Consider the following 72089-nt stretch of genomic DNA (forward strand, 5'->3'; position numbering starts at 1 on the left):
GCTTTGCCACTGTACTGCTTCAAGTTCCAAAATTCCTCCTCAAGGCGCTTTACTTCGTTGGGAGGGCAGAATTCCCTAGTCAAAAGTTCCTTGAATTCCTCCCAGAGCATGCTAGAAGCAGCCTCTGCGCCACGCGCGTGAGCTACTCCATTCCACCATGTAAGCGCCCTTGATTCTAGGACACTTGAGGCGTATAAGGTTCGTCGGTCTGGAGGGCATTGGGTATGGAGGAAGGTGTTCTCAATTTTCTCGAGCCATTGGAGCATTACGGTGGCTCCTTCAAGTCCTGTGAATTTCGGAGGGTTACCCGCATTAAAGGATTTAATATTGTATCCGGAGGGGTTGGGATTATTTCGGTTTAAGGCTTGGGCTATTGCGGTGGCCATTTCCTGGGAACGTTGCTGCCTACGTCTGCGCGAGACTTCTCTCCTCTGATGACGGCGAGATAGCGGAGGCATTCTATAAAAGTTTTAGTTTTTGTTAATATCTTGGTATGGTAAATCGTTTTAGCGCAAAGTATATCATTGTAAAGCTTGTTTCGCGGAGTTAAATGCTATCAAACTTTGAAGTAAAATATGAATTTAAATGCAAACTTAATACAGGTAAGGAATTCGAATTGAAAATCGACAATTCATGTATCACCATGACTTTTCAAATCTTCAATTTAAAATATCGAGTAAATGAATATTGGAGATTGACAATTCATGCATCACCATGACTTTTCAAATCTTCAATTTAAAATATCGAGTAAATGAATATTGGAGATTGACAATTCATGTATCACCATGACTTTTCAAATCTTCATTTAAAACATAAAGTTAATGGTAATTGAAAATCAACTATTCATGTACCACCATGACTTCTCGGATTTTCAATCCCCACAACAAACGAATATGTAAGTAAAGAAACAAGTTGAAATTTAACAATAAAAATCGAAAGATCGCGAAATAAACATGAAATCATACGCTGCGTATGCGCAAGCATATTTTATAAATATCGAGTAATTAACAATTAGCGCGCAAACATGAGATATTTCTCATGCGCGAGAAGGGACTCTTAGGTATTCTAGGTCGTTACGTCTAACCACCTATCCTAAAGTCACGGAGCTCTGATACCAATCTGTAACACCCCGACCGATGGCGGATTATACATCGGGGCGCCACGTATTGTTTCATTACTCGCGACACTATTGGGTGTCAATATTTAATAAATACATTTTCTTTGCGCACGCGCAGAACATGAAATCGTAGGGTAACATAAATCATATCATAACTTAAAATATTCAAATAACATAATTCGTCTCGTTACATTTTAATCTAGGTCCAAACAAAAAGAAAACATCCTACGTGTCCTTGAGATTCCCAAAGCAGCTACAGCAAACCTGAACATGTGTTAAAATAAAACGTCAACACTTGCGTGTCGGTGAGAAATCAAGTTTAATAGATATAAATAGATAATGACAAATACTGCGCGCAACATGTGCTTAACTGGGGTTTAACATAGGGTGTAATCAGATTGTGATCAAGCCTTAGATCATAGCTCATAGTTCAATCCGTGCTCCCAATTGAGCACAAAAACAAGAAATCATACGTGCATGTGTAACAAAACAAGAAAACCGTAAACGATAGGTCTCCCGTGTTCATCTAATGGATCCATGAAAACTTCGGAATAGGCCGTCAAAGCGGTTAATGAGTCACACATACAAATAAACAGCCAAGTAAACGTCCATAACACATGGGGTTTTGCGCACATAAAGTTCATAAACAAGTTTAAGACTCAAGTTGTAAGAACACATGAACATCCCAAAACGTTAAAAATAAAAGGGGATTAAGTACGAGATTACTCACTTGTTAGAGGTGTGTTGAAAGATAATGCAAGAACCAACTTTTAAACAAGCACAAGTTAACCTATAAATAAGAGGTTATTGGTTTAACGATTGGTTTTTATGTCTTGAATATATGCAGTTACTTAAACAAAATATATATATTTACCGAGATCTGGGCAGAACAGAAGAGAAGACGGGGGCAAAGAGAGGAGCTGAGGATCTTCGGCAGAGAGCAAAGGGAGAAAGGTTGGGGAGAGTGTTTAAGTGTAGTGTGTGTAGTGTTAATAAACAAGAAAATAGGTTTATTTATAGGAAAACCCTAGGGAACACAATCCCTTAAAAGGAGGAAAAGATCTTATTAAATCAAACAAAAGATATCAAAAAGCACAAGAAAACAAAAGCAAAAGATATGGAAAGATATGCCGGCAGCTGCAGGGGATGGAGAAAAGCTGACAGGTTACAGGTCAAAGCATGGGAGGTGTCAGGTAAAACACTGTTCAAGGCATGCAAAAGAAGATTTCAAAAGATTATGTCAGTCACTTTTTCTGTCAACCAATAGGATTGGTGCGCATGCTGCGCCGAAAGTGGCTTTTTGGACAGATGTCAGAACTGACCTAAAGTGCTCATACAGAAGATAAGATATTACAAAAGCATACGGCTGACCTAAACTGAAGAAAAGACTTAAGGTCTAGCGCGAGAAGATTCGAGCGCGCGAGGGCGAAGGCAGACATAACAAACCTTAGCGCGCCGCGGGAAGAACTTAAATCCTTAGCACATCGCGAGAAGAACTACAATCCTTAGCGCGCCGCGGGAAGAACTACAATCCTTAGCGCGTCGCGGGAAGAACTACAATCCTTAGCGCGTCGCGGGAAGAACTACCATTCTTAGCGCGCCGCGAGAAGAACTACAATTCTTAGCGCGCTGCGAGAAGAACTACAATTCTTAGCGCGCTGCGAGAAGAGTTCGTCTCGCGTATCGCAGGAACAGCCGGTCTTCACGCAGGCTTCCTTGTAAGGAGTCTGGCGCGTGGAGCTGCGCAGACATCCTTAGGCGGGAAGAACCAAAGGACAAGCAAAGAGTTAAGAGAAAAGGGGTTCAAGGCTCAAGGGTTAAGCAGAGGGGCGGGATGGCGACAAGAGAGAAGAAGAGGCGGGACGGGGACAAGAGAGAGAAAGAGGCGGGACGGCGACAAGAGAGAAGAAGAGGCGGAACGGCGGAAAGGAAAATTATTATTATTAGTAGGTAATATAAAAATATATATCTATATATATAATTTATTTAATGTTAAATTTACAAAGATTAATAATCAAATTTTAAATCATAAAAAGAATCGGATTCGAAAACGGGTACCTGGGTCGGGTCGGATTGGGCAGATGTCACAGAAGTGGTCCTGAAGCTTGATCCTGAAGATCCCTTTCCACCATTAGCGTAGATTTTTGTTTTTGTATAGCTTCTTTTGTATGCGGGTATGCACCCAGCAATCTTTGTAATATTTGAATTTTGATGGAATAAAGATTGTGTTAATTCCTTGCCTTGTTTATTTTACGCATGTTTTGATTTAACTTAGCAATTTCTTTAGTACTTAGATAAGTTAACTTTTTAACGTGGCAAATTATAATTTTGTTTCGCTTCCTCTTTCATGATTGTGCGGGTATGACCGTCACTTACACTTAGTAGGATGGCTTAACTTTACTTATATCTGACCTGCGTGGAAGTTTTCCTCATCTTTTCCTTTGAAATTTTCTAAGTGTTTAGAATAAGTTAACCTTTGAACGTGGTAGATAATAGGTTGAAGTTTTGCCTCCTTGTTCGTGATTGTGCGGGTAAGACCGTCACTTGCACTTAGTAGGATGGCTAAACTTTGCCTACATCTGACCTGCGTGGAGGTTTTCCTTAAAACTTGAAATTTTTACCGTTTTGTGTTTATGCGGGTTTTGCCGCCTTCCACACGTAACGACTTACTTCTTCCCATATTTATGCGGTGAATACCGGCACATCAGTGTGGGAAGTTCATAAGTATAAAGGTAAGGCTATCAACACATTGTGAAAGGAGAATCATTTCCATTAGAAGTGGCTCTAGGCCTTTTCTTTACAAGTTTGGAATTGATCTACATATAACATTTGCGTAATTGAGCTCCATTCCATGTTCTTGGGATGGGAGTGCCATCGAGCCTTTCGAGCCGGTATGCGCCCTTTCCCAGAACTTCTTTGATAATGTATGGCCCTTCCCAGACCGGGGCCAGTTTTCCTGGGCGTTGTTGGTTCGAAGCCTCGTTGTTACGCAGTATGTAGTCTCCTACATTGAAGTTGCAGAGTTTTACCCGCGTGTTGTAGTACTTTTGCATTTGTCGCTTGTAGTTCTCTTCACGCACTGCGGCTGAGTCTCTGCGTTCCTCGGTTAGCATAAGGTCTAACCGTCTTTCCGCATCATTATCTTCTGGCTGAATCAAGACCCTTGGTGAGGGTAAACCAATTTCGACCGGGACCATGGCTTCAGTGCCATAAGTGAGACTGAACGGGGTTTCTCCCGTACTGGCCTTTTTCAGCGTTCCTTGTGCGGGACCGAAGGTGCCTCGAGGAGTTCAATGCGGATGTCCTTTCCCAAGTGGGTGAAGGCTAATGATGCAAGCTTGCTTAACGCATCCGCAGATTTGTTTTCACTACGCTTGACGTGTATGACTTTGCAATCGTTAAAATCGCGCATAAGGGTTTTTGCTTGTGCGAGGTACAGGGTCATTGTGTCGTTCACGGCCGTGTACGTCCCGTTGATTTGATTGGCTACTAACATGGAATCCACGTGGGCTTCCAAGTGTTTCACTCCCATCTTACGCGCAATTCTCAGCCCGGCCAAGAATGCTTCATACTCGGCTTCGTTATTCGTACTTGGAAAATCCAGTCGAATATCGTAAGTGTATTCTTGGCCTGCTGGGTTGGTTAGTTTCAGCCCTGCGCCTGAACCCTCGTTACTGGCTGCTCCATCAGTGTAGAGTCGCCAGACATCATTGATGTCCTGTGCTGGAGAGGGTTGAGCCTCTTCCTGGCACTCTTTTTCCTGCGATGCAGGCACTTCCGCAATAAAGTCGGCCAAAACCTGGCCTTTTACGGCTGGTCTTGGCTTATACTTTATCGCGTATTCCCCCAACTCAATTGCCCATTTGGCTAGGCGTCCCGATAACTCGGGTTTGCGTAGAACGTTTGCAAGTTTGAAGTTGGAGAGAATGGTGATTGGGTGACCCTGGAAATATCGTCTTAACCTGCGTGAAGCGTGTATAAGTGCTAAGACTAATTTTTCGAGGGTAGAGTACCGGGTTTCTACGTCTGTTAGGATACGGCTGACATAATAGATTGGCATCTGGATGCCTTTTCGCTCTACTAGCAGGACTGCCCCGGTTGCTCTATCTGTTGCGGAAAGGTATAGGATTAACTCCTCTCCCGCTTTTGGTGCTGTGAGCGTTGGGAGTTCGATCAAGCGTGACCGAATCTCCTGAAAAGCTGCTTCCGCTTCTGGTGTCCAGGGGAAGTGCGTTTTCTTTAAACAGTTTCTCAACGTTGACACGAAAGGAAACGACTTATCCGCGTGGTTTGCCAAAAAGCGATTAAGTGCCACTAGTCGTCCATTCAGTGTCTGAGCCTGTTTGATGGTAGTAGGTGATTCCATTTTGATAATGGCTTCGACCTTTTCAGGGTTCGCTCTGAAGCCATCTTTAGTGACGATGACCCCCAAGAACTTCCCTTCTTCCATTCCAAATGCACACTTGCTCGGGTTGAGTTTCATGTTTATCTTCCTAAGCGTGTTGAAAGTTTCTTCGATGTCTTTCAACATCGCTTCTGCGTCAGGGCTTTTGATGACCAAGTCATCCATGTAGACTTCCAAGTTCCTCCCAATTTGGGCATGAAACTGGTTGTCCATCAGGCGTTGGTATGTGGACCCGGCATTCTTAAGTCCAAATGGCATCATTTGGTAACAAAATGTGCCATCGGGCGTCCGAAAAGCGGTTTTGTCCTGATCATCAACGGCCATGTGGATTTGATGGTACCCCTTATACGCATCCAGGAAGCATTTAAGGCGAAACGGTGCTAACGAATCCACCTTAAGATCAATTTCGGGTAACGGATAACAATCTTTGGGGCATGCTTTGTTTAAGTCCTTGAAATCTATGCACATGCGCCATTGTTTGTTATTCTTCGGTACCATAACGGGATTTGCAACCCATGTTTGATATCTACGAACGCGTACGATGCCTGCGTCAAGGAGTTCCTTGACTTGGGTTCTACACGCGTTAGCTTGTTCTGGCCCCATTACTCTACGCTTTTGCACGACTGGCGTAACAGCCGAATCGCACTTGAGCTTATGCTCTGCCTTACTTCGGGGTACACCAGTCATGTCAGCTGGTGTCCACGCGAAGATGTCAGCGTTTTTCTGTAATAAGCGCTTGAGTAAGGTGCGTGTGGGATCAACAACTGTTGGGCCAATGGAAACGGCCTGGTCAGGGTATTTGCCGTTGAAGGCCCATCTTTCCGGTTCGGTGATAGTTGGTTTAGCCATCTTTGGTTTAGGTTTAGATGAGACAGATGCGATGCATACCTGTGGAATGCCGGTGATCATCGCTACACCCTCAGCTGTTGGCCATCCCATCATGCTGTGGACTGAAGATACCACGGCGTTGAATCTTGCCATCCCGTCTCTTCCGAAGAGAATGTCGTATGTGTGGTGTGGCTTCCTCATCACGACAAAATCCACGTCTTCTGTGCGTGAGTGATTCCCGTCCGTAAGAGTGACGGGGAAAGATAGGATACCCAGGGGGGTGTTTGTTCTGCCGTCGAACCCTTCCATCGAGGCGTAGATCGTTTCCAGGCGTAGATAGGATACCCAGGTGTAAGGCCCCGAACCCGGGCACCCTACTTTCGTGTTGGATTTACTCATAAACACAGTTCTAAATATCAGAGTTAATTAAAAACTTTACGCGGAATATAAAACTTTCATAAAACATTACATATCAATTCATAATCATGTCTTAAAACATTCCTCTTGTCTTTCAAAATCAAAACATAACTTATAAAACGTATCAGATCTTCAGATGCCAGGCTTTAGTCTTCTGCCATGTGTCCTCCACTCAAGCCAGCTGTCTCATCCTACTCACCTGCGTGCATACTAAAAGTCAGCTACGCTGAGTGAGTTCTAGTTAATCATACAATACCATACAATACCTTATTACATACATACGTACTTAACCTCATAACTTTCTTTCATACACACATAAGTACTCATACCTTCATTCTTACTTACATACTTTCTTTCTTACTTACATACTTTCTTTACATTCATAATCATACGTTTTAAAGAGCCTTTCGCCCTATAACCTCACAGATATTATAAGGGTCTGGTCCCTAACATCACAGATATTATAAGGGTCTGGTCCCTAACATCACAGATATTATGAGGGTCTGGTCCCTATCCTCACAGATATTGTAAGGGTCTGGTCCCTAACATCACAGATATTATGAGGGTCTGGTCCCTATCCTCACAGATATTGTAAGGGTCTGGTCCCTAACATCATAGATATTATGAGGGTCTGGTCCCTATCCTCACAGATATTGTAAGGGTCTGGTCCCTAACATCACAGATATTATAAGGGTCTGGTCCCTATCCTCACAGATATTGTAAGGGTCTGGTCCCTAACATCACAGATATTATAAGGGTCTGGTCCCTAACATCACAGATATTATAAGGGTCTGGTCCCTAACATCACAGATATTATGAGGGTCTGGTCCCTAACATCACAGATATTATAAGGGTCTGGTCCCTTGTTTTCGAATATTAGTAGGGTTCGATTCCCTCTTCGTTACCATACAACCATACATCATACCTCGAGTATTATTAGGGCTCGGTACCCTTTTCGTAACCATACAACCATACAACCGTCATTTCCTTCTTTTATTAGCTTTATTACGTTCATACACATAAACGTACATATCATACTTACCATATTTATAACATTACAACCTGACAGTACGTGCAATATCCGAAGATCGTTCACGTACCATCAAGCAATCATTCATACATATCACATATATCACATATGGCATACACTTATCACTTAGGATAAATGTATTAACAACACATCAAGTATGCACACAGCCCCGAAAACATAACAAGGAATGGGGCTAGAAACTCACCTGAACTCTGCTTCTTTTTCTGATAGCTGTAAATCCCTTCTCTATCTGAGCTCGGCTGACTGTACAAGTTACACGTATCAATACTCGCCTGATCTAATCTGGTGGCCTAGTATTAGCTTACTTTAACTTATCGCTTTATAATTTATTTTCTAATCAAACTTGGCTTTAGGCGAAGTTAACCCTCGGGCGAACTTAGCTTCAGGCGAAGTTAAACCTTAGGCGAACTTGGCTTCAGGCGAAGTTAAACCTTAGGCGAACTTGGCTTCAGGCGAAGTTAAACCTTAGGCGAACTTGGCTTCAGGCGAAGTTATCCTTAGGCGAACTTGGCTTCAGGCGAAGTTAAACCTTAGGCGAACTTGGCTTCAGGCGAAGTTAAACCTTAGGCGAACTTGGCTTCAGGCGAAGTTATCCTTAGGCGAACTTGGCTTCAGGCGAAGTTAAACCTTAGGCGAACTTGGCTTCAGGCGAAGTTAAACCTTAGGCGAACTTGGCTTCAGGCGAAGTTATCCTTAGGCGAATTTACGCTTGAAGGCGAAGTTACGCTTGAAGGCGAAGTTCATCAGGCGAACTTAATCTTGCAGGCGAAGTTATCGCGCTGCAGATCTGTTTGCCCATAACTCCTTCGTTTCTTAGCCAAATAACTCGATTTTGGTACCCACGGAATCGTATGATCGGCGCCTGCAAATCCCAACCATCAAATCGGCCTAAAATCGACGTTTTAAGGGTCCGATTTGGGCAGTTAGGGTTTTGGGTCCGGTTAACCCATCCAATCCTAACCATTTTCAGTAATATTAGCTTTGTTGGATTTGTTCTTACCTTACCAACTCAGATCTATCAACAAAATCTCGGGTCTCGGCTTCGAATCTTGATCGGTTAGAATGTGTGTGTTAGGAGTTTTAGGGTGTAGGGTGAGAATGAAGATATTTTGGGTTTAGGGGATATTTATATCCCTTAAATCCCCTTCTCATTTAACCCAAGTCCACAACCCGCATCCATTACCCAACACTAGCCCGATCCATACCAACTCCTATTCTTTTATTTATTTCCTGCTAACCCGAGTAAACTTTCCCTCTGTTATTAAATAATATAATTAATATTATCTTGAAATTTCGGGATGTTACACCAGGGGGGTGTTTGTCGCTTAAAAGAAACCTCGACGACTCCCTTCTATATTTTCCCAAATCCTTGAACTTAGGTCTCGAGCGAAGAGAAGATGATGTTCGTGAGGCTGGGTGTGAGAAGCGATGAAAATGAAGATGGGAAAGAGTGTTAGCGTTTTTAGTTTTTAAAAGTAAGAGTAAATTAATCATTTTACACATGTTTAGTACAATCTTTTAACATAAATAGTGAAAAGAAACAAATGTATCACAAGTGAACAACATGAATTATATTTATGCTTTTAGTAACTTCACTAAACGGTAAAAATACCATTTCAAGTATAGATTTTATTCACATATGTTCCATGTGGTAAGGTTATATTATGGTTTTAGAATGTATTTTAGCTAAATTAACAAAAAAAATGGTTAGATTTATGATTTTCTCCAAACAAGTAAGTGAACAACAGGAATCATATTTATCTTTTAGTAACTTTACTAAACGCTAAAAATACTATTTCAAGTATAGATTTATTTAACTTTTGATCCATGTGGTAAGGTTATATTATGGTTTTATAATGTATTTTAGTTAAATTAATAAAAAAATGGTTAGATTTATGATTTTCTCCATGCTACAAGCATATTTAACTTTGAAATCAAATCAAATTGTATCACTTTTAGATTAAGTGAAAATCCAAACTAGAATTAAAGCTAGGTTATGTGTAATGGGGCGAAATTTGAGGACGACGTGGGCGATAATTTTGAGGAACAACCCCCCACCCACCCCCACCCGGCGATAATAGGGCGATGAAGAAGGGGTGTTATTTGTCGCTCTTTATGCCTTTTGTTTTATTATTATTATATAGTTTGTGTGTGTGTGATACACACACCCGGCGTAATGACTACAACACCATTACACTCCTAAAACAAAAATCCTCCATTTGCTGAATGGACACCATATAACGCAAGTCGTCCCATTTTGTAGTTCATCCAATACACATAGCCTTAATAGTTCGAACTTTTAAGCTCAAATACAAACCAAGTACTACCATTATTAAACTTGGTTTTTTGCACCTACACAAGTATCACAAGCAATTAACTTACTTGGTTGTAAGGCTGCTTTTTTGTTGTTTTTCTTTTAAGTGTGAAAAGCAAACAAGAGTGGTTATGGCAGTAAAAGGGATCCTAGGTCATTTATATATGATTACCACCATTCCACCACTTCATTCCATGATACATGGCCCCTTTGCCTTCTTGTTTTAGCCTTTTTGGTCATAAAGGCCAACCAAACCATTAAGGATTTGACCAAAAACATCAAACATGAAAAAACACTAGGAAATTCAACAAAATGACTATTGTATTTGTGATTAATTTTTCAAAAGAAAAAAAAAAGTGTGCACCGGGATTAAATGGGACGTGTGTCGTGATTTAATTCGTTTGTTGTAAAAATTTGCAAAATCAAAATGACGAAACATATAGGTTTTGATCTAAAAGATTAATTTCCTAATGATATTTGTTAAGAACAACATTAAGAACACCATTAATCCGTTATACGTGGCATTTGGCATATAAGAAATCATAACACACAAATGTATGAAAAAATGATCACGAACATAACGTTAAAACTCGTATAAATGTTAGAATACTCTTTTTTTGAACGACCAACAAAATTTCATTCAAAAACACTAGCAAGCCGCTAAAAACATGTTAGAATACTCTTAATTAGTTATATTTCTTATATGGTTTAAAATTATATAACCCTAAAAATTTTTGAAGAAAATTCCATTTTTTAACATATTTGGGATTGTAGTTTTGGTTTTTGTTTCTCTATGTATTTAAGCTTCTTGCTTCATGTGAGTTATTTTTTTTTTCTTTGTTTTTTTTTAACAATACTGGCCTTTAAAATAAAATAAAAAATACACCTCATATATTGAAGACACATCGGTAAATTCAAAAGGAATCCACAAGTGATGGTTGGATATTGATGAGGTATTGCTTCTTTGTTTACTTTATAACTAATTTTAAAAAAGATATTTTGTTAGTGGAGGAGAATTTTGATGTTCCTATAGTTGTATGTGCTTTATGCTTCAAGGGAACCCATTATGTAATTTCTTTTTCAACAAAAGATAGTGAGATAATCCCACATAACAAAGTATCCACCCCTTTAAACATTTAATATTAATATGTTTTGTAGTAATATATCCTTACATATTATATATATATATGGAAGATAAAAAGTTATTATTGCTAAGTTTATACAATTATAACTTTTAAAACATAAAACATATGGTACAATTTTTTTTAAACATGCTAACTTTATAAAATAACACATTTTTTCGTGATTTTTAAGCGACCATATCTTTTTATACATTTTGTTAAAATAAAAAATAGACATTAAAACAAGTATTTTATTAACTTTAATTTAAGTATGGTCTATTATATATGTCTATTAATTTAAAAAGGTTTAACATGTTATATGAGATTACCAATGACAGTGTTTCACGACACATCACACGAACACTCCTCAAATATATATGTATTTTACCTATCGATAATAAATTATAACTTAGTTAAATAGGTTTGGTAGAGGTGTTTTAAACGAAATAAATCATGTATTAATTTTGAAAATAAAAAATAAAACTTGATAATTAATGTAGAGCTATGTAATGGAATGGTCCAACACCATTATATTAAAAAAGGCCAATAAATTCTTGTGTTGAGCATATGCGATATTGCGTCCACTATGAATAAAAATGTGTAGCACCACCAAGCATAGTGCAATATTTGTGACTCCACTATATTTACACCAAATAGTTATCATATATATTTTGGATATCTAAACATCATATCATAAGAAGGGGAAAACTATTGAAAAAAAACTATTCAAATATTAACATGTTTAACATATTTCGTAGAAAAGTAAGTCGGTTTAGAGATTAGTTCCTGTTCTTTTATCCACTAGTTATAGGAACCGGACTAGGGCCGAGTGGCCGACCCTAGTGAGAGACAAGGTGGGCGACCGTTCAAGGGCCAGTTTCTTGGAGGATACGGAATTTGCAAAAAAAAATATATATATATATATTTAATTTAACCGATATATTTATATTATACGTTTAATTTATCGTGAGCGAAAGTTTTGTTAGTGCAATTAGAAAAACCATCTCAAGACAATGAGGAGGTCATTAGTTTAAGACCCGACAATGATGTTTTTTTTTTTATTTTTCACGCTCCATATTTCTTTTCTTTTATTATTTTTTTAATAAAAGGTTGTCCTAGTCTTTTCACACTCCCTATAAATAATAGTTTTAAGTATTTTTCAAGTAAATTCTAGAGGCTCTATCCATTGGGAGATTCGAGCAGAGATATCTTATTTTATAGATGAGCCGAGCTCAAGCTATACTTTTTAGCCCGGGCTATTTGTTATAGATATCATACATAGAAGAAAATTAAGCCATAAGACATCTCAACTTATCATATGACATACTTATGATTTTTGTTTTTAATTTATCAATGTAGCTTTCAGTCGTTCACTTGGTCAATAAATCATTAAACATGGAATTATTAGGCATGTGGCTATATTACCAAAAATTAAATAAGATTACCACTTTTACATAAATCAACAATGACATGTCGTAGAAGTCCTAGACCTTCACTTATAACTTCTTCGACACACAATCTTAACTCGTGAGTCCTCTATTTATTTTAATCTAAAAATATAAGACGCATTAAGTATTTAACGTGACAACTTTATGTCCTTATGTTAAATTCAAAAGTAGCGGCCTTGGTCATAAATGATTGATGTTTTATTGATGTGATTACACTGAAATGAGAGAGAAATATGTATTTAAATTCGTGTATTGCGCTTACTCATTTTGGATGTGTATTAGATGATCACATATGAGTACTTTTTATGTTAGGTAACAAGTAAGGCGTATAGGATTTGTAAGCGTATTTTGATAATCTTAGATTTGTAAGCGTGTTTTTAATATAATGAATGAATGCACGAAAGTAGTGAAGAAAACAATCACAACAAAGCAACGGTCAATGTGTTTCTAGTCGAAATATGTGATTGATCTCGTCCTAATAAAAGGAAATGATATGTCTAATTAGGCACATATATCGCATCAAACCAAAATTACGGATATTTATGACCAAGAGGCATGCATGAACTGAAGTATTGAACCAAACACTAACAAGCATTAGATGAACACATGACACACTTAGCTAGTCATGCTAACAAGTTTATGTTCGGTTAAAACCCTTAAACGTTGATAAAGTCACACTAAATACGTGCCATTGAAAACCTTGGTTATATCGTGTGGACATTAATCAACAATTAGCCGAATTGAGCTTCGTTTAATAGAACATTAGGCATACAAGTGTAATAACTCATGTAGAAGATTATTTTAGTGATCTTATGGTACCAAAAATGTTACATTCCTAACACAAGCAAATGTAGAACCTTTATAGATGATGTAATTGCACAAAAAAGACTAAAAAGTGGTTAATATGGGCCAATAAATGCTGTGGGCCAAGGAATGAATAAAGGCCCATAAGTGGTCCAAGGGGTAAATGGGCACGGAATAAATTTGGGCCCTATCAAAATTCTCTCTTGTCTAATCACAATAACACCATTATAGAACTATATATATAAAGTTTGTAAAAAAATTCGGTCCTACCGGGATGATCGGGCTATGAGCTATCACCCTTCCCGTCCCGCCACCCACTGATATAGTTAGGTTTATTTGAATCGACCTGGATTTGCAGTTTTAAAATAAAAATTAATACTTTTTAAATATAAAAAATCAAATTAATCGGGATACCCAAATCAGTTCGGTTAATGGCAGCGTTTCACAAAACCCGAATTTGGGTCAAAATCGATTTAAAATTAGTTTACATTCAAAACTGGTATAAAAAAACCAATCTAGTTAGGTTTTTAACTAGTTTTAACTGATTACCAACGGATATATCTCAAACCAGTTTCAAACTGACGGATAGAATCACATCTAATCGGGACCGGTTTCATCCAACTAGTTTCAAGTAAAGGCGTACAAAAAAACTAGTTTGGCCCAACAACCCAGTTTATAACCCAATGCTACAACAAAAACTCGGTTTGGACCTGGCCCAATCCGCCAGTTTGTATACCGGTTCGTACTATCGACCCTCAAAACGGTTGAAAAACATGCAAAAAAATACGAGTTCTTTTACAAAAAAAAAATATAATACAAATAAAAAAAATAAACGAGTTATTTTATGAATTCAGTTCGGTTTGGTTCGGGTTTTTCGGTTTTTATTACATGCAAAACCAAAACCGAACCATAAGTTCAGTTTATAAAAAAACATAAAATCAAACCGTCGGTTTTTGTTTCAGTTTGGTTTTTTCGGTTTCAGATTGTTTTTTTTTTCGGTTTCTTGCACACCCCCACTTACTATGATTATTAATGTTTCGATAAAATTAATTTCAGCCAATTCGTATATTTTTCATGACTAGATGGTAGTTTTTGCCCCGTGTCTATTCGGTATTACAAGAGTAATATGGGCACTAGAAAACTATATATCTTATTATTGCTACATTATTTTCGTGTATCATATGAACTGTTGTAGTTTAATTGTATCTCTTTAGATATATGAATCAATGAATGCTATAATTAATTTTTTTTATCAAACTAAACAGAGGATAACTGTTGACTTGACACATTTATAGTTCAACAAAAATGTCAAGTTATTTTCAAATGGAATGTTAAATAGAATCATTGTACTGGAAACCGACCGGTTAACATGTTTATCACGTTTTTACACAGTTAGAGTTGCGGGTCTTCCAAACCGAAGTAGATGTTTCAGATCTTGATGCCGAGGGTAGTTTCTTTTGGTAATTTGAACGAACACATTACTTGAATATTATCATCTCGTATTTTTCATTTATTAGTTGTATCAAATACCATTGTGATCTCAACCAAACTTATTAAACGCAACACGTCTTGTACTCTCGTGTTAAATAAAAAATCTTATGAAGTGATAGGTAATAAGTCGACCATGTATAACGTTCTAGGAAGCATCGTTCTATTTCATGACATGTGTGCTTATGGTCCAAAATGTATTGCACTTATCTTTTGAATGTAATACACAAAAGATAAGCGTAAGTACTGAGAGAGAAACATAGATGGTTACATAACCGGTTTATGTGTTACATTCAATGCGACATGATTAATTGCTGTATGCGGTTTTCATGAATTTCGGCATATAATTGTTATTAAAGCAAATGCCACTGAGGTACGTTAACAATTGTCTTTTAACATCCATCTTCTATGTATCGAGCTCCAAGTCGAAAACAAGGGCCTTTGAAAAAACATTTAACCATTGTAAATTAATTAACATAGTCCAATTTAGCCGAATAATAATACCATCAATTTTCTCATTTATTACACATAAAGATTTAAGATTTTGACTTGTGTACATTACACACATTACGTTATGGTAAACGAAACTTTAAATCACAATTCTTAAAGTCAGAACATTATGCTCCTTAATGTTTTTTGCCTCCAAATAGACCCCCGATTTACAACTGACAAACCTGCCTCTGCTACATCCCCAACAGCTGACAAACCATCACCAACTTGTATGAAGCTTCCATTTCATCAACGCGGCAAATAACCAGATATGGTAAAACCCCTTTCATCTGTGAATTCAACCGTTTTATTGTACAACTTAGCCATAGCCTCCACCACCGGCAAAACAAATTCTGAAAATTCAGCAAATGTAGGGTGCTCCTTGTTGACTTGATACCACACCTGAGCTATGTCTTGTAAGCCGTTTGTAATAATGCTTTCGTAGCTGTGGAGTTCCCTACAACGTTTTGGGTAGCCGAGCTAACCGCCCCAGTGACTAAACCGGTTGTGTTGGAGGTTACAGATTGTGTTATATTACCAAATAGTCCCCCTGCTTGGCTGGCTAAGCCGGTACCCGTTTGAAGGATGGAGCCCATGCCCGAGGATGTGGTGGTGTTAGTTGCTGGTGTCGACTCGACATGTGTTGTAGTGGTGGTGGAACCTTTTTGAAACGGGGTGATGCTTTGAATGAAGTATTTGGTGGTTTGAAGGAAGAAAATGGTGGCGGTGATTGGCGGTATAGTGATGGCTTGGGTGGTGATTACTATTCTTTTGGCTAAAGGTTTAGCTTCATAGATTAGATTATTGAATTCAATGACTAGCTTCTTGATGAAAGATGGAGCATATGTGTCAAACTGATGTCAAGAAAAATGTATGTTAGTACCTTCAGTCTTCACTTAGCAAAACATATATCAAATTATTAATGTCAGAATAAGTTTAAATGATCAAGTAAATTTTGAAGTATGAAGAGTTTTTAGGTTTGTGATTTATTATTTTCTAAGTAGTAAATATTTTGTGTTGCTTGATATACATATAAAGTGTAGAAAGACTTAAAATAAAGAGTTTTGTAAATAGGACACTATGCAACCTTAAAGATGACAAGATACGGTCAATAACACAGTATAGATTTAAACTATTAACTACTTTGATCCAAAGGCCCGTATTTATTTATAAAATTTTAGGAAACTATGTATTCTTACAACAACCATACTCTACATATATACATATACATGGCTGTTTCAGAGAATGGTTATTTTATTTTTGGGCGAATGCTAAAAAAAATAATGGATCTTAAATAAAATGGTTATTTTAAATGGAGTCACTTGTTATGATTTGGGTTGTGCAAAGTTAAACTTGTATAAAAGTGGGCTTAAATAAATCGAGTAATTGAGTTTAAACATTACGAATACATATTTTTATACAAAAAAATATATATAATTTAAAAAAAGGTCGGCCGAGCTAATCATGCTAGAGACGATCAACAAAAACAAAGCACCACCGGATTGCCTTCTGGATCGACCGACAACTCGTCAAAGACTACCGCAAAAAGAAATGGCTCTACATGAATCCTTGGTGCATGCCAACCTTCACATTGAGTTGTTCTTAGTACTATTTGTTATTTATATTATAGTTATTCGATTAATAAGATTGTTTAGATTGGTAAGCTTGTATAATGTCGGAGCTTCTTACTGAAGTTGGCAAGTAGCTTCTAAGATCTTTTTTTTTGAATGGTGACTTTCACAGTTAAGTTATCTCACTGCGCGAACACGTCGCGCCCCACCACCCCACTCACGTCAACTATGTTGACATGATCGGGATCCACGCTGGCATCCGAGTTTGGCGTGGCGTTCCCGGTAAAACCCTGGTAAAATCTGGCCGGAATCAGGATTCGAACCTGGGACATCCAGGTCATCCATCATGTTCCTGGCTATTGAGACACGGTGTTTTTTTTTTACATATAAGAAAATATAGCCCTTCAACTCTAGTTCTAACTTTTTTTTCTTTTAAAAAGAAAGAAAGAAAAAACATATTTTATAAGACATAACATTTGTTTCTTTAATATAAAAATAAAATCTAGAAGGTTTTGTACGGTTTTATTGTAACAATAGGGTTTTTCCCACAATTACTACTACAATTATTTTAATGAAACGATTAAACTTTAGTTATCTATTAATATTTTTTGGAATACGCCTTTTTTGTATTTAGGCTACTGCACTTTTTAAATTGGATAGCCTCGTTGTCCAACTCTAGCCAAACTATGTTGTCTAAACCAGACTCACGCTGACTTCAGAGTTTGGCTTGGACATTCCCCTGGAAAACCATACTGCCGGTTGCCACAAGAGCAGATTTCTCTGGTGTAACTCACGGTGGGACGAAACCTCAGGTGGACTTAAGATTTGAACTGACAACCTTGTACATGGTCTAACTTAAATCCCCCATTACCTTAATCCACCAAAGTAATAAAAGTGAGGATCATGTCTCCGGTGGAAAAACCCAAAACCTTTACCACTAAGCTACAAGTGGTGGATTTATCTATACTATAATAATATACTAGTACAAAAAATATATTATTTTATTTATATAATTTACAATATTATATTATTTATAATAATATATTTACTCTCATTTTATTTTTAGTTACTCTCATTTTATTTCTATAACGTATCTACTCTCAGTTGTTATACACTATAATCCTACAATGAATTTATTTTTAAGTAAAGAAGAGAAACAAAAAATGAAAGAATGCAACCAAATAACACATAATCAATTAAACAATAAAAATACATTCTTCAATTTCATAGTGTGTATGTATATGTATATATTTGTACCTTATCATCAACAAACACGAAAGTCTGTTCAACCAACGCCTTAAGGTTCTTGTATATTGGTCCAAAGGTGGGAAACGACTTTGTTTTCTATGGAAACAAGAGTCGTTTTGTAGTCACCAGAGTTTTCCTTTTCGAAATCATATACATTTGACAGTATCGCCACAAATCTCACCACAATCTTCTTCCAAAGCCCTAGGTATTTGAGCTCCGTCGTGCTTTGCTCAGTCTTAACCTGCGTCACAAAACATAAATATTTTTCTTCAACTAATAAAACTTATGATTTTGATCGACGATCCTAAGCATGGATGAAGAATCAACTGTAAATCAGACGGTGAGAAAAGATTAATTTACCCACCTCGTTTGAAGCCATAGTTCGTTAACGAGCTTGATCGTTAAGTTAATAGAATATACCTCAAGAATGCATATGATATGATATAAGGTTTAGATCTACCATTACTAGGTGTATAGAGTTATATACCAATTTTCTTTTGTCCTCGAGTTTTCTGGTCCATTTAGTTCACTAAAACAATTTATTTTATTCAAATATTGAATATAAATTATTAAAACTTTTATTAATCCTCATGGCTCTTTAAAAACTTATAACAATTATTCAAATTGTAAAAAATATATCATAATAGTAGACCACATGTGTCTTATCACAAGTCCAGTAAATTTATTAGGTTGTTACCTATAAATAATAATACCATCATTTTTCTCATTTATTACACAAATATTTAAGATTTTGACTTGTGTAACATTACACACATTAGAATATGCTAAACGAAACTTAATGTCACCATTCTTAAAGTCATAACCTTCTACTACTTAACAGTGGCGAAGCTTGGACTAAAACACCGGGGGGCGGACTTAAAATGTATACAAATTTTCACAAACAAAAGAGGCCGGGCTCAAATTTTCGGCCGAAAACGGCTAAATTTACACTACGTATAAAAAATTTTCGGTCGAAAATGGCTAAATTTTACACTACGAATAACTATATTTAGCAAAAAACGGCTAAATATACACAACGTATAAAAAATTTTGGTCGAAAATGGCTAAATTTTACACTACATATAAAAAATTTCAGTCAAAAATGGCTAAATTTACACTATGTATAAAAATTTCGGACAAAAACGGGTAAATTTACACTATTGCGTAAAAAAACAAGAGGGGGAGGCCATCCCGGGCCCTAAGAAACCTTCACCAATGCTACTTAATGTTTTCTTTGGCTCCAAATAGACCTCCAACAGCCAACAATGCTCCCGTTACAATTGACAAACCTCCCCTAGTACATTCTTAACGAGACCGACAAAAGTAGTGAGAAAGAAACAAAGGTGGTTAAATAACCACTTTGTGACTAACATCCAATGCAATAGGTTAAAATGTGTTACATGGTTTTCTTGAATTTCGACATATTATTGGTTTTTTAAAATTTGTAAACAAACAGACATTTAATGTTGGTTTTCATGAACTTCAACATAGTAATAGTTTTCATCATTTTCATCAATCAGACTTTTTAATTTTGTAATCATTTTCAATATCTCAAAACATTTTTTAGAATATTCCGTCTTGACCACACGTATTAACTGTTGTCAAAACCACCATGACTCGTTACGCTACCAAAACCGTATGTGAAACTAAATCAATGACTGGTTTACGATATGAAACTGAACCATAAACACCTCTCACTATGATGAGACATAACAATTGTCTTTTTTGCTTCCATTTATCCTGTATTGTTATCAAGCTCCAAGTCCAACACAATAACCATTGTAGAAACATTTAACAATCCAAAGTTAATTAACAGTCCAATTTAGCCGAATAATAATAGTATAATACCATCATTTTTCTCATTTATTACACATAAAGTTTTAAGATTTTGACCTTGTCTACATTACACACGTTACAATATGCTAAACGAAACTTAATATCACCATTCTTAACGTCGGAACCTTCAACTTATTGTTTTTTTCCTCCAAATAGAACTCCAACAGCCGACAAACCTCCCGTTACAGCTGACAAACCTCCCCCTACTACATTTCCAACAGCTGACAAACCTTCCTTTGTAACATTCTCAACAGTCGACAAACCTTCGCTGACCCCACCAGCTACATTCCCAACAGTTGACAAACCTGCCCCTGCTACATCCGACAAGCCTTCACTGACCCCCCCTACGACATTCCCAACAGTTGACAAACCTGCCCCTGCTACATCCGACAAACCTTCACTGACCCCTCCTATGACATTCCCAACAGTTGACAAACCTTCCCCTACCGCAGCCGACAAACCTTCACTGACACCCCCTGCTACATCCCCAACAGTTGACAAATCCCCTTCTACTGCATCCCCAACAACTGACGCACCCCCTCCTAGTACATTCCCAACAGTTGACAAACCTGCCCCTGCTACATCCGACAAGCCTTCACTGACCCCCCCTACGACATTCCCAACAGTCGACAAACCTGCCCCTGCTACATCCGACAAACCTTCACTGACCCCTCCTACGACATTCCCAATAGTTGACAAACCTGCCCCTGCTACATCCGACAAACCTTCACTGACACCCCCTGCTACATCCCCAACAGTTGACAAACCCCCTTCTACTACATCCCCAACAGCTGACGCACCCCCTCCTAGTACATTCTCAACAGCTGACAAACCCCCTCCTGCTATATCCCCAACAGTTGACAAACCACCTTCTATTACATCCCCAACAGCCGACGCGCCCCCTCCTAGTACATTCTCAGCAGCTGACAAACCCCCTCCTACTACATCCCCAACTGCTGACGCGCCCCCTTCTAGTACATTTTCGGCAGCTGACAAACCCCCTCCTACTACATTCCCAACAGTTGACAAACCCCCTCCTACTACATCCCCAACTGCTGACGCGCCCCCTCCTAGTACATTTTCGGCAGCTGACAAACCCCCTCCTACTACATTCCCAACAGTTGACAAACCCCCTCCTACTACATCCCCAACTGCTGACGCGCTCCCTCCTAGTACATTTTCAGCAGCTGACAAACCCCCTCCTACTACATTCCCAACAGTTGACAAACCCCCTCCTACTACATCCCCAACTGCTGACGCGCCCCCTCCTAGTACATTTTCGACAGCTGACAAACCTCCTCCTAGTACATTCCCAACAGTTGACAAACCCCCTCCTACTACATCCCCAACTGCTGACGCGCCCCCTCCTAGTACATTTTCGGCAGCTGACAACCCCCCTCCTACTACATCCCCAACAGTTGACAAACCCCCTCCTACTATATTCCCAGCAGCTGACAAACCCCCTCCTAAAACATCTCCAACAGCTGACAAACCATTGCCAGCCATCTTCACTAACTTGTATGCAGCTTTCATTTCATCAACAGGAATTAACGGCAAATAACCAGATATGACAAAACCCCTTTCATCTGTGAATTCAACAGTTTTATTATACAACTTAGCCATAGCCTCCACCATCGGCAAAACAAATTCTGAAAATTCAGCAAATACAGGGTGCTCCTTGGTGACTTGATACCACACCTGAGCTAATACCGGGATGGCAACAATCTGTATTGTCTTGTAGGCCGTTTGTAATAATGCTTTCGTAGCCGTGGAGGATCCAGAGCTAACCGCCCCAGTGACTGCTGAGGTTGCTGTGTTGGCTACTTGGTTGGCTAAACCGGATGTGTTGGAGGTTATACCTTGTGTTATATTACCAAAGAGTCCCCCTGCTTGGTTGGCTAAGCCAGTACCCGTCTGGAGGATAGAGCCTATGCCCAAGGATGTGGTGGTGTCAGATGTTGGTGTCGGCTCGACAGGTGTTTTAGTGGCGGTGGAACCTTTTTGAAGCGGGGTGATGCTTTGAATGAAATATTTCGTGGTTTGAAGGAAGAAAATGGTGGCGGTGATTGGCGGTGTAGTGATGGCTTGGGTGGTGGTTACTATTTTTTTGGCTAAAGGTTTAACTTCGTAGAGTAGATTAATGAATTTAATGACAAGCTTCTTGATGAAAGATGGAGCATATGTGTCAAACTGAAGTCAAGAAAAATATATGTTAGCACTTTTAGTCTTCACATAATAAAACATATGTCAAATTGTTTATGCTATAGTAATTAACTAAGAAGGTAAAGTTAAAATAAGTTGAAATGATGTATAAAGTGTTTCAAAGTTTTTAAGTATTTACTTTAAATTCATTCAACTTTCATTTTCATTAGATGTTCTAATTTTATATATCATTTTTAAGTGTTACAAAATTTTATATTAAGTGAGGCATACGAAAGATATATGAATCTTCATTGCTATTGACTTTTTTTTTTCAAATGCATTTGATAAACAATATAATAGTGAAGAAACAAGTACTCATTAACTAGTAACAAGGTTTTTTCTCACCGAATTTTAAAAAAGGTACTCCCTCCGTCTCACTAAAAGAGTTAATATGTTCTTTTTTGTTTGTCTCATTACAAATGTCAACTTTTAAAATTTATTAGCCAATTTCAAATTTACCCTTAAATATACACAACTAATATTAATAAACAATATTGATGGGCCCACTTTTTAAGGGCATTATTGTCATTTAGTAAGGAAAAAAAAGATATCATTCAATCCACCTTAAACTTTGTGTTTTTCAAACCATGACACTTCTAATGGGATGGAGGGAATATAATATAAAAATATTTAATGGAGTTAAGTCTTATATAACAATTTTACAATGGCTTTATTGGCAAATTAGTTACTATTATGTAAAATTACCTTATTAAAAACTGTTAAATTAGTTGTGGGTCCCAACTGAAACACCAAAACCACCTACCAACCTCATTTCTTCCTTTACTCATCCACCAAACCCTGTTAAAATCTAGAGTACTTAGTCTATATTTATAAGGTTTCTTAGATTCTACACTCCTACAAGAGTCTATAACCCTAATGCAATGTTTCTAAGGAATTCTATCCCCAATTATATTCTTTGAGAGGTACAATTAAGCAAATCTTGCTTTATCCGCTCATCTCGTACCAATTTAGGCTTGCTTATGTTTATTCCTTCATCCGCAATGAGGTTTTCCACGGTTCTCATCGGAGACACCATTTATGATTTATCTCTCCTTCACATGTTCAATCATCTCAATCTCAATCTCCCTTTCCGTATCCAAGATTCATGCCACCCTCAAATTTCTCTTGAAAAACTTCATTTATTATCCAATCCAATCTTGTATGCCCACACATCTACCTCAACATAAATCTCTTCTATCTCCAGCTTCCGAGCTTGTATCCTCTCGGTAGCCTTGCAATTAGTCTGTATAACATGGTTGGTTGTACTGCAACCTTATCTTTGTCCAACTTGTATTGTTTTGGTGGCTACCTCCAAGTTTCGTGCTTATATCATCTTGTCACACCAAACTTTTCTGGTCATTCTCCATATGCACCATCCCGCCTTAACGCGATAAGCTACATCGCTATCTATGTCCCTGTCACTCTAGACAAATGATTCTAAAATTAAGTACATGAATTTGGTTGACTGCGAAACATCAAGGATTTTAACAAGAATTTGGGTTATGGGAAAGAGTATATTACAACATCTCTAATAATTGAATTTCTATTGATCGTTGTGTTTCTTCTCATCGTTGCACCACTAATGTTACTTTAAAGATACTCAGTCCTAGAACGATTTATCTTTATACATTTGCACTCTAAAATTGCTCACTACTCCTCTAATCATTTATTCAACCATGTTCCCCAATTAACACACTATCATCAGTAATCAACTGACAACTCATCCAAGACTACTGTAAAAAAAAAATAGACTCAACATGAATCCTTGGTGCAAGCCCATCTCCACAGGCTAAAAGTCAGTATCTCTCACATGCATTAGACACTTGTTTAAGCTCCATCATACATATCCCTAATTAACTTTATAAGCCTTATATGAATCCCTCTCTCCTCAAGATTATCCCAAATCATTTGACGTGGCACACTATTTTTAATATCTCACTACTTCTCTCTATAATTTTCAATTAATACCCTTATAATGCGCATTCCCTTCGTGGACCTCGTGGTAGACCACCCTAGCATGAATCCAAAATGGTTTACTATAATCTGAGTTTCCTGACTAATTCTTATATCAACTACTCATTCTCACAAGTTTCTAAGTATGACTTAGATTCAAGTCCCAGCGGTACCAAAACACCACTAAAAAAATGTAATCAGCCCAACCCACCGAACCGAACTAATTTGTGCATCCGGTTCTTCATCCTACGATAGGTCGGTCCCTATCATGAAAACCCTCATTTGCAAGCAATGACAAATTTGCGTAAAACATGATTTGTGGACTATTCTAAGGAAAATGACTATTTTTGTAAGAGATTCTTAAAATTTGTTATTAATATTCTAGTTATATGATTAATAACAAATAAAATTGTTGGAGCTCTTTAATTTTGAAGTAGCTTATAAGATCTATATCTTTTTCATTTTTTTTTCATCTTTTTTTTTTACATATTTTAACATATCAAGAAAATATAAGTGTAAAGTGCTTCAACTTTAGTTTCAAAATTTTCTATAAAAAACGTTTTCCTGTAAAATTTATGATGTAATTGCAAATTGTAGTTAAATTTATATAAAGAACATTTTATTATAAATATACAATAATATTAAAACTAAAATCTAGAAGCTTTTGTACGGTTTTATTTTGAAACAGTGCCCCCCCCCCCCCCCCCCCTTCTCCCTCTCTCTCTCACACACACACACAAACACCTCAATTTTATGACAATCAACATTTACTACCATACTTAATTTAATGAAACGATTTAATTTTAATTATTCATATTATTTATAATATATCTATTCTCATTTTATTTTAATTGTACTTTTTATTTTATTTACTCTCATTTATTAACATAATATTATAAACTATGTTATAAAGTATAATCCTACAATGCATTTTTAAAGTAAAGATGAAAAATCAGAAACAAAAGAGCACATCCTAGATAACATAAAAAAAATTAAACAATAAGTACATTTTTCAGTCTCATAAAATGTATGTATATGTATATGTATATGTATATGTATATGTATATGTATATGTAAATGTGTTTACCTTGTCATCAACAAACACAAGAGTATGTTCAACCAAGCCCTTAATGTTCTTGTACATTGGCCCGAAGATGGGGACGACTTTGTTTTCTATGGAAACAACCGTTGCTTTGTAGTCACCAGAGTTTTCCTTTGCAAAATTATATACATTTGAAAGTACTACCACGAATCTCACCACAATCTTCTTCCAAAGCCCTAGGTATTTGAGCTTCGTCGTGCTTTGATTGACCTCAGCCTATGTCAAAACATAAATCTAGTTCTTTAACAGATAAAACATAATATTTAATTGATAATCGTAAGCATGAATGAAAAATCAACTGAAATCAAACTGGTAAGAGAAGATTAATTTACCGACCTCTTTTGAAGTCATAGTTCGTTAACGAGCTTGAGCGTTGTATTAATAGAAGATACCCAAAGATTGTATATGATGATATGATATGATATATATTGTTTAGATCTACCGTTGCTGCATGAATAGTTATATACCATTTTATTTTTGTCCTTGAGTTTTTTGGTCCATTTAGCTCATTAATCAACTTTACTATTTTAAAATATTGAATATAAATTATTAATACTTTTATTAACCCTCATGGCTCTTAAAAAACAACAATTATTCAAAATATAAAAAATCTAAAAATCATAACAGCAGACCACATATTTTTTATCACAAGCCCAATAAATTTATTAGGTTGTTACCTATAAATATCCACATGCAACAACATAAAGTTAATCTCAAGACAATATTTACTTTTGTTGTTCGTGTTACCATGATTTCTTTTTTACCTTAACAAAATCTATGGATGTGTCATGGATCCACCACTCACCTCATGTTATTTTATATAAGTAAAACTAATGCAAGTATAATTGTCTTACCCTTATATAATTTTAAAGCCCTAAGAACATTAACAACCGCTTCTTCATCCCGTCTCTATAATTAAATTAAAAATTACTAGTTTTTCTCTTTTATTTTTAATTTAATAATATTTTTTTATACATTTATCATTGCATTTTCTTTCTCCTTCACTCAAAACCACTTTATAAAAATACTAAAAAATTAAAGATAGTGAGCAATATCTTACCAAAGTTAATGATAAAGAGTAACATTTTCTAGAGCTAAGCACGATTTGTCATCCACCACTCCCAACTTTCACCCTAGGGTGAAAGTTAGGAGTGATTGGTGAAAAATCAAAAGTTGGAAGTATTATCTACCAATAAGGGAAAGCTGGGAGTATTAAAAACCAATATCCCTAAAAATAAATGCATCATAAAAATCAAAAATAAAGGTCACTTGAGCTAGAGAGCTTAATGAAATATAACATCCACAACGATTAATTATTAGTGTTTTCAAAGGACAAAGAAAGTGCGGTGGAGGAGAGAAAACAATTCCTAACATAATTTGAAATATGACTCGAACACAAGAATATAAAATCAAGTTGGGGTTGGTAAGCATAACCCATTTTAAAAACGAGTCTTGTTTCGGTTGACTCGTTAACACATTTAGATTTCAAAATTTATATGTTTTTGGCTATGGTCTTGCTGGAACTGTTTCTAGTTACTTTTTGCTATACCGGAGTATGGTGGGTATACTTGACAATACGATAGTGGCAGACCCATGAACTATTCTCATAGGGGTCGGAGGGGGTCACTAACAAAGTTGCATCCGTGAACAAGGTGGTTTGAGCGTATCTTATCGTGTTTAACTGACAAATCGTGTCTTATCATGTTTAACAGGATAGAAACGACACGATTAACACAAGTCTCAAACATGAAAATGACTCGTTTAACAATCGGCTTTTGTGATTTGAGTTTGACAATTATATATTTTATGTATCAAGAATAAGAAATGGTGAACTCTAACCTCCTAAATTTAATTATTTAAAAAAGTATAAAATTACATAGTGTATATTTTTGTTAAACAAGTATTATCATGTCTAAGCAGATACACAATTTACCAGCCCTCTATTAGCACCCGAAACACACTCAAATCATTTAATAATTTATAAAAGAAAATTTGTCACATGACTTGACATATGTATTATTTTCCAATTTCTTTGAAAGATAATATTTGAGAACCCATGTTGTGCCCTTTTGAACAATTGTGACAATGTGACATTATTATATGCAAACACTAACTTTGTTAGGAGCAAAATGACATGCATTTGATCTTATAGAAGAATATATGAACATGCTATGGTACACTTCATTTGGTTTTTTATGTTAAAGAAATAAGATTTTGTATAATATTTTAATTGTAGTACATTTGTTATACTATAACTGTATATAGTTTTTAGCAATTGAATCTGTTTGCTTTATTGGTTTGTACAAAATCAAATTATTCATAAACTTTATAAAGTTATATGGATTTTTATGAAAACAAGACTAAGCTACATAGACTTAAATATTCTGGTTTTTGTCTTTATTTTGTCACTCATACCACACTCTTAATTAAAAGAACTAGTTTTTTTTATATATATATATAGTGAAGTTTCAAAAAAAAAATTAAAAGAACTAGTTTGTTCATTAAACTAATTATTTTAGTTATGAGTTACTAGTAAAATAAATGAGTTTCTAGTAAAAAAAATATGTGAACAATGCCTCATAAGTAAAAAATTTCTAAGAAAAGAAATAATCTCTAATACCCGAATGAGTCTTTTTAGACGAGATGTCAGTCATCCATACTGATTTTAACGTTTTAAATCGGAGTCATATAGAAACACCATCACTAAGAAAACCCGTCACAAAATAAAAACCCCTGAATTAGGTTTAGAACCTGTTATTCCAGAAGGCGAATTGCAAAGTCAACATGCTTTGGGGCTCAACTTTTGGTTTCTTTCTATAAAGTCAACTTATGATCACAGTTTTATAGTGTCTATTATTACCACTTTTTAACATATATTATTTAGGACACCCCAAAATTAAACCTCGGTAAAAAAGCATGTTCTCGTATTGGGTTGACCACTTCAAGGCTGGCCCAATAAGGTTGTCACCTCCCTATATTAATGGATTCGGGTTTTGATCAAAACACATGTTTAAACAGAACTAATTGGGATGATTTGACATCACATCAAATGTTCTTTTTATATATAATTTTATGATAAAATTTTTATCCAAATTATATATGGATCTGATTATAGGAGTGCATGGGTCGCTCCAGTTCGGTTTTGGACAAAAACCGAACCATCGGTTTTTGAGTTTTTAAAACATTTAGTTTCGGTCTTTTGACTCTTTTAAATTTTTGGGTTCGGTTTAGTTCGATTCGATTTTTGTTTTTTCGATTTTACTTTATGGGCTCGAAAATCTGGACCGAAACAAAAGGAAGTTGTAGAAATAATGAATTTGGGCATAATTTTATTGTCATTTAATATTTAGTTTATTATTATTCATTTGGGGCTAAAATATATATTGGATTAAACTATATGTTAAACTATTATATCAGTTCCTTAAGAATTAAAATAAAAATCTATAAATTCAGTTCGGTTCGGTTTTAGTATTTTACAAAACCGAAACAGAAATGTAACCAAACGCTCGGTTTTGTTTACATGCACGCATCACATCCCTAAATCTAATTTACTAAAAAGATATATATGCTTGCACAAAGCAAGTTATAATAATATTCAATAGTAAAGCAAAAGCAAGATATAGCCAATTTGGTACGAAAATAAGAACAATACTTAAAATCAATATATGTGGATGCATCGTGCCACAATATTCAATAGTGGCTAAAGCAAATATAACAAGTAAAGGTTTAAGTTCAATTATATAATATCTCTCAATTTATTTTCTCGAAAATATGACGTGGAAATAACTAAAATGTGCATCATGTTTTTTTCACATTTAACTTCACTCGGCTTTCTGGCGTTTTGAGTACTGGAGGATTGGTTCTTTCACCTATAATAAATAAAATTAAGAGTTTTAAATAAAGCTATAATATTAAGTTTATGAAAATTGAGTACATGAAAAAAAAAATTAATCATTTTTATTAAAAGGGTCTATATGTATTTTTTTTACTTTATATTAGTTTAGCAAAAGTTATAAATAATATTGAGAGTTGTTTTATTAGAAAAAGGTATGATGTCATGCTAACCATTTTAAGTTTTTAACACATTGATTACTTAAAGAATCAAGGAAATTAACGAAAACGAACGAACTAGTTTGCGGGTCAATCCGCGTTTTATTAATTTTTAACATGTTGGATCTGCTAAAAAGGAAAGTTATAAAAACGCTTAAAGGCTCATAAATTGCTTTATAAGAAAAGTAAGTTTATAATTATTATAAAATAAATTTTGTAAAATTTAACACGGTTATGTATAATTTTTAACAAGTCAAATCTGCACGAAAAAAAACGTTCAAAAACGCTTAAAGCCTCGTAAATTGCTTTATAAGAAAAGTAAGTTTATAATTATTATAATATCATTTTTTAAAGAAATTTAACCAGTTAGTTATAATTTTAAGGAAATGGATAAGAAAAAAGTGTTTGGGGTTCACAACCTGATCCGATACAACCCATTTTGACCCATAACCCAACTCACCCAACCCGATCCGACCCGACTCATTAAATTAGAAGAGAGATATTCAACTCATTTTCCATAGACGGGCCGGTTCTGTTTTTATTGGTTTTTAACGGGTCAAATATGTGCATCAAAAAAAAAGTTATATTTTTTTTTTAGCTTGAACACATTTTGTTACTTATAATTTTAAGGGGAAAAAAAAGGTTTGTTTGGATCATCTAAATCCAATCCAACACATTTAAACCATAACCCGACTCATCCGACCCGACCTGGCCCGGCCCATTGATTTAGAAGAGATAAATTCATCTCATTTTCAATAGATGGTCAAAATGTGTTCAGCAAAATATAAGTTATATTATTAATATAAATATATCATCTTTATGATGAATAAAAAAGATGTTTGTGGGTTGACCCAATCCAATCCATTTTAACCCATAACCCAACCCGTTCGGGTCAGCCCATTCGGGCCCACATTTACGATGAATCAGTTTTAACATTAGTAGGATGTAAATACGTACCGTGCTTGCCTTTCGGGAACGCTTGTCAAGCGTGGACTGACCACTACAAACCACAGTATCCATTTTATCATCCTGGTTGACATTTCCATTTCTACCCTTGTCAACATGGCTCTCTATTGAAGCTATTGGCTGCAAAACATATATATACTTATAAGAAAACTATATAACAGTAAATTAATTTAAAAAAATGTAACAATATATATTAAATAGCAAGGACCTGAATGTTGCTTGTGGGAGTGTTGTGTCCATTTTCTCTCAACCTAGTGACTGTCGCATCGCTAAAGGCGGAACCATTTTGGTGCATGTCGGATCTACCCTTGGTGCGTGTGAGATCTGATCCGATGGAATGCAGTCCACCCAATGTAGATGTGTCCCAACAGTTAGCCCCTGATCAAGTTGTTGTTCAATAAGTTATATCATTAATATTCTGTAACGGGATTTTCGTTTAAATTTTCATGGAATTGTCGGTTTTCCATCAGCTTATTCCAACGGTCAGGTATAGTAAAAAATTTAACAAAATAACAAGCGTAAAGTGTAAACAAGCCGAGCCCACACGTGAGCTACCGATATCGGCTTGATAAAATCTCAAATCGAGCCATGTTTCACATATCGAGCTTAACTAGGCTCGCGAGCGTATACAAAGTTTATATAAATACAATAACTGGTATTCAGTGTATTAGATATAACTTTGCATAATAAAAATTATTACATATAATAGTATGTTAAAGTAACAAAATAATACATAATGTTATATATAAATATCTAAAATAATAATAATTATGTTTATATAAATAAATAATTAACTAAAATAACAAACAAATCGAGCTCGGGTTTCACAAGAGCTCAAGCCCGCCCCCAGCTTGTTTACAATTTACATTGACACTAATTGTTTATAAAATAATAATCTAAATTGGGAAAGAAAGTATATGCACCTGCTTGGTTTACCGAAAGGTTGGATTTGTTATGAACTTCATTTGTGTCCCCCACCTGGTCAAATTGATAGCAAATACATAAACAGATTAGGACTTGAAAAATCAGAATTAAAAAACAGCTAAAAGACAATATATGATTATATATAATTTGTTTGGTACCATAGCATCCATGTCCAAGGCCTTTTGGACTTCAGCAAGTTTTTTCTTGGATATATCAGAATGAACCACACGCTTTCCTGCATGATTATAAATGATAATAAAATTATCTAATATGGTTCATAATAATCATAACTCATAACTTAAAACTTTTATATTATGAACATGTACCTAGCCTACGATTGTTTGAGGATTCAATATAACCTTCTTTGGTCATTTTATCCATTAACTTGCGCACAGTAACTTGGTTAGCCTCACCGCCAAGCTTGCTTTGAAGCTTGGAAACAGTAATGTAGTTCATTGGAAGAGCATGATAGAGTGCCTGAAATTAAACGAGCTCCGTTTCAATGACATTTTTGTAAAATATAAAACATTGAATGTTGTAAAAGAGCTTACTTTCATGTACATATGATCTTCACCAGTAGCGGGTAGACTTTTCTTTCCAGGTGCCAAACGCGCATCAGCTTCCTCTTTCACAGCATCAAATTCATACTCCAAATTCTATAATTAAAAGTTATAAAATAGTTAGATTTGACTAGTGGCTATTAAGGTATTGGAAAATGAAGAGATATAAGTAGACCAGATTACCCTCGGTTTCGTGATGGTGAAGCTTTCGATTCCAGTCTTCACTAGTGCGCCTTCGGTTACAAGCTTGTCCATAATTTCTGGAAGAAAAAAAATAAGCAATATAGAATAGTATTAATCATGAAAACATAACTAAGCTTTATTATTGATTTACAGTCAGATTCCCGGGGTACCTTCAAGCAAAACCTGCATATGCATTACAGAAGATTATGTCATTGTTGCAAGATTAATATTAATTAAGAGAAAAATGGTTGATATTAGAAATTAGTGCCACAAGAAAGTTACCAGTGAGATGTCAGGAAAATTAGAGAGAACATCAGCGACATCAACATTTTCTTGATGATAGGATTTGATCCAATCCCTCACACGGTTTAGTTGCTGTTCATCTTCAGCTGGATCCTGAGTATCATCTGCTTATTTGAAATGACATAATTGGCCTCAGTTTATCTTGTAATTAAATCATACAATATTTGTAAATATGTGTAAGAAGGTTGATCAAAGTAAGCACCTTCATCAGCCATGGTATCATCTTGTTTCTCTTTTTGCTTATCTGGCATCAAAATTGTAATTATTGAAAGTTTATTTCTAAAGATAATAGAATAAGTAGTGTCAGTTAACTTTTATTGACATGTAAATTACCTATAGGTGCGACTATGTACTCATCATCAGATATGCTTGCCTGAAATCACATGTATAAGTTACCCAAAAAGTGTAAATGTTGTAAAATTAAACATGCATACATACATATATATGATTGTGTAAAGCTTAAAATGAAATTAGAATGAAAATTAATATTATATTTGGTATTTCACCTCACTATCAGCATCACTGTCTCCATCTTCCTGCATTGAGTCACCTCCCAAACTCACATTATCATCCTCACATGGATCAAGAACACTTTTAACCTGTAAAGATAAAGAAAATTACAAATTAACTTATTATTCTGAATCGGCAAGTTTGCTATTTAACTAATAATGCTTACCTTCAGAGATAATACAAAATGTTTGCTGTTGACATTCCCAACCTCCATTCTTAAAGGGTTTTTGGTCCATGCATGATGGGCTTCTTCCTCTGTGCAGCCTCTGAAGAATGGGGGCTCATAATCAGCAGGCTGCAAGACAAAAACACATATTTTACGGTTATTTTACTTTTCTTAAATTAACGACACTCAATGGTTATAAGTTGTTTATGTAAACAAGCAGAGGTTATCAGGGTCGTACCGTGACATCATCATAATAGTGGAGTTTCATCACAATGGTGCGCTGAAACAGAGGTCAAAGTAGTCAAATTAAGATGGGAAACTATGTTAATGTGTCACTACAATAGAAAATAATGTGTTGACCCGTGTTGTACTTACCTCTTCTGGCATCTTATCTAGTGTTCTCATCAGTTGAATGAGTGTGCGGACCATTTTACAAGCAGAACTCCTGAGATATAGTTTTGTAATTAATAAACAAAGATCACAATGTGCATATGCTAATTTAGCTTATTCATCTGGGAATGGTAATTACTTCATTTGAGTAGGGGTAATCTCTGTTGTGGAGTTAGACTTGAAAGTTTCCCCTCGCTTTTTGTTTCCAACTCGATTGACATTCATAGAAACCTCTTGGCTGTCAGAATTTGAGTAACTGAAAGAAACTGCAAGACAATATATACACAGATCATAAATTCCATTCAATCAGGAAGACTAATATATTAATCAAAATTTATATCATCTAATCATATTGCAATAGTTCGTGGAATCTTACAGGAATATTCTTCAATCATAGGCCCATCTACAGACTCACACACACAGAACATCAGTGTCCTGAGATATTTCTTCTGCAAAGCATCATATACACCTGCAAAAAACAATAAACGTATTATCACCAAACAGAAGTTACAGGAAGTAAAAAAGTAAAGCTCAAAAGCACATAAATATTTCATTATGCCTTTTTCCATCCAGTCAGTTAGTCTTCTAGACTCTGCATCCATAGGCATAAGCTTTTTGATCTTCATCTCTGTTGAAACAATAGAAACAAAGTCATTATATAAGGTCAAATCAATCAGCTAAACAATAGATTTTAGCCAGAAAGCACGGTGACATTTACCTAAGGCTGGCACGCCCTTATCACTGAAGTATTTCTCTGGGAAAAGACCTCTGATATAACTGATATTGAATATTGCTATGCGTAGTAGGTTCCGAGTCTGTAGTGAAGCAAATAAATCATGAGATACCATAAGTGATAAATGATAAATCATCACAAAACGTATTAGAAACTATAATTCTATCAATACAAAATCACTACAAGTAAGTTAGGGCACAAATCGAAGCAAAACGATTACCGGAAGAACAGAATTCTGCTCGGTGATCTCCGATTCAATTTTGTAGCTTAAAGAAGAGTATATGAACTTAATTAAACAGAACACACACGAACGAGTACAGATTAATGCAATACGACTGCCAAAACAACAACTATCTGATGCACAATGACTCGCAATCATCAGAAAACTAGCGATGAATGAAATTAACAGCGTAAATCATCATGAAACGTATCATAAACTATAATTCTTTCAAAAACAAAATCACTACAAGTAAATTAAGGCACCATACAAAGCAAATCCTGCTCAGTGATCACCGATTATAGCTTACAAATAAGTATATATAAACTTAATTAAGCATCATACACACGAACGAGAACAGATAAATGTGATACGAACGAGTATATTAGCACAAACAATGAATGCATTCAACAGTGTAAATCATCACGAAACGTATCAGAAACTATAATTCTATCAATACAAAATCACTACAAGTAAGCTAGGGTAAAATATCAATCAACAAGAACAGATTAATGCAATTCGAACGGAATATACACAAACGAGTATAGTAGCACAAAACGATGAACGAATTAAACAGCATAAATCATCACAAAACGTATCAGAAACTATAATTCTACGCAAAACAAAGTATCTACAAGTAAATTAGGGCAAATTACAAAGCAAATCCTGCTCGCTGATATCCGATTCAGTTTTATAGCTTACTGATAAGTATATATAAACTTAATTAAACATCATATACACGAACGAGTACATATTACTGCAATACTAACGGAATATACACATACGAGTATAGTAGCACAAACTATGAACGAATTAAACAGCATAAGTCATCACGAAACGTATGTATCAGAAACTATAATTCTACGCAAAACAAAGTCACTACAAGCAAATTAGGGCAAATTACAAAGCAAATCCTGCTCGGTGATCACCGATTCAACATTATAGCTTACAGATAAGTATACGAACTTAATTAAACGGAATATTCAAAAATACGAACTGAATCGATTACCGGAAGAATAGAATCATGCTCGGTGATCTCAGATTCAACATTATAGCTTACGAATAAGTATATTAAACTTAATTTAACATCATATACACGAACGAGTACATATTAATGCAATACGAACGGAATATACTTATATACACGAACGAGTATAGTAGCACAATACGAAGCAAGTAATAATAATAATAATAATAATAATAATAATAATAATAATAATAATAATAATCGAGCTGAACAGGACTAGCGATGAACAAATTAAACAGCGTAAATCATCACTAAACGTATCAGAACTTATAATTCTACGCAAACGAAATATTACAAGTACGTTAGTGCAAAATACGATGCGAATAATAATAATAATAATAATAATAATAATAATAATAATAATAATAGCATTCGAGCTGAACAGCACTAGCGACGAACAAATTAAACAGCATAAATCATCACAAAACGTATCAGCATAATAATAATAATAACATTCGAGCTTAACAGCACTAGCGATGAATGAATTAAACAGCATAAATCATCACAAAACGTATCAGCATAATAATAATAATAATAATAATAATAATAATAATAATAATAATAATAATAATAATAATAATAATAATAAAAACATTCGAGCCGAAGCAAAACGATTACCAGAAGAAGCGAATCCTGCTCAGTAATCTCCGATTCCTTCAGTTTCTGCGCAACAACCTGCAAATTAAACCGTAAAACAAGTCATTAGCTAGTGAATAATAATCGATATACGTAATGTACGGATACTAGATCTAAGTGTTAGATATGAAGATATTATTATTATTATTATTATTATTGTTATTATTATTATTATTACCATTTTCAGAGAGTTTTTGAAGTTTTGAAGGTGTGTAGAGTGAAGAATGAATGAGTGACGTGGCGGGAGAGGTGGTAGTGAGGGTATTTATAGTGAGGGGTTTAACTATGGTTAAATGAGGTGGTGACCGGGGTTAGTTAATTACTGGTTAGTGGTGCATGCAGAAGACGTTGTGGTTGTTGGAAAACCGTTAGATAACGCCGTTAGGGGCTTAACGGCGTTAGCACGTTACATGTAGATGGTAATAACTAATAAGCTATTGAAATTTAATAGGAGTGAATTGTAAGAAATGTGTATTTATTTGATAAATAATATTGGAAGAGTTTATAGTTTATTGGTGATTTATGACTTTTAAGTTTTAACCAAGTATTTATTTAAGTTGGGAATTGTCATAGTTTATTAGCAATTAGGTTAAAGGACCAAACCAACCAACTACATAATTTAGACTTACAAAACGAAATATCGTTAGTCATCATAAGCAAAGGTTTTCTCTGTGACCAACCTCCAACGTAGGAATCAGTAAAACGTCTGAATATATGGTGCAAGTAAAAGCGAGAGGTCATGAGTGTAGAAAATGATCGCACATTCAATGAAAGCTTTCTATTTCTATTTGGTGTGATTGGACGTCACTCTCATCAAGTTGGCACCACTCTAGCCACCTCTAATAGTGACTTCTCGCATTTGATTGGTCAAGAGGACATCGTGCAGACTTGACTCTAGATTTGTTGTTACGCAAAAATTGTATTTTGAAATGCCTATTAATATTGATACACGTGGATGAAGACTTTGGCGAGATTTAAACTACTGGGTTGGCATGTATCCTGAGTCCTGACCCATTTGGCATTCGGGTACCATATCTTATATCAGTGGTACCACTTTAAATCAGAAGTAAATTTGAGAAATATGATAATCCAGAAGCAAGAACGTATGGTTTGGGTTTAAAATTAAAATAATAAAACCTAGATTTTTTTTACTAAGACTAGAGTCCTAGACTAAAACAAAATCGAAAAGTTATCGTATCATGGACGACAACTTGATAATTAATTATTTTACTACACTGGAATAGAAGCGTACTAAAAGGATTTCATATTATAGAACACAAAAAACAAATCATATTTAACACGGTCGTCTAATTTCATTTCAGTTTTTCTGATTAAATGTTTCTGGGTCGAGTTTTACCCAACCCTAATAATATACTAAACAAAAAGGTAAACAATTAAAATGATTTGATGGAACATTATCTGAAATATATCAAATGAATTAAGTTTTCTAAATCATTTCAGTCATCAAGATCCTAATTGTTAAGTGTGTTAGTGTTTAGTTGTTAACTTAAAAGGTACTTACTTCTTATAAGATATAGCATATTAATAAGTTATTAATTGAGCAAAAAGAAAAGTATTGCCATTCAATTTAAAACTGATCAAACATAACCAAAAGAATTGTTTAACTCGAAACTACCCCTTGTGCCTATTCTATTTACCGTTCCATTGGAGGTACAAATGTGCAATGCCGATTAACCAGTTTTTGGAATATCAGTTACTAATAATAACCGGTTATAGGTCAAACAAAAAACCGGTTATTGTCAATAACCAGATAATTAATCATTCCACTAAAGCGGTTATTAACCTATGGTTAGGAAATGGTTTGGGATTTTCAAAAAAAAAACGGTTATTGTCAATAACCGCTTCGATTATTAACCAATTAACCGATAATAAACTACTAAAACTAACCTTAAACTATTGATATTAACATTATTAACACTTACAGTAGTAACCAATGTTCTAGTTAACCGGTTTCTATGGGAAAATCCCTAACCAACGGTTGATAACCGGTTTCTCCCATACCAATTATTAACCAGTTTTCGGTTATGGTTCAATTTCGGTTTTGGTTAACCGGTTACAATTTGCACATCTATTTACTTTTGCTTTTCCCATGCCCAAACTAGAGGTGCACAAATCAGTTAACAGGTTAACCATTAACCGATTAATTTGCTAACCGGTTTTTTTTTGCGAGAAATAACCGGTTAGACCGGTTTTTCGGGTAAATAGTAACCGGTTTTGACTGGTTAGACCGGACCGGTTAATAACCGGTTCTTAAATCAATGATACAAACCGGTTAGAAACCGGTTTCTGTGTGCACCTCTAGCCCAAACTAATGATTTAACCTTCATTTCAAGCCTGACATTTAAGCCCGAACACAAACCCGTTCAACCCACGGGTTTAGGTCCATTACCATAAAAAAGACAGCCCGAGTACACAACCGAATACATAAGTACATGACACATATATACACATTATATTGACTTCGTCATTAGACACGTTCATTATGCGTTAACGTTCCAATCCAAGCTCAAGAAAACTAGAAAGCCTTTCTTTACCGTTAGAAAATGCTCCAACGGTAAGTTATTTAGTTCTGACCGTAATTTTAAAGTATAGCCAAATATAATATTGGCTTTTAAATACATTGTTATTCATAAAAAAATAAATTAAGACATCCAACACAAATCCAAACCTACAAGTTATTACTTGCCACGGGACGCGAACTTAATAAACAAAAATCAAAGTAGAAGCAAAAGACAACATATTCGGTTCACCGTTCAAATTGTTTGGCTAAAGGACAGTTTGCTGCAGCTATTCGCTCTCGGAGGTTAAACTTCTTGGCGATTAGGGGCCGGACGTCTTCGACTCCGACTAAACTTTCCAAAAATGGGATTATGGAAAGAAGCTCTTGATCTGAACGGTCATCGAACCAGCTCTCTATTGGAATGCCATTGTCGACTTGAAAGCCGAATGCCTGAAACAAAAGTGGTTTTAACAAGTTAAATAACTTATATCAGTCAGTAAGGGTGGCAGTTTGTGTCGGTTCATGTAGATGGTTGTTATCACATAGCCCATGTAACCTGGACACTACCCGTGGGACCTGCTTATCTAAACGGGTCAAACAGGTTAGCTGGTTGTAGGTTGATCAGGGGCCTATAATTAAGTGTGCTAAATAAACAAGCCCGAGCTTCACTTTTGAACTCAAGCTAACTCGTGATCTTAGACAAGCCTAATTTTCATATAAGTTTTATTTAATATATTAAATATATATCTATTCAATAATCATAGTTATGTATAAAAGTATATAACTATGAACAAATAATATATATTGTGTTAATTATGAAAAATATAATTAAAATAATTATAAGCACGCATAAACTAATTAATAAATAATAAACAAGCCGAGCTCGAGCTCTAAGATGTTAAACTAGCTGAACTCGAGCCTAGTCATGCTAGGCTCGGCTTGGCTCGGCTTGTTTAAGTGATTTTAAAGCAGAATAATAATTTAACTGGTTTTAAAGTGTCACATCAGAAAAAAAGTCAACATAGTCAAAATCACAAACATGATAGCTGCCACGTAATTTTGACCAGAGTTGAATTATCTTATGTCAAACTTTTGAAAGTTTTTAGGTTTCTTCAAGAAAATGGAAGATGGCAACTTTTTATAAGTAAATATAAAAATTACTCGAAACAAAAATCAGACCTAAGCGCATTACTTCAAATATCCAATAAACAGTCAAAACATTTAATAATCTTTTTAAAATTTAAAAAATAGCGAACATAATATAACTCAAAAGGCTACATACCTGTGGAGAGTTATCAATCATGACAACGCGTGACAAATCACGACCAAGAACCGATAAATCTTTGAGATAATTTCCTTCTAGATAGACACAAGACTCACGATAAACACGGTGCCTAAATACTTTTCTTTTGGGATCCAAAACATTCAGAAGCTGTTCCGCATAAATGCTTTGACTAGCAGTAAAAATAATAATTTCGAAGAGACCAGCCACCCTTTCCATGAATTCTTTAAGGTAAGGACGACAACGAACATAGACTTTGTGGTCCTCGAGGTTAAAGTTGACAGTAAATGTGAAGTCAGCGTCTTCACAATGTTCAAGTGTCGAGTGCACCAAAGTCTCTGCCAAAAAAGTCAACTCAATGAATTGCATAAAAAAGAAAGAACTAATTTCATGGTAGCCGGTAGGTACACGTGGTTTACCCATATTACAGATTCAATACAGTTTAACTATAAAGGGTATATTTGTCATTTCACATCCACTTAACAGTAAAAGATAACTTCATCCTAGGCAGGAGACAAACCATGTTGCCCGCGTGAAAATCACTTAACTAAACGTGTAACTTTAAGAAACAGTGGAGAAGTGTGCATGTGCCGATTTTGGGCCCAAACTAAAACATCGGTTTTTGAGTTTCTGAAACTGTTCGGTTTTGGTGTTTTAGGTTTCAGTTTTTCAGGGTTTTTTCCAATATTTAATGCATTAAACATGACAAAAAATAAATATATTGTTAGGATAATAAAACAATTACTATACAACAAACTTATGTCATTGTAAGGATTTGAAAACATGCTAAGCAACTTTTCACGAGTTTAGTCAATTTGACCCAGTTGACCAATTTCAATTTCAGCTAACTTTTTAAAGTTGATCCGTTTGACCAGTTATACCTAGTGAGTGGTGAGGAAGAGCATCGCCACATATGCGCCACATAAGCAGTAAAGTCACTCACTCACCATGTGTTATAACTTATAAGTTAAGCCAAAATTGTTACCTCCATTAAAGTTTTTTTCTTGTTAGCAATTAATAATAAAAATTTAGTACAGTCAACAGAATGACAGATAAAGAGAAATACTAACCATCCAAGTCTAAAACAAGAGTAGTTGGTGGGCAACTCCGTGTCTGTTTGGGAAGTAACACGGGTCTAAAAGAGGGGACCACTGATGCTAATTCTGGCAAGTTTTTTATGAAAAAGTAAGGATCGAATTCATCGAACTCTTCATATTCTTCTTCGTCCATTTGAACATCAGATGACGTATGATCATGATCGTGATCATGTTCATCAACACATTCTAACTTTGAGTCTTTCATGCATTGGTATATGGCTGAAACTTCATTAGATAGACCACATCCCAAATCTGCATCAAATCAACTAATAGTAACATAAAAATAGGACAGAAAAAATAGACAGAGTTACAAATTTTGTTCTTTAAATATATGAAAAATTACGGATCAGGTCCTATAAAAAGTTCATTTGCGGGCGGTGTCCTTTATATGACAAAATACATTCACTTTTTGTCTTTTACACTAACTGTCATCCAAAAACTCAGTTAAATCCAAACATGCCAAGACGTAACGGGGTTTTTGTTCAACATATTTTATTTAGTTTCTTTTTCTAATAATATATTTAATTTGTTTTTTAATTATAAATACTTAATTAGTGCGCGTAAAAAGACTTAAATGCCCTCACATGCCAAGACTTAACGGGGTTTTTGGATGCCAGTTAGTCAAAAGGACGAAAATCAAACAAACATGTCATATAAACTATAAAGAACACTGCCTGCAAATAAACTTTTTAAAGGACCCGATCCGTAAATTTCATATGTTTAAAGGACAAAAGTTGTAATTATGTCGAAAAAATATATCCACGTTTTCTTTAATGAATCAATTCATATTCATTTATATATAAGCAGCCTATAAAACATTTGTTAAAATTGTATATTAATTACTTTAATTAAACAGTTTTCACTTGCTAGTATTAAAATAAAACAAATTTATTATAAATTTATAATCACATTAGTAATGTCATTATTTACCTCCATCTGTAATTTCTCCATCGACGCCTCTGGAAATATGGAAAGTAGGAGAAAATATGGTTCCGTTCACAAAAGTTTCAGTAACATTACATCCCTGCAGCATATCAAAAAAGCACGGGTGAGAACCATAAATTCAAGAAACTGACCTTAAAATACAATAATAACTATTAGTCTAATGCAGATTAAAACATATATGGGTTAAAAACACGGAAACAAGCCTCGAGGCGTTTTCCGTCAGACTCTTGAGGCGTAAGCCTCGAGGCGTACCGAGGAGTAAACCTCAAAACATTATTAAAAATATATTAAAAATAGATTAATAATCTATAAAAATCACACTTAAACATAAAATAAACATTAAGAATATTATAAAACCTTATTTAGTAATAAAACAAACATAATAAAATAGTTCAACCACTAATTTAATACAAAACAAACATCATAAAATTGTTCAACAAAAAACAAACATCATAAAGTAGTTTTTGTAGTTGTGCCTGTGTTGCTTGTTGTTGTGAAAGGAGGCACGCCAATTATACCATAACCACTATACAGTTAAACGGTGATGTGTTTTTAAGTCCACCAACAGTAAATGTCGGGCTGGCCCACTAATTAAGTCCACTAAGCACTAAATGGGTAAAAAAAGTCCAAAAAATAAAAAAATGGCATATTACAGTATTTCACAACTTCTAGTGAGGCTTAAGCCTCAACGCCTCGCCTCCAAGCCTCAACGCCTCAGACTGTCTCGGGCCACCTCGCAAAGGTCAAGGCTTAGGTTTCAGTAAACCCTAATAAGACTAAGCATCTTATGCATTTTTCCACCGAGGCTGCCGAGGCACACCTCAGAAAGCCTTTTTAAACCATGATATATGTCAATAAATGACAGTCCAAAACTTAATATTATTAACTTAAAAGAGCTAAAGCCTTCAACAATAATCAAGAAACAATTTTTACAACGTTAATAAAATAAAAGTAAAAAAACATGGAAAATATTAATTACCTCAGAATCCACAGACATGTTGTTGATTGCAAGATAAGAATCATCTTCTGAACATATATTAGCGTTTATATTAGACACGTCAACATTCTCTTTGCTGTTCCTTGTGCGGGTGACTGCTGCTAATTAAAATAAACATCACAAGGCATTTGAAATTTTAATCACCAAAGTGATAAGAAAAAAATAAACTAGTGTCCTGACATAACAAGTCTATGAATACAAAAATTATTTATATTTTTTTTAAAAGGCGAATACAAGATTATCTAATTCGCATCATATGAACACTTTTACAGTCTTTTAAGACTTAAGAGACAAAAATAAACACATTTTTAAAGAGTCTATTACACAGCAGCGGTTATAACGTATCGTTGGCAATGAAAATATGGGAGAACCGGTGAACAAGATGGTTAAAAGAGTAATCTAGTTCTTAAATAGTTAACTGCTTATTTAGCCACTATATGATAAGATAATCCAAATCAGAATCACTTTATACAAACACCATAAGATTATCATAACAACTTAACTAAAAAAATCAAAAAATCAGTTTTATAGCGCGCATTAAAGATAAACAACTTACCAGGCTTTTGTTTTCTAGCAGAAGATGTAATCATCTGAGAAGCCTTGTTCTCTTGGTTGTTGACATCTTCCGAGACCTTTTTCTGATTTCGTGAAACTTTTGGACTACCGACTGCTTTAGAAGAGCTTCTTCCCGTTGATACTTTCTTGGTTTGCATCTCAAACTTTAGTAAGATCCAACTTTAGGAGTTTATCAATTTCAGTTCTTTGGTTGGTATTTTTTATAAGAAAAGCCCCCAAATTGTCTACACATCATAAAGTCTCCTACATTAACTTTTTAAATTGAACTAGCCGTAAATACTATATTTAAGTCCTAATTTTGCAACACTACAATATACTGGTGTGCATAAAACCGAAAACAAAAAATACCAAACAGAAGAAAAAACTGACAGTTTGGTTTCATGATTTTGTAAAAACCGAACTCACAATTCGGTTTTGGTCTTGAACGTAATAACAAAATAAACTGAACCGAACAATACAAGCGACAGCTTCTTCTTTTTTTGGCCCAAAAATTTTAAGCTCAAGTGGCAAAACCGAACTGAACTAAAATTGAACGGCTTTCAAAATTTCAAAAACTAAAAGTTCAGTTTTTTGCTACGGTTTTAGCTCAAAAACCACCCAAACAGAACCGTGCACACCCTTACTACATAAGCACAACTTATTCTAATAAATTCAAATCATCATGCATCAATTACAAAACAAATCAAGAAACCCTAAAGTACTAGTTACATTGTAATTGAAATCACGAACATAAACATAAACATAGACAAAAACAAGCAAATTACTGAATCGGTGAATCCATACTATATGTAACAAGAATCGTATCTCAAAAACTATAAAACGGCTACTAAACTTCAAATCTTTAATAATCAACAAAACCCCAATTTCCAAACACTAAAAACCCTAACTTACACCAAAACAATATTAACTGCTCTAACACACAAACCCACAAACAAAACAGCTAAATTAACATATTTACATTAACAAATCAGCATACCTGGTTCCAATTGGAACAATCTTGCAGCTCAATACCACTTCAAACAGTAGCTATGCAACAAGACAGTTGATCCAGACAACGGTCAAAAGAAAGGCGAAGTATACGATAAACTGATAAATCCAGAATTTTCGGCCAACTTTTTTTTGTTCCAAAATTTTCAAACCCAAATGGCGAAACCGAACCAAAACCAACTAAAACCCATAACCGAAAAAACCGAAACAAAACAGTTTTTGAAATCAAAAATCAAAACTTCGGCTTTAGCCCAAAACCGAACCCACCCAAGCACACCCCTAACTGAAATCATGAGCATTCATAATGCCAGATCAAATTACTGAACCCATAAAATATGTAACATAAAACATAACTCAAAACCCATAAAAAAATAACTAAAGATCAAATCTTTAGCATAACAAATAACCCTAATTTTACAACCAACAAAACCCCAATTTCAAAACCCTAAAAACCCTAATTTAACAACCAACAAAACCCTAAAAAACCTTAATTACACGAAACCAAAACTAACCCACAAACAAATCAGCTAATTAAACCTATTTACATTAACAAATCAGCATACCTGATTCCAATTGGATCAATTTTGCAGCTCAATACCACTTCAAACAGTAGCTCTGCAACAAGACAGCTGAACCAGACAACGGTCAAAGGAAACGCGAAATATGCGGTGGATCTAAAATATAAGCTAATGGGAAGTGAAATTATTTGAATTTGAAGCAAAAAGCTTCGAAATTTACGAGTTTTCCCTCCAAAAGAAAGAGAGGGAAAACCTAAAAAGATGTTGAACGAGATATTTGGGGCTGATGATAATAAAAGAGATTTTATTATTATTATTATTATTATTATTATTGATAATGATTTTTTAGTGTATTTAGTGGATAAATAAATACAAGAGAACTGCCATTTTTATCTATGTGGTTTGTTACTTTACTATTTCCGTCTAAAAGTAATTTAAGTTATATTTGTGATTGTGGTTTCATTTTCTTGTAATTTCAATCCAAGTCATTAACTCTATTGGTTCTAGTCTGTTAAGTTAGTATGAAATGACAAAAACACCATTCTAATTAAATAGAGTGAGCGTTTCTAAATACCTCGAGAGAGCATTCCTAAAAAGAGACATCAACCGCCCGTGTTGATTTTAATTTTTCAATTCCAGCTCACTCAGAAACATCATTAAGAAGAGACCCCCCCCCCCCCCGTAATCAATTCTCGAACTTGAGAGCTTAAAATCCCAAATTTTAGAGTATTCTCGGCTCGTGCACTATAATTATGTGAGTGGGTTTTGTAAATTATACTATATGGTTATGGGTATGGGTGTTTATTCCTGACGCGACCCGAAACCCGACACGAAAAAATTATAGGTTTTGGGTCAGCTGACACGACACATTTTCTTAAACAGGTCAACTTGAACCCAACACGTTTAAAAAATTGGTCAACCCGAACCTTACCCGTTATAAAGTGGATTGACATGTTAACCCGTTTAAAAATTTAAAGAAGTTGGTATTTTGATTTTAGATATAAGAAGAATTAAATTTTATAGTTAAATACTTAGATTTTTAATTCTCAGGTATCAATTAACTTTTAAAAGTAAAACTAGTTTATTTTTAAATTACTTTTATCTGTATATGGGCGCCCTTGATGCATTAAACCATAGTGGAACATTATTGGTTGGGGCTTTGATGCCCTTGGTGCTTACATGTCGCTGGCGTGGCACTGTGGAGGGGCCTCGATGTCCTTCGCCATAGTGGATAGTCTAAGTGAATGAGAGAGAAACAAAATGATAAATATATAAAAAATATTATTTAATTTAATAAAAAATATAAAATAGTGATTTTTAGTGTAATTATATAGATATAGAATGGGTCGTGAGTGCTTTTAGAGCATTCTTAGCCTATAAATACGCAAGATTTGATAAATTATACGTTATGATTATGAGTTACTGAGTAGAAGTTTAAAGATCATGTTATCATCGAAAGTTAAATATAGAGTTACTCTGCTCATACAGTGCATACATGGTTGTCACTTATAAGTAAAATAAAGAGTAAATACAATGATAAATGTAAAAAAATATTATTTTATTAAACAAAAATGTAAAATGCACTAGTTTTTAATGTACGTGTATGTATATGAACAGGGAATAAGTGAACTTTGTTTAGAACAACAAATTTCTTGAAAAAAAATACTCGTTGACCCACTTTTACAAGTCTATATTGTCCAAACCGGTTCAATATTGGTTGTTTGGCTTAAACGAAACACACCCTTTAGTTAGGGATGAAATCCATACCGTATCGGTCGTGGTACCGAAAATTGCAAATTTTCGATACCGATATCAAATATAAAAAAATTGAGAAATTGCGATACCGATACTGAATCAGCTAATCCCTACCTTTATCTATCTTTATTAGGTCTCCATCTTCCCCAAATCTAATTGGTTACCAGTTAGCACCTCTCACACAAACCTTTAGCAAAATCCCTTGCGTTAATAACGGATCCGCACACCACTTAACTAAACAATAAACCACAACTACTTCATCTTCGTCAACACACCACCGGTCAGTCAGTCAGTCAACTCCTCACCTTCACTTCTCCGTTACCTTCAAACACACACCACTTTTATCAACTATAAACTATACATACACCTTTCTATATAACATATTATCATTATTATTATTTTTATTATTATTATTATGAATATAAACAATCACACACTCGTTCTAAATTCTAAACCTCTTTACACACAAAAATGATTAGCAAATCAATAATCACACTCATTACATTCCTAATTATCACTATAATCACTTACTTATTCTCAATTTACGCTTTCGGATCTGGTCGAATCGGAACCGTTGATCTCAGATCTCAATTCTCTCAGTTATCCTTCCTATCGTCCACCAGAAATGACTCTGTACCGTGCCGCACCGGATCACCGCTCCGTGTATACATGTACGACTTGCCGAACCGGTTTAATGTTGCCATGTTGAACCGGAAGTTTAATAATAATAATAATAATAATAATAATAATAATAATAATAGTGATAATGATGTTGTGGTGACGGTGAAGAATATGCCAGCGTGGCCGAGGAATTCGGGGTTGAAGCAGCAGCATAGTGTGGAGTATTGGATGATGACGTCATTGTTGTGTGAGAAGTGTGGTGATAGTGAGGTGGTTAGGGTTTGGGATGGGGAGGAGGCGGAGGTGTTCTTCGTGCCGTTTTTTAGTTCGTTGAGTTTTAATACGCACGGGAGGAATATGACGGATCCGGATACGGAGATTGATAGGCAGTTGCAGGTATGGATTGGTTTAAGGTGTTTGTTTAGTTGGATTGTTAGATGTAGGTTTGTAATTGTATTGTTATAGGATTGGCGAACGGGTCGGGTCGATTAAGAAAAGGTTGAATTGGTTCAGGTCGGGAGTCGGGACGAGTTGGGGTCAAAATGGAAAAAAAAATTTGGGGTTTAAATTAGTTGAGTAGTTAGGTATATAAATATTAAGAAAATATATTTTTTGGGCCTATCGTGTGTCGGGCCGGGGTCGGTCGAACAACCAGCCCTGCCTCATAGCCGGCTTTGGAGTCGACATGGGTTTCAGGTCAAAATAACTTGCTTCTGGTTTTCAGCACTGGCTACGCGTGCAGCGTAGCTGCGTAGGTTACATGTGTTTAAATGTCGGTTATGCGTGTCTCAGTAACCGGGGTTTGAAAACGTGCTTAACTAGAGCTACACGCGTAACACGCCTAACTAGAGCTCTACATGTGTAACCGACGTCAGCTAGGTTTATTTATTACTGGTAATGCGTGCATAGTTGGTTTAAATGTCGGTTATGCGTGTTTCGGTGCTGGATACGTGTACCGGGGCAGAATAATGCGCCTAACCAGATCTCCACACGCGTAACCGAACTCTGCTATGCGTTTTTATTGCCGGTTGTGCGTGCATAGTTGATTACACGTGTTTAATGCCAGTTGCGCGCGACTCAAGCATAAGTTAGGTATTGTTTTAGTTCGTTGAGTTTTAATACACATGGGAGGGAGATGACGGATCCGGATACAGGAGATTGATAGGCAATTGCAGGTATGAGTTGGTTAAGAAGTTGTTATAGGACTGGTAAACGGGTCGGTTGGGCGGTTTTGGGTCAGGTCAGTTAGGGCCTGGTTAATTTGGTTTGAGTCAGGACGGATTGGGTCGAAATGGGTCAGGTTAAAACGGGGTGAGGGTCAAAACGAATTAGTTAAGGAGTTTAATTGTAGTAGATATAGGTTTGTATTATACTGTTTTGATTGTTTATGGTGAATCACTGACTTAATATCACGCGCATTATGACTTAGTTTCATCAGGAATTAACTATTTATAGCAAAGAATTTAAATTAGAATTTGCAGCTATACTATGGAATATGAGATTATGAGCTAAGGAATCCTTCATTGTCCTATCGGATTGCTTAATTCACTTTCATACCAGTTAATTTGTTATAATGCATCATCCATAACCTGCGAATAGGCGAATAGTATGGTACTGGCATTTTAGTTCTTTATATGTTTAGTGATGAGTTGGCTGTTGGCTTGACTCATCAGTCATCACTCATCAATCTGGACAAAACTATAAAGCCCTAGGCAAATTTAAGCATCTTTTTCTTTTGAGTGTCATTTACTCATTTTCAGTTCTGAAAAAGAAGAAAAAGATTATTAGATAAAAAGGTATATAATGATCTCCAATTCATGGTTGGATTGTAGAAGCCTTGCACACTGCAATTGTTAGATTTAGGGCCTGTTTGGCAATCTTGTGCTACTCTTAATCGGTCAGCATGTTTCTAAAACTTACCCATTAAGAGGCTCCATGAACTATTAAGAGGTGTCTTTTAAGCGAACTAAACACACTCTACACCTTTCACTGATTCAGAAGTAGCCTCTTGATGGAATCATTAGGAGTCTAAGAGGCTACCAAACAGCCCTTAAGTCTGATTAGTTTTTTAGTAGGATGGCGCAGTTAAAATCTTAAGAATTTTTTAGGTTGCTGGGGTTGTTTGTGTATCCCTCAACTAATAAAAATTGAACCATCTTTACCTGCATAAAGCTGGAAAATTTTAATGTTGTTATTTGTATTCCACAAGCAAAGAACTTGCAGATATATGTTGTTATGTGTGACTCTTGCTTAAAGGTTCATAATGTGTAAATTAAGAATTACTCTGAATATATGCTGATGGTTCACAAACTAAGATGATAATTTGTAACAACGTATAATAAGGCGTGACTAATCTTTTTTTACTGATATTTTTTTTGCATTTCCCCTCCTCATATTGTTATAATCAGTTAAGTTATACAATAAAACAATTAAACATATATTTGGAGAACTTTATGGTTGCATATGAATATCAAATTATGTAATGTAAGTAGCTTTGCACTGTATTTTAGACTACTATACAATTTCAACTCATTTCTGAAAACGGGTCGATTTGGTTGTGTTTTATTTCAAAAGGGTTAAATAAAACAGTTAACTAATATTAATGATTATGTGTTTGTACAATTACAGGTTGACATCCTTAAGTTCTTGAGGCAATCAAAATATTGGCAAAGAACCGAAGGAAGAGACCATGTAATTCCAATGCACCATCCCAATGCTTTCAGATTTCTTCGATAGGAAGTGAATGCATCAATTCTGATCGTTGCGGATTTCGGGCGTTACTCTAAAGTCATGTCAAATCTGCAAAAAGACGTTGTTGCCCCTTATATGCATGTAATGGAGTCTTTTTTGGATGATAATTCTCTAGACCCTTACAACTCACGAACTACGCTTCTTTTCTTTCGAGGAAGAACCGTGAGAAAATCTGTACGTAACCAATAAACTTGAACATATATTTCGTTGTGTATAGTTGAATTAAATAGTAAATAATGTGATGTACAGGAAGGCGTGGTGCGTGCTAAGTTGGAGAAGATATTAAAAGGATACGATGATGTTCATTATATGTCTAGCTACGCAACGGGAGAAAGCATAAAAGCAGTAAGTTACTTTTTTAAAATGTTAAGTTCTTGACCACGTGTAGGATGTTAAACACATAGTTTTGAGTTTTGACCAAGATGCTTAAATATGGTCGTAAGGCTGTAAACGAACCGAACCGAACGAGAACTTGTTTATGTTCGTTCGTTAAGCTTTTGTTGAACAAACAGACGGTTCATGAACACTTTAACAAACAAAATTTCGCGTCTGTTCATTCGTTAAGGAGTTGAGTTTGTTCATGCACGTTTATTTTTTTAAACGGACACAAACGAACGTTTGCGAACAAAATAAACGACGCGGCCTTTGTATGTATTCGTTCGTTAAGCTTATCGAACGAAATTCTTTGTTCATGTTTGTTCATTTATTGGACGGACGAACACAAACAAACGGTTTACCGAACGTTCGGTTTGTTTACGAATTACGACACTAAATATGGGATAATTTCGTATGTGTTTACCCAACATAAAGTTAATATTATCAAATATATCCAATTTTAAATACATGACATTGATATCCTTGTCTTAAACTTGCTTTTGTATGAGATTATAGATAGAGAGAAGGGTATAATGGTCATACTATAAAATATATTTATTTTTAATGAAACAGGTATTGGGTTAACGCGATATTATGCAAGTTTCTTAGTTATATAATATTAATATGGTTTTCGCCTTTTTGGTGCACCAGTCTTCTCAGGGTATGCGTTCATCCAAATTCTGTCTAAATCCAGCTGGCGACACACCATCCTCAAACCGACTGTTTGATGCTACCGTGAGCCATTGCGTACCCGTGATCGTGAGTGACCGAATTGAACTGCCATTCGAAGATGAACTGGACTACAACAAATTTTCGATTTTTTTCTCTGTTAAAGAGGCGTTAACTCCCGGATACATGGTCCAACAACTCAGAAAAATCCCAAAAGAAAGATGGCTCGAAATGTGGAGACGACTTAAAGAAGTATCACATCATTTTGAATATCAATACCCGCCAAAGAAAGACGACGCTGTTAATATGATATGGAGACAGGTACGGAATAAGGTTCCTTTTGAGAGACTTGCTGTAAATAGAGCCCGGAGATTAAAAGTGCCCGATTGGTGGCGGTGAGTGTCGAGCCATTGAGTCAGACAGGGCTGGCCTGGCTGGTCTTTCTCAGCCCGGCCCTGTCGGGTCTCCTTGTTGTTTTTTAAAGGACTTTTTTTTATATATATATTTTTTTATTGTTATTCATGAATCATAGCTGTATTGCTTCCCTTGATGGGACACAAGTATAGTTTTCTTTTTGGTTGAAAATACATAGGTCTTTAAGTTAAAAGAATCTTATAGTGTCATCCATCTCTATTTTGGTCTTGACTTGGGGGGGGGATTCTCGTTAGGGCTGTCATTTTATGACATGAACATGTTAACACGACATGGGTTTTAACAGGTTTCGTGTCTTTAACAGGTCGACATGTTTAAATTTGTGTCCTAACAGATTAAAGACCTGTTACTAGCGCGTGTAGATTTTTATTTAAAAAAAATAAATATATATACACTCCTAAATTCTTAAATCTAAAGTCATGCTTACAGACGATATTTCAATAATGCATGTCAGAACCTGATATTATATTTTTTATCAATGTTATGATTTGCATATATGGTTTTTTGTTTCAAATATGTTATGTATTTGTTGTCTTTAGTTTCTACTATGTTATGGATTTGTGGTTTTTGTTTCAAATATGTTATGGATTATCAATTAATTAAGACTTTTATGCTCGTTTTGAAAATTTTGGTTTCATTAAACATGTATGAATTTATTCATTGTGTCTTAAAATAGGTCCTTAACATGTTACTAAACAGGTTCGTGTTCGTGTTTGGAAAAAATGACACGATTAGTTATCGTGTTCGTGTTTTGCACAACAGGTCATCGTGTCTTATCGTGTCGTGTCCAACATGTCATGACAGTCCTAGTTCTCGTAAGGGTCTTCTTTTGAAATGTCCTGGGTTTAATCTTAACAAGGGGAATTTTGCCGGTACCCTTCACAAGACTAGGAGTATAGCTGTTAAAAAAGTTAAGTCTAATATCTAGGCGAGTCTAAAATTTATGTTGGGCTTGTAAGGGATGTATGCCCTGGCTACTAAAATGTTTTGGGTGCGTCGTCCGTAAAATGAATAGAACTTTATAGTTAAGCATGTTTGCGTGAGTATCGAGTAATTGCAAGATTACTAACATTTTGGAAACTATTCACCGGAGCACCTTAAGCTCCTTATGAAAAAAAGGATCAACATTGACAAGTTCTCAGAGCATCTCCAATGGTAGAGTGCTTAACCAAATTTTGTCCTACTTGGAGAAGAGAGAGAGTCTACATGGAGGAGAGAGAGGCCAAGTGGAAGAGAGAGAAGGAGAAGAGTGTTGGAAATTCAATACGGTTTTATAAAGAATAAATAAGAAAACAGGAGAGAGAAGAAGGGTTTGAGTGAGGTAGTGGATGAGTAGGAGAGAGATACAGATGGTTCGTGTTTTAAACCATCCTTCCCATTGTAGAAGCCCTTAGATTTAATAAAACAATTGGCGACCACTGGTCAGTAGAGAAACCTCGTCGTGAGAATTAAATCGTCTTATATATATATATATCCGTGGCCACATGACTTACCCTCTTTTATAAACATGTGAGTTATCGTTTGTATTTAAAAACAATGTTATTTGGTCAAATGTATAATCGGGTATATTATTACGCTTTACTTGTGAATTAGAGAAGCTAGATGAGAGAACTCGAATATGAAAACCATATTACATTCTAAAAAGGTCACTCATCCTGCAATTACTCACACGAAAACCAAATCTTTGTTACTACCAACGCATGATTCATTTAACTTAAAGACTTGCGTATCCTAAATAAATAAATAAATAAACTATACTTTTTTCCCACCAAGGGAAACAATGCACCTATGATTCATGAATAGCAATAAAAATATAAAAATCCTTTAAGAGAGCCGACCGGGCCTGTCTAGCTCGACGCTCACCGCCACCAATCGGGAACTTTTAATCTTCGGGCTCTATTTACATTAAGTCTCTCAAAAGGAACCTTATTCCGTACCTGTCTCCATATCATATTAACAGCGTTGTCTTTCTTTGGCGGATATTGATATTCAAAATGATGTGATACTTCTTTAAGTCTTTTCCACATTTCAACCCATCTTTCTTTCGGGATATTTCTGAGTTGTTGGACCATGTAACCGGGAGTTAACGCCTCTTCAACCGAGAAAAAAACCGAAAACTTGTTGTAGTCTAGTTCATCTTCGAAAGGTAGTTCAATTTGTCACTCACTATCACGGGTACACAATGGCTCACGATAGCATCAAACAGTCGGTTTGAGGATGGAGTGTCACCAGCTGGATTTAAACAAAATTTGGACGAACGCATACCCTGAGAAGACTGGTTTACCAAAGACCATATTAATATTATATGGTCGAAACTATGTGGTTTTCGTTTGAACCCTCTCCTATGAAATTATCTCATATTTAACATCCTAAAATGTGGTCAAGAAGTTGAACATTTTATAAAAGTAACTTACAGCTTTTATGCTTTCTCCTGTTGCATAGCTAGCTTCATAGTGAATATCATCGTATCCGTTTAATATATTTTTCAACTTAGCACGTACCACGCCTTCCTGCGCATCACATTATTTAATCTTTATTTCAATAATATACCATTTTGGACCACAAAAAACCCAAAAATAAAAAAAATCATAAAACAAAGAAAAAAACGCAAAAATGAAAGAAGTAAAAAAAAATTCTTATTTATCATCCTGGTTTCATAAAAAAACGTCTCGGTTTAGCTAAATTATACGTATATGTATAATATGTACATACATGGTTTTTTTATACGCACAATTTAAGGTAAATGATAATGTACATATGTGTACATTACGTAACTAGAGATTAATTGATATTATACACATGTGTACAATACGAAGTTGTTTTTTTTTATAAAACCGGAATAAATATAAGAATTTTGGTTTTTTTTACTTTTTAAAATTTTTTGTTTTTTTTATAATTTTTTAGAGGTTTTTTTAGTGGTATAAAATGGTTTTTAATTTTCAAATGGTTATCTTAGGATCCGTACCCTATATATATATATATGAGTGAGATCCAGTACAAATAAAGTTAACATACACATATAACTAGAGTAATTACAGTTTTGAAGTAGAGTAATTATGTTAAAACAAATAACATACAGATTTTCTCACGATTCCTCCTCGAAAGAAAAGAAGGGTGGGTCGTGAGTCGAAAGGGTCTAGAGCAGTATCATCCAAGAAAGACTCCATTACATGCATATAAGGGGCAACGACGTCTTTTTGCAGATTTGACATGACTTTAGAGTAACGCCCGAAATCTGCAACAATTAGAATTGATGCATTCACTTCCTCTCGAAGAAATCTGAAAGCGTTGGGATGGTGCATTGGGATTACATGGTCTCTTCCTTCGGTTCGCTGCCAATATTTGGATTGCCTCAAGAACTTAAGGATGTCAACCTGTAATTGTACATATATATATTCATTAATATGTACATAGTATTACTATTACATATAATATGATATTCATGTGTAACCATAAAGTTGTCCAAATTAGGCTTGTAAATGAACATACGAACACTTAATCGAACAAGTATTTGGTGTCCATGTTTGCTTATGTTCGTTTAATTAAAATCTAAACGAACAGTTCATAAACATAACTGAACATATATGAACCTACTTAAATGAACATAAACAAACATAAATGAACATATGCGAACGTTCATGAACATAAGTAAACAAACGAAACATGTGTTCATGTCCGCTCGTTTAACTAAACGAACACAAACTTTTTGTTTATGTTCATCCGTTTATTAAATAAACTTCCTTCTAAACGGTTCACGAACAGTTCAAAGAACGTTCGGTTCGTTTACAGGCCTAGTCCAAATATATGTTTAGTTTTTAAATTCATAACTTCACTAATTAACAAATAACCAGCCACTATTTATACGAACCATCTATGATCTACAGTCTTCATTGAAACAGAAACTCGACTAAAAGAAACCAAATGCAAAATAACTAAAAGAAGTAAAAAGGATTTGTTGCGCACTCGCGCCTTCTTTTTATATTTTGCTACAAATTATCATCTTAGTTTGTTAACCATCAACATCGTTACGCATATCAACAATTCGACATGTACAATATATTCATAGTAATTCACTAATTCCTAATTTACACATTATCAACTTTCAACAATTGTTACACAATGTCACAATGCAATATACATCTGCAAGTTCCTCGCTTGTGGAATACAAACAAACCATTAATTTATACGCATTTACAGAAGTAGACAATGAAGTGTTGTACTCTCTTTATGCAGGAAATGGTGTTAACATCACTAAACATATAAGCATTTATAATTTGTAATATGAAAGTGAGTTATGCAATCAGATTAAACAGCTGCAGTATCTGATATCAATTAAACTACTTTTCAAATTTACAATTTGATGTAGGTTTGGTTTCTTAGCCCCGGAGGCCGTGGACTTCCTAGACAGGTTCAGCGGGTCATGAATAGTGACTTTTCGGCCCCTGAGACCCAAAACTTTATTTTTAGTGATGTAGCTTGTTGTTCGTTTACCTGCCACTTCATTGTAATAGTTTTCGAAGATAAATTAATATAGGTCATATTGACATTGCAAGAAATGTGGATTTAATATGGATCACTAAAATTGTACTACTAATTTGAAATTATTTGCTATAAAAGGTTAAATTCTGATAAAATTAAGTCAGTGATTCACCATAAACATATAAGCATTTATAATAGTATGATTCACTGATTAGGCCTGTAAACAAACTGAACGAACATAAACAAAGGTATGTTCGTGTTCGTTCATTTAACTTTAAACGAACACGGACACTTAATCGAACAAATACTTGGTGTTCATGTTCCTTTGTTTAAAAAATGAACATGTCCGTGTTCGTGTATGTTCGTTTATTTAACATCTAAAGTTCTAAACGAAGAGTTAACGAACATAACACAAACATAAATGAATATAATTGAACAAAGATAAACAAACATATATGAACATATTTAAATTAACACAAACAAACATAAATGAACGAACATATTAACGTTCATGAACATAAGAACAAACGAAACATGTCTTCATGTTCTTTTGTTTGTTCATTTAATTAAACAAACACAAACTTTCTGTTCATTTATGTTCATTTGTTTAAAAAATGAACATGTTCATGTTCGTTTATTTAAAATCTAAACAAACAGTTCACGAACATAAACAAACACAAATGATCATAATTGAACAAAGATAAACAAACATATATGAACATACTTAAATGAACACGTACAACAAACATATATGAACAAACATAAACGAACATAAACGTTTGGTTCATTTACAGACCTATCATTCGTACCTGCAACTGCCTATCAATCTCCGTATCCGGACCCCTCATCCTCCCATGCATGTTAAAACTCAAGGAACTAAAAAACGGCACGTAGAACACCTCCGCCTCTTCCCCATCCAAAACCCTAACCGCCTCATCACCGCCACACAACAACGACGCCATTAACCAATACTCCACACTATGCTGCTGCTGCATTAACCCCCGATGCTTCGGCCACAATGGCATATTATTAACCGTCACCTTTATATTATTATTACCATTACTACTACTATTATTATTATTATTATATTTTCCCGCCAAATTCGAGCTCAACATGCCAACGTTAAACCGGTTAGGTAAGTCGTACATGAACACACGGAGTGGTGATCCGGTATGGCACGGTACGGGATTAAGCTTAAAGGTGTCGTTTGTGTTGATGATAAAAATGAGAAGTGTGAGAATTGAGAGAATTGAGATCTGAGATCAACGGATCCGGGTCCACCGGATCCGAAAGTGTTGATTGAGATTAAGTAAGTGATGATAGTGATAATTAGGAATGTAATGAGTGTGATTATTGATTTGCTAATCATTTTTGTTCGATTGGTTGTGTATGTTTTGTGTGTGTGTATATATGTGTGTTTTGTGTGTGTATATATACTAAACGGGTGTCCGCGCGATGCAGCGGGAACACATACTGTTGATGTTGATAATGGTTTGGTTTCAATTTTTAACGATTCTGTTTTGGTTTTCGATAACCAAAAATCGTTACTAATGGTTTAATTTAAAAACCATCGAAACCAAATCGCAAAGACCGCTGCGTAAATGTTATTTTTTTTAAAACAAAAAAAAACTAAAGCAATATCATATTCAAATTAAAGAGAATACAATTCTCGTTTTTATGGTGCCAGATTTTTAAAAAATAATAGCGTATGAAACAATTATAACCGTTTAAAAGTCATGGGTGGAAGTTGGGTTAAATGTGAAATTAAAAAAATATATATAGTTAAAAGTTAAAGGGCTAAGGTTGTAACTAATACTAAAATTTACAAAAGCTAGTTAAAGTTGAGGGATTAAGATTGTAACCATGTTTAAGGAAATAAAGTTTAACCGTGCATCATATTGTGTAATAGACTATTTTGTCCCTCCTTAACATGCTATGTAAGTTGTACCATTTGTTAATTAAGTAGTAAATTACTTAAAACTCAAGTATCTTAATTTGCCCATTACTCATACATTATATATAGTGTATATATATATATATTGATCATGAAATCACATCTTAATATCTCGGAATTATCAGTATATACCCGATTAATCATTGATTCATCGAAAAAAAAAAGATTTGGATAGTTAATCGATCAATTTTAGACTTTTATTCACGAAACCCGTTTTGAGCGTGTTACGGTTTTCTTGACCGTTTTTTGTATTTTTGGCTGAGCGTTTTTGTATTTTGGCTTGTGCGTTTTTGTATCTTGGCTTGATCGTGAAATTGTTCAGTTATGTTCGTGAAATTGTTCAGTCATGTTCGTGAATTTGTCCATAGATTTTAAATGAACGGAAGTAAGTGAACATGAAGATGTTCATTTTTTAACGAACGAGGATGAACAAATATATTTGTTTGATTAAGTATTCGTGTTTGTTCGGTTAGTTTACATGCCTGGTGACGGCTATGGCTTGTAGAGAAAGACAAAATCGTCAAGTAATTAAAGAAAAGAAAAGAATATATCGATTAAAAGAAAGCAAGCAGCCAAGTATATCTTATAGACAACGACTGCTCATCAAATGGACGACTTAACGACACAAAGTAATAACAATAAAATAAAATAAAATAACAAAGAACAAGAACACGCTCATCGTAGGCAAAGAGTTATGCTAACCACGAATTAGAGGACTACAAAGTCGACTTGTTCAATCAAGTGGCGGAAACGACTAATTTCACATTAGGGCAACCGAAAAATGTGTGATCGCAAAAGACGGGATCGATTATAGGCTTGATACTCGATACTTGATACCGCTAAAAAAATATTTACAATAATAACCCTATGCATAGTTATAGTAATACACTCGGTTTATAATATAACAATGATTAAAAAGAAATTTGTTGTTAAAAATATATAAACCGAAATAATTACCCGTGTAAAAAGATTATAAATGATATTTTATTCTTTTCTTGAACGAATATTATATAAAATTTAAGGCTATATACATTTTAGTATTTTGGATTTGTTTTTGTTGAAATGGTTTCGATTTTCTAGAGAGTTCTGCCACCACTTAAATCACTTGTTTTTTAATAACTGTTGTCTTTAATATTTATTTATAGTCCTAAAAAAGTGTTTTATTCGAGAAATGCCCAGAATGTATAAATAAAAGTTATGAAATAATTAATTTATCTGTTTCATATTATCTTATTGAACATGGAATGTGATGCATAATTATTTTTATAATAACTAACAAATAAAGCTCGGCTATTTGTGATAACCTAATGAAAAAATGTGACCCATACGTTGTGATCGCAAGCAGTGTTGGGTAGCACAAGCCACAAGCAGTTCTGCCACCACTTAAATCACTTATTTTTTAATAACTATTGTCTTTAATCTTTATTTGTAGTCCTAAAAAAGTGTTTTATTCGAGAAATGCCCAGAATGTATAAATAAAAGTTATGAAATAATTGATTTATCTGTTTCATATTATTTTATTGCACATGGAATGTGATGCATAATTATTTTTATAATAACTAACAAATAAAGTTCGGCTATTTGTGATAACCCAATGAAAAAATGTGACTCATACGTTGTGATCGCAAACAGTGTTGGGTAGCACAAGCCACAAGCTCATCATCTTCTTTTATAAGAAAAATCCAATGTTCAATTATGATCAGATTTGAACTTGGAACCTTGCGGTCTTCAGGCAAATCTTAATTTATTTCCAACATTAGTTAAGCTAAATCTCACTTGACATTGTGATGATTATTAAATTGTAAGCAGTGTTGTAAAAATCGCTAGTCGGGTGGTGGGGTGAGTACTGGAGATTAACAGTGATTAATCGAGATTAATCGGATCGGACTTTAATGTATAAATTTCAATTTTATATATACATGCACACATTTTTATATGTGATTTTCAGTTTTATACATACATACATAAACACATTTTGGCCGGAAGTTGACTTGAATCTCTCCTAAAACCGCTGGTTTTATGGAATCTCGTCGGAAACAAGTAGCTTTGGTCGGAAGCTCATCGGAAACCGCTAATTTTGGTCGGAATCTCGCCGGAATCGTTGATTTTGGTCGGATTTGACCATTGACCGATTAGCTCAGAATTAGTCAATGAAGTAAGGACTAACGATTAATCGACGCCTAGTCGAAATTTTTGGAACACTGATTGTAAGTACACTTTTTCGATAAATATATTTTCCATCCACATTTGTTTTATAAACAAAACTCTACTTTGTAAACACGTAGGCATTCACGTTCAAATTAAATGCTAATTATTAAAATTTGATATTAATTTAGAAAAGTATAATCCTCGGTTTTACCCGTTTTACCGGCTCCTCGTTGTCGTGTCGTTTGGCGGACGTGGGGGTCGGGTTTTATCCGGGGAATCCCTCAATAGGTGGACCGCTAGGGGCTCCGTCCATCCGGACTCGTGGCCGGCTCGGGCTACATTTAGCCATTGGGGGCCGCGTATGGAGTATCCGACGTTACTTAGTTGGTCGTTCCAAAAAAAAATAGAAAAGTATAAAAAAAAACATTTTACTTTGATTTAATTATTGCATAACGGACACACGATTTAAAGCACCATCCTTCATATATGAGTTGTTTGATACTTTGATTTGATGTGAAGTAGTGAACAACACATTACACATTTACACGTTTGAATTGAAAACCATACAAGTGAAGTGACCATTTAAAAGTATTTGAGATAACCGAATTACAGAAAACGAGGCAACCTAACTTAACTAATTTGATTTGGTCCCGGGATTGGTGGTTCAGTGACAGAGAACACTTAAATGTTCGGGATTCAACTCATGTGAAGTAAAAGAAATTTGCCGTTAAAGAAAAAAAAAGCCATATAAGATTATATAACAACGTTTTGTCTAAACATTACATGATTTTAAAACACGAGGCCGATTATACAAATTTAAAGGCGTAAATTAAACAATTAAAAAATCGTAAATCAGATAGCCTTACCAAATTGCTTTGATTCATTGATTTTGCTATGGCCACGTAAGATTAGAGACTTGCATTCTAGCAATATTACGTTTAAACACGACATGAGCTAAAACACGATCCTTCATTCCGATACAACTCGTTTTTGAATGACAAAATTGATCATACTGAAAATTGAAAACAAAGTTATGGTTATTCGGTGTCGATGAGGTACTGTGCTCGACCCACTGAACTCTTTTCATGAACGCAACAACTTCGGAAGCATCCAAATGTATTAAAAGCAACGGCGAAATAAAGTGTGTTGATTATTTGATGTAATGATTTCATTATAACTACAAAATAATTAGAGATTATCAACACTTGAGACCCTTAATACGTAATCAATCGATCTATACTTCTAATAATTTTTCGGATTCCTTAGGTGTAAACAATCGATCTAGACTTTAAATACGTAAATCAAATCGATTTAAATTATTATAAATAAAGCAAACGAATATAAAAAAATATAATTTAATTAGTTTGATTTGATTTAATGATTGCGTAAAAACTTTTCAATATGGATGAACAAATGTACTAGGTATCGGCCCCAAATCTGCACCAGGTTTTATTGAAAATATGGACTTATAACGGAACCAATACCAATATTTGTCAAATATTTGCATACGGTACCAAACCAAGCATTCTCGATATCGACACCAATTTCGAGTCCTGATCTCACCCGGTTTTACCGGCTCCTCGCTGTCGTGCCGTTTGGCGGGCGTGGGGCTCGGGTTTTATCCGGTGAATACCTCAACAGGTGGACCGCTAGGGGTTCCGTTAGTCCGGAGTAGTGGCTGGCTCGGGCTACCTTTAGCCAATGGGGGCCGCGTACGGGATACCCGGCGTTAATTAGTTGGCCGTTAAAAAAAAACACATATATCAAATCATTAATGTCCATATGAAAATTTTCTAAATTAATTAAGTAATAACTAATATCCGAATTATAAAAGGTAACCTAATCAATGCAATTTAATTTCAACAACTAGTCCACGTTTTAGATAATCATGTACACATGTAGAGAGTAGAGATGTGCATGAAACCGAAAAACGATTCGAATTCATAAACTGGAAAAAAAAAACATACGGTTTTGTTATATATTTTCGTAAACACCAAACTTTTTTTTGTATTCGATTTTGCATGTATTTAAAACCGAATTAAACAAAACTTATAGATTTTCAAAATTTTATTTATCATGGACTATAAGTAATTTATAATAACTTAATATACATATACATAGTAGTCCAAATATTTTGGCTATATTTTTTTCGATCCAAAATTCTCAAGGACATATGGAAAAACGGATCAATCAAAATCGAAAAAATCCAAACAATAATAAAAAATAACAAATCAGAAAAAAAAACCGAAAAATTATAAGAAGCTATAAAACATCAAAACCCACATATCGGTTTTTGGTTCTTGTTAAGCCCAAAACCTACCGAACCAACCCATACACACCTCTAGTAAAGGATAAGAGTAGGGGTTCAAACGAGACTGAGCAAGCTACTCGAGCCCAAATCGTTAAAAAGCTCGAAACAAGCTAAGTTTTTTAGAGCGAGTCCAAGTCTCAAATAATGCTCGTTTATTTATTGAGTCCCAGCTCAAGTTTTGTATGGGAAGCTCGTTTAGGCTTATTGAGGTTTAACAGACATCATTTTTTAAGTTTTATCTCTTCTTACTGGTGTGTATTGATTCCACATTGTACAACCAAACTATGACTCATTTAAGGCTTTTCTCAAAATATATAAAAATAATTAAAAACTTATATAAATCAATTAATAAATAATACATACACGAGTCGAGCCCAAGTTTAAGCTTTAAAATATAACTTGCGAGCAGGGTTCAAGCTTTTAAAAAGAGTTTGAAACGAGACAAACTCAATTTCTAGTAAGTTAAAAACAAGCCGAGTTCGAGCCTAATTGAGATCGGGCCCAACAATTCGTTTACACTCTTAGGTAGAAGCTACGAATGGACAAATGGTATTGAATCGGTACAGGACCAATACCGGCACCGAATCCTATATTTTCTGTACCATTTCGTGCCAACCTTCTGAGGTTCTCAAAATTGGTATATTTGGTACCCCGCCTGTTCCCGCAGTTGCGGATACAAGCCATCAGGGAAGGCTACCCGCAGACAGCAGGGCTACACGCACAAGACAATAGATACTTCAGTAGTCACATGAAGGAATGAGCAAGACGGGAACAATCCCGCCAAAATGAGCCAGTCCGTATGATTCTGAAAGATCTTCTGTACTATACCTACCAAGGTATGGATAGGACAGACAATCTGACCAGAACAGCCCATGAGCCAATCACAGGGTGACAGCTCACCGACAACAGTACGAGGAGGAGCACCCTCTAGTACTGTTTGTCACTATTAGCCGCTGCCTACTCACCAACCCTTACTGCAGGGCATGCGCAGCCTACAGTTGGTGAAATAGTGTTACTGTTGGCCGTAACCTATTCACCAACCAGCATGGCCTGCGTATAATCCACAGTAGGTAGGACGTGCATAATCTACAGTTGGAGGAATAGTGCAGCCGACATAGTTACTGTTGGCCGTAACCTATCCACCAACCAGTATGGCCTGTGCATAGTCCACTGTTGGTAGAACAGGAATACTATTCAGCCGGCTATACCTTCTAACCTACCTTCGGCTATAAATACTCCAACATCTTGGAATGGTAAGATCATCTGCTATCCAGTTATCTAGCAATCTCTTAATATACACTTATATTCAGAGCAATCTAGTCTGATTCTCACGCCGGAGGGTGGTCACAAGGAGGAACCCCCCCTTCTCAGTGACGAGCTTACGGTGTTTGTTTTGCAGGTCTCCTGAAGAACAGCCTTCTCAGTTAGATCTCATCCGTGGGAAACATTACTTAACCCCCAGATTATCTATAATCTGTCCAGATTATCTATAATCTGTCCAGGGTTCACTTAGTGTTTCTTCATTGGCGCCATCCGTGCATAAAAGCTAGAACTATTTTAGTTTTTTCACAATTTCTGAAGAAATGGTTAACGTTACTCCGGTCCAAAGGCCAGTAACCGACCAAGAAACCCCGGTAACAACCCCAGCAACTGGGGGGACACCGGCGGTTATACAATCCTTACGAACACTACTCCGATTACCAAAGCCGGAGCAAGTGCAGTAAATATTCCACTGGGGTTCACCGACACCCAGTTGGAAAAACGAACAAGGGCCCCTCGCCAAACACTAGATCAAGTGAAGGCGTGGGCCGAAGCACGGCAAAGAGAATTCCAAGCCGAATTGGATGAACGCTTGCGTTCAGCTCAACAGGCTGACGAATTCGGCAGTACTCGCCAACACCTCAATATGAGCAGTGACTGCGAGTACTCAGACGAGTTGGAGTCCGATACCGACGCGAACCCTCGCCATAAGGCGAAAGGGAAGCGTAAGGAAACGGACGTCCAACCAAAAAGGAATTTTGGGGAAGCTTTTAAACCAATCGCGGAGAGAAACCCGCGTGACTTCTCCAAAACCTTTAGACCAACTGCTACAAATGCAGGAAAGTCAAAATTCGCAAGGGACATTGCGGAAGCAATCGCCCCGAGAAGTGCCAAACAGATGTCCAACATTGGCACTTATGATGGTCTATCCGACCCAGACGACCATTTGAACAGGTTCATTGCGGGGGCTACCGTCAGCAACTGGACGGAACCCACGTGGTGCTACATGTTCCAGATGACTCTGGTCGGAGCGGCCAGGGCATGGTTCGATCGTTTACCGATCCACCACATATATGACTGGGCGGACTTTCAGAACAAGTTCAGCCAGCACTTTAGCCAACAGAGGAAGTACACTGAAGAGCAGTGGACGATCCTCAACTGCGTGAGAGAGGAGGATGAATCTTTACTAGACTTCATCACCCGCTTCAACTCCAAAAAGCTAAGTCTCGGCAACATAAGTGAGGATCTGGTTCGCGCCGCCTTCATCCAAGGCGCCGAATACCCAGAACTTATCCGCACATTGACGGGTAAGGATGGCATGCCATCAACTTGGGATGCCATCATGACGGCGGCAAAGCGCTTTGCCGAGACGGAAAAGCAACTGGGAAGGGATCTTCCCCAGAGTACACACCTCTACACGCAGAGGACAAGGGAGAACAACGTTAGGACCGCCCGGCAGAACAAAAAGAGGCGGCTAGGTATTTGGCAGTCAAGGGTAAACTTTGACACCTCATCCAGCTCTCGCCCTCTTGTTGGCGGAAGGGACAACACACACCCTTCAAACCGAAAAAACCGGTGGACGCCACTCACCAAGAGCGTCACGGAGATATTTGCCACGGAAAAATTGCCATGGCCAAAAGCCCCATTGATCCGGCAGAAACCTAATGCGGATCAAAGCAAGTCCTGTGATTTCCACGGGACAAAGGGTCATGATACTGAAGAGTGCACATCCTTGAAAGACATTGTTGAAGCATTTGTCAAGGATGGAAGACTTGCACATCTCGTGGCATCAATCAGGAAGGGAGGAAGGAGTGACAACCGGTACAGAGGTAACGGACGAAAGCCCGTCGACATCAGCATCAACATGGTTCATGGCAAGGTCGGAGGAAGAAAAAGACGAGCGACATAACCATGCGCGTGGAAGGAAGCTGAGGTGCGCTTCCCGCGAGTGCCAGGAGGCCCCAGCAAAGAAGGCCCCATCGTCATTAAAAGCCAGCTGGGGCATTACATCACTTCCCGCACTCTTGTTGACAACGGCGCTTCGTCGACGGTGATGTACAGGCAGTTCTTTGACAAGCTGGATGATGAAGACAAAGAACGCCTGGAAACGGTCTACGCTTCAATAGAAGGGTTTGACGGCAGTACAGAAACCCCCCTGGGTATCCTATCTTTCCCCGTCACTCTTACAGATGGAAAACACTCCCGCACAGAGGATGTGGACTTTGTCGTGATGAGGAAGCCACACCACACGTACGACATCCTCTTCGGGAGAGACGGGATGGCAAGATTCAACGCCGTGGTATCTTCAGTCCACGGCATGATGGGATGGCCAACAGCTGAGGGTGTGGCGATGATCACTGACATTCCCCAGGTATGCATCGCATCTGTCTCATCTAAACCCCAACCAAAGATGGCTAAACCAACCATCACCGAACCGGAAAAATGGGCCTTCAATGGCAAATACCCCGACCAGGCCGTTACCATTGGACCAACAATCGTTGATCCCACCCGCACCTTACTCAAACGCCTACTGCAGAAAAACGCTGACATCTTTGCGTGGACACCAGCTGACATGACTGGTGTACCCCGAAGTAAGGCGGAGCATAAGCTCAAGTGCGATCCGGCTGTTACGCCAGTCGTACAAAAGCGCAGAGTAATGGGGCCTGAACAAACTAACGCGTGTAGAACCCAAGTCAAGGAACTCCTTGACGCAGGCATCATACGCGTTAGTAGATATCAAACATGGGTTGCAAATCCCGTAATGGTACCGAAGAATGACAAACAATGGCGCATGTGCATAGATTTCAAAGATTTGAACAAAGCATGCCCCAAAGATTGTTATCCGTTACCAGAAATTGATCTTAAGGTGGATTCGTTGGCACCATTTCGCCTTAAATGCTTCTTGGATGCGTATAAGGGGTACCATCAAATCCACATGGCCGTAGATGACCAGGACAAAACCGCGTTTCGGACGCCCGATGGTACATTTTGTTATAAAATGATGCCCTTCGGACTTAAGAATGCAGGGTCCACGTACCAACGCCTGATGGACAAAGAGTTTCATGCCCAAATCGGGAGAAACTTGGAAGTCTATATGGATGATTTGGTCATCAAAAGCCCCGAGCCAGAAGCGATGTTGAAAGACATTGAAGAAACTTTCAACACACTCAGAAAGATAAACATGAAGCTCAACCCGAGCAAGTGTTCATTTGGGATGGAAGAAGGGAAGTTCTTGGGAGTCATTGTTACTAAAGATGGCTTCAGAGCGAACCCTGAAAAGGTCGAAGCCATTGTGAAAATGGAATCACCTACCACCATCAAACAGGCTCAGACACTGAATGGACGACTAGTCGCACTTAATCGCTTTTTGGCAAACCATGCAGATAAGTCGTTTCCTTTCGTGTCAACATTAAGAAACTGCTTAAAGAAAACGCACTTCCGCTGGACACCAGAAGCGGAAGCAGCTTTTCAGGAGATTCGGTCACGCCTGATCGAACTCCCAACACTTACAGCACCACAAGCGGGAGAGGAGTTAATCCTATACCTTTCCGCAACAGATAGAGCAACCGGGGCAGTACTGCTAACAGAACGAAAAGGCATCCAGATGCCAATCTATTATGTTAGCCGTGTACTAACAGACGTAGAAACCCGGTACTCTACCCTCGAAAAATTAGTCTTAGCACTTATACACGCTTCACGCAGGTTAAGACGATATTTCCAGGGCCACCCAATCACCATTCTCACCAACTTCAAACTCTCAAACGTTCTAGGCAAACCCGAATTATCGGGACGTCTAGCCAAATGGGCAATTGAATTGGGAGAATATGCAATTAAGTACAAGCCAAGACCAGCCATAAAAGGCCAGGTCCTGGCCGATTTTATTGCAGAAGTCCCCGCTACGCGGGAGAAAGAGTGCCAGGAGGAGGCTCAACCCTCCCCAGCACAGGACATCAACGATATCTGGCGACTCTATACTGATGGAGCAGCCAACAACGAGGGTTCAGGCGCAGGGTTAAAATTAACCAACCCAGCGGGCCAAGAATATACTTACGCTATTCGGTTGGATTTCACAAGTACGAATAACGAAGCCGAATACGAAGCATTCTTGGCCGGATTGAGAATTGCGCGTAAAATGGGAGTGAAAAACTTGGAAGCCCACGTGGATTCCATGCTGGTGGCCAACCAAATAAATGGGACGTACACGGCTGTGAACGACATAATGGCCCTGTACCTCGCCCAGGCAAAAACCCTTATGCGTGGTTTTAATGATTGTAAAGTCATACACGTTAAGCGCAGCGAAAACAAATCTGCGGATGCGTTAAGCAAGCTTGCATCACTAGCCTTCACCCACTTGGGAAAGGACATCCGCATTGAACTCCTCGAAGCACCATCAGTCCCGCACAAGGAAATTTGTGTCATCCAAACCGGTACAGAAACGTGGATGACACCAATAATAAATTACCTTGCAGCAGGAACACTACCAGAATAAAAAACACAGGCAAGAAAACTACGCTGTAAAGCACTAAATTATCAACTCATCAATGACAACCTTTACAGACGTAACTTTCTTGGCCCACTTTTAAGATGCGTGGACAACCAAGATGCTGACTACCTCTTAAGGGAAGTACACGAGGGCATCTGTGGAGTTCACGCAGGTCCCCGCGCTGTTGTGGCTAAGCTGAACAATGCGGGATACTTTTGGCCGGGGATGCATATGGATGCACTGGCATACACTAGAAAATGCAGGTCTTGCCAGCTTTACGCACCCAACACGCATCGCCCGAAGAACGAACTTGTTCCAGTCACTTCTTCGTGGCCATTTCAGAAGTGGGCCATCGATGTGACAGGCCCATTTCCCACAGCAGCAGGAAATGTTCAGTTCCTAGTGGTAGCCATCGATTACTTCACCAAGTGGATAGAAGCAAAACCTTTAGCCCAAACAACCGCAAAACATATCAAAAAATTTATTTGGGAATTTATTATTTGTCGTTTTGGACTTCCACAGAATCTGGTGAGCGATAACGGCACCAACTTTGCTGACAAGAAGCTACAGCAGTGGCTGAAAGAACTTCAAATCACCCACACCTTTACCTCAGTGGCACACCCGCAAGGTAATGGTGAGGTGGAAAGAGCAAACAAGAGCATCGTCGATGGCATAAAGAAAAGACTCTTGAAACACAGATCCGGCTGGGTGGACGAGCTCCCGCACGTCCTTTGGGCAAACAGAACGCTGAAAAAGGCCAGTACGGGGGAAACCCCGTTCAGTCTCACTTATGGCACTGAAGCCATGGTCCCAGTCGAAATTGGTTTACCCTCACCAAGGGTCTTGATCCAGCCAGAAGACAATGATGCGGAAAGACGGTTAGACCTTATGCTAACCGAGGAACGCAGAGACTTAGCCGCAGTGCATGAAGAAAATTACAAACGACAAATGCAAAAGTACTACAACACGCGGGTAAAACTCTGCAATTTCAATGAAGGAGACTACATACTGCGTAACAACGAGGCTTCAAACCAAGAGCGCCCAGGAAAGCTGGCCCCGGTCTGGGAGGGGCCATACATTATCAAAGAAGTCCTGGGAAAAGGCGCATACCGGCTTGAAAGGCTCGATGGCACTCCTATCCCAAGAACATGGAATGGAGCTCAATTACGCAAATGTTATATGTAGATCAATTCCAAAATTGTAAAGAAAAGGCCTAGAGCCACTTCTAATGGAAATGATTCTCCTTACACAATGTGTTGATAGCCTTACCTTTAACTTATGAACTTCCCATGTGCCGGTATTCACCGCACCAATGCGTGAAGAAGTAAGTAGTTGCGTGTGGAAGGCGGCAAAACCCGCATAAACACAACGCTAAAAATGTAAAAAAGTTCTAAGGAAAACCTACACGCAGGTCAGTGGTAGGTAAAGTTTAGCCATCCTTGTAAGTGCAAGTGACGGTCTTACCCGCACAATCACAAGCAAGGAAGCAAAACTTCAACCTATCATCTACCACGTTCAAAGGTTAACTTATTCTGAACACTTAGAAAATTTCAAGGAAAAGATAAGGAAAACCTACACGCAGGTCAGTGGTAAGTAAAGTTTAGCCATCCTTGTAAGTGCAAGTGACGGTCTTACCCGCACAATCACAAGCAAGGAAGCAAAACTTCAACCTATCATCTACCACGTTCAAAGGTTAACTTATTCTGAACACTTAGAAAATTTCAAGGAAAAGATAAGGAAAACCTACACGCAGGTCAGTGGTGAGTAAAGTTTAGCCATCCTTGTAAGTGCAAGTGACGGTCTTACCCGCACAATCACAAGCAAGGAAGCAAAACTTCAACCTATCATCTACCACGTTCAAAGGTTAACTTATTCTGAACACTTAGAAAATTTCAAGGAAAAGATGAGGAAAACTTCCACGCAGGATAAATGTAAGTTTAGCCATCCTACTAAGTGCAAGTGACGGTCCTACCCGCACAATCATGAAAGAGGAAGCAAAAATAAACTTATAATTTACCACGTCAAAAAGTTAACTTATCTAAGTACTAAAGAAATTGCTAAGTGTAAACATGCGTAAAATAAACAAAGGACAAACACATTCTTTATTTCATCAACTTGAATATTACAAACATTGCTGGGTATATACCCGCATACAAAAGAAGTACAAGAGCAAATATCTACGCTAGTGGTGGAAAGGGATCTTTTGGATCATGCTTCAGGACCACTCCCACTTGGACCCGCACCATCGGCAGAGGGTGACGGTTCAAGGAAAGCTCTAAGGACAGCAAGCCCATCATCAGCAGCAGCAATTTCATTCACCTTCTCCACCACCGGATGCGGGAACGCAGCATACTGGTTCACTGCTTGGTCATAAATAGTTTCGGTATCCGCATTATACAAAGGGAAGTTGGAAGGCGGGACGCCTTTCTCAGCAAACCCTAGACCAAGCAGGAAGCCGGTCCGTTCCCCATCCTCATGAGAAGCGTTGAGGGCTGCGCTCATAGCATCGTCGTAAGATGTCTCTGAAAAGACCCGATGCACAACCTACAAAAAATGTACAAGTATAAGAACTTCTATCCTACAAAGGAAAGCGTGACGACATAAAGCTAAAATACCTGAGGCAACGCTTCTCGAAGAAGTCATTCCTTGACAACCAGAGCTTGGGTGCAGGCGCGTTCAGCTTCGTTCTTATTAAGATTGGCGAGAAGCACATCCTTTGCAGCGGCCTCTTCAACGCCCTTAAGCTTCCGCTCGGTGTGCGCAAGCACACCCCTCTGGTCCAGGATTTCTTGAAGCTTCTTCGCATCCTCCATAGCCAAGGCATCATGAGCCTGTTGAAGAGCCTCTAACTTAGCTTTAAGTTCTTCATTCTCCAGGCGGAGAGGCTCAGCAACAGCTTCAGCCTTGGTGGCCCTCTCGGTCGCGTTCCTCGCAGTCTCCTTAGCTAGCCGAAGCTGTTCGTTAACAGCTTGGGCAGCCTTGGAGCGGGCCTCGAGTCGCGCTTGAACCTCAACCTCGAGGGCCTTGAAGGCCTTCTCCTTCTCCGCAGATGCTGCGGTTAGTTTTTGGTTCTCCTCCCGGAGAGCACGCGCCTGAGATACTTCTTTAACGCGAGCTGCTTTCAACTTGTCGTTTTCACGACAAAGCAGCTCGACGCGTGGCTGCATCCGGGCCAGGAGAACCCGAAGCTCGTTGGTTAGCCTACCCTCCTGGTAGCTAACCATGGCTTCCCCCAACTCACCACGGGGAGCAGCGTGGCGAGCCCAGTCCACGCACTCCACAGGTGTGCGAAGGGTTGTTCCTCGGCGAATGTTCCATCTTGGAACATACACTTCATTGGAATCCGACACTGCAAAAGAAACAAAGCAGTTAGGAAAAGATGATAAAAATTGCATAAAGGACAAAAGAACCCTACGCACCTGTAGGGTCGATCACAGGCCGATAGCCACCGAACCCATCACCTGAACCTAAGGGAAATCCATCCAAAAGGTCAGGCAGATGGGAAGGTAACAAAGATCGGCGAGAAGCCCCACGCGTACCTGAAGGTCCAGCCGTCGAGGCCGATGGCGGAGGCGGCATGGTTTCCGCCGCAGTCGATGGCGGAGGCATGGTGTCCGCCGCAGACGCCGCCGAGGAATCAGCAGCAACAGTTACCGCCGGCTCGGTGAACGATGCTGTAAAAATTGCACTCACCGCCGGCGGTGACGTCATCTCGGCGGGAACAGTTGGCTCAAAGGATTGAGCAACTGGACCAGCGGAAGCAGGCGAAGGTGCCTGGGTCGACGCCTCAGGTAGGCTGACCGAGCCTACCGTCATTGGCGGAGAGGTACTCCCCTGCGCTCCACCCTGGAATGCGTCAACATCCACGC

At 36.7% G+C, this 72089-nt stretch overlaps 3 protein-coding genes, 1 long non-coding RNA gene and 2 pseudogenes across 8 annotated transcripts; 1 reads left to right on the plus strand and 5 right to left on the minus strand.

The window, feature by feature from the left end:
* Positions 1-14850: 14850 nt before the first annotated feature.
* Positions 14851-25811, minus strand: LOC143569870 (uncharacterized). Of its 2 annotated transcripts, XM_077055668.1 has the most exons (5): positions 25731-25811; positions 25380-25610; positions 20839-22327; positions 20235-20649; positions 14851-15580 (listed from the first exon to the last, which is right to left on the minus strand). In XM_077055668.1, the coding sequence occupies exons 1-4, from the start codon at positions 25743-25745 to the stop codon at positions 20270-20272; spliced, it is 2115 nt and encodes a 704-aa protein (XP_076911783.1). In that variant the 5' UTR covers positions 25746-25811; the 3' UTR covers positions 14851-15580; positions 20235-20269. The 2 variants fall into 2 exon arrangements, with proteins under 2 accessions (XP_076911783.1, XP_076911784.1); XM_077055669.1 differs by lacking the exon at positions 14851-15580 and having other exon boundaries at positions 20132-20706; positions 20905-22327.
* On the minus strand, positions 15939-18742 carry LOC143569862 (uncharacterized). Its single transcript, XR_013141810.1, has 3 exons — positions 18666-18742; positions 18311-18542; positions 15939-16336 (listed from the first exon to the last, which is right to left on the minus strand). It is a non-coding gene; the product is annotated as an uncharacterized LOC143569862 (long non-coding RNA).
* Positions 25812-29021: 3210 nt separating the features above from the next.
* LOC143569863 (meiosis-specific protein ASY1-like) lies at positions 29022-36292 on the minus strand. The gene is made up of 21 exons (XM_077055664.1): positions 36238-36292; positions 36042-36098; positions 34165-34261; positions 33823-34074; positions 33586-33712; positions 33432-33501; positions 33295-33336; positions 33057-33185; positions 32887-32979; positions 32714-32753; positions 32583-32624; positions 32360-32484; positions 32248-32260; positions 32078-32154; positions 31886-31990; positions 31661-31811; positions 31493-31569; positions 31334-31388; positions 30619-30788; positions 30402-30530; positions 29022-29263 (listed from the first exon to the last, which is right to left on the minus strand). Exons 1-21 carry the CDS (start codon positions 36238-36240, stop codon positions 29216-29218), a joined length of 1902 nt encoding a protein of 633 aa, XP_076911779.1. The 5' UTR covers positions 36241-36292; the 3' UTR covers positions 29022-29215.
* Positions 36293-38820: 2528 nt separating this feature from the next.
* Positions 38821-43672, minus strand: LOC143569871 (uncharacterized). Of its 2 annotated transcripts, none has more exons than XM_077055671.1 (6): positions 43458-43672; positions 42884-42999; positions 41890-41983; positions 40933-41211; positions 39863-40200; positions 38821-39030 (listed from the first exon to the last, which is right to left on the minus strand). In XM_077055671.1, the coding sequence occupies exons 1-6, from the start codon at positions 43612-43614 to the stop codon at positions 38827-38829; spliced, it is 1188 nt and encodes a 395-aa protein (XP_076911786.1). In that variant the 5' UTR covers positions 43615-43672; the 3' UTR covers positions 38821-38826. The 2 variants fall into 2 exon arrangements, with proteins under 2 accessions (XP_076911786.1, XP_076911785.1); XM_077055670.1 differs by having other exon boundaries at positions 42884-43002.
* Positions 43673-47094: 3422 nt separating this feature from the next.
* On the plus strand, positions 47095-51764 carry LOC143569864 (putative arabinosyltransferase ARAD1; annotated as a pseudogene). The gene is made up of 5 exons (XR_013141811.1): positions 47095-47754; positions 49987-50283; positions 50359-50454; positions 51136-51567; positions 51602-51764. The product of XR_013141811.1 is annotated as a putative arabinosyltransferase ARAD1 (transcript).
* Positions 51765-53444: 1680 nt separating this feature from the next.
* Positions 53445-57332, minus strand: LOC143569865 (putative arabinosyltransferase ARAD1; annotated as a pseudogene). Its single transcript, XR_013141812.1, has 4 exons — positions 56874-57332; positions 54663-54959; positions 54000-54095; positions 53445-53860 (listed from the first exon to the last, which is right to left on the minus strand). The product of XR_013141812.1 is annotated as a putative arabinosyltransferase ARAD1 (transcript).
* Between the last annotated feature and the right edge of the window lie 14757 nt (positions 57333-72089).

This window comes from Bidens hawaiensis, unplaced genomic scaffold (assembly GCF_021521415.1).
Source record: "Bidens hawaiensis isolate Kalapana, Puna unplaced genomic scaffold, B.hawaiensis_p1.1 tig00024691_1, whole genome shotgun sequence".
Lineage (NCBI taxonomy): Eukaryota > Viridiplantae > Streptophyta > Magnoliopsida > Asterales > Asteraceae > Bidens > Bidens hawaiensis.

Coding starts and splice junctions, on each gene's coding strand:
- LOC143569870 (XM_077055668.1), bottom strand. Junction 22,328..25,379: donor TTGTGTTTGTTGATGACAAG/GTAAACACATTT, acceptor TCTTGACTTCAG/TTTGACACATATGCTCCATC. Junction 20,650..20,838: donor GTCGGATGTAGCAGGGGCAG/GTTTGTCAACTA, acceptor TTGGGGATGCAG/TAGAAGGGGATTTGTCAACT.
- LOC143569863 (XM_077055664.1), bottom strand. Junction 34,262..36,041: donor AGCAGGATTCGCTTCTTCTG/GTAATCGTTTTG, acceptor GCTTCACTACAG/ACTCGGAACCTACTACGCAT. Junction 33,502..33,585: donor ATTACCCCTACTCAAATGAA/GTAATTACCATT, acceptor ACTATATCTCAG/GAGTTCTGCTTGTAAAATGG.
- LOC143569871 (XM_077055670.1), bottom strand. CDS start 43,614: ATGCAAACCAAGAAAGTATCAACGGGAAGAAGCTCTTCTAAAGCAGTC. Junction 43,003..43,457: donor TGCTAGAAAACAAAAGCCTG/GTAAGTTGTTTA, acceptor TATTTTAATTAG/CAGCAGTCACCCGCACAAGG. Junction 40,201..40,932: donor TCTTGTTTTAGACTTGGATG/GTTAGTATTTCT, acceptor CTTTTTTGGCAG/AGACTTTGGTGCACTCGACA.